Source organism: Vicugna pacos, chromosome 16, assembly GCF_048564905.1.
Source record: "Vicugna pacos chromosome 16, VicPac4, whole genome shotgun sequence".
NCBI classification, from domain to species: domain Eukaryota; kingdom Metazoa; phylum Chordata; class Mammalia; order Artiodactyla; family Camelidae; genus Vicugna; species Vicugna pacos.
Window position 1 is genome coordinate 46,506,543 of NC_133002.1, and position 59,095 is coordinate 46,565,637.

Sequence of the window (59,095 nt, forward strand, 5' to 3'; positions counted from 1 at the left end):
AGAATGGGTCATTTTCGGTAACTGCAGTGGGGGAAGCAGGAGTCAGTTGTTGCCATGCTGGCAGGAGCCAGCATCACACACAGGAGAACACATACACACACAGAGGCCCGTCCAGGCCGTATGTGCGGATGTGATGTGCATAGACACAGCATCCCGCTACCCCCGTATGTGCACACAGACACACAGACGCATCACGAACACACTCATGCATACCCACAAACATCCCTGCACACACCTCAGGCACACTTAGGGCCCTGCTTGTTGGAGCAACTTGGGGAACACTGCCACTTGGACACTTCCTTCTGCCCACTCTGGTGCTGGATTTTGGTGGGGAGACCGGGATGGCCAGAAGAGGGACACCCGCGATCCTCCCACTGTAAGCACTGACCATGCTCCCATCTCCCCGCACCTCCAATACAGACCCCGAGGCCTGCTGCCTGGGACCCGCACACTCCCAGTCTGCTTTGGGTGCTGGTGAGCCTTCCCACACTTTGTACAGATGGGGGTGGGAGGGCAGCCCCTCCCCCAGTGTCTCTGGCCTGGAAAAGGGCAGTGGTGGTGGGAGCGAACCAGAGATGGCTTGGACATCTCTCCCTCCCTGGGCCCCACCTGCTCCCCACACAAGCCCCTTAGGGTGGGCTGCTAGAGGCCCTGGGGATGGGCAGGAGGACCCCCCATTCTGTCCCTAGGCACCTCAGAGGGAAGAGGGGCCCAGGGTGAGTAACCCCAATGCAGAGGGCAGGAGAGGAGCCTGGGGGGAGGCTTGGAGCTGAGCAGTTGGCACCAAGCAGGGCTGGGGGAGAAGAGCTATTATGGGATAGCAGGAAGGGGCAGAGAATGGATCAGGGACTGGGGCCTCCCCACTTTCACAGGAAGGGGACATAGCGACCTGGCATCTCCTGCCATGGTTCACAAAGCATTTTTATGTGTGTTCTCCCCTCCAGTCTATATGGAGCCTGTGAGGCAGCTCTAACCCAGCTCAGGCCAAGTGCCTTGCCCGAAGTCACACAGGAAGTCAAGCTAGTGTTCTCTGCCCCTTCCCCACCTGCTTTAGGTTCTCCCCTGGCCCAGGGCAAAGTTCGGGGGTAGGGCAGCTTAGGGGTGTGTGTGTACACATGCGCGTGCACATGCCGCTCTCCTCTGGGTCACCAGCTCAAGTTGAGGACACTCTTCTCTTTTTTCTCTCTCTAAATAACAACTCAAGTGCCTCACAGTCCCCAGGGCATCTATTCCCACTGTCCAGAGCCTCCCCTCACCCCCCCTCAACTCTGACCCCCCACTCCTGCCCTGTTCAGGGTCTACAGGGGCGCTCCAAGGCACAGTTGGCTGGTGGGAGTCTCCAGTAATGAATACTGGGTTTTGGGGTGGCTAATGGGACTCCCTCCCTCCCACTCCCAGGGTCTGCACTGCCTTTTGCGAGCTCATCTCCAGTCTAGCAATGGGCTAGTACTTATTCCTGGCCCCCTGATATGGTGCCCACAGCAAGGTCCTTGGCACCTCTGTTGGGCACTGGAGGAAGAGGATAAGAGAGGTGGGTGGCATAGATATGGCTGGGCAAGATGCCACTAATGGGTGTGTGGGCAGTGGTAAGAGGACATGCTCTCCCAGCCAGATACCTGGGGCTCCAGAAGCCCTAGGGCGGACCCCCGCCTTCCCCAGGAGGACCTAAGGCCAGTTATGGGCACATCACACAGCCAGAGACAGAGAGTAACCACCCACTGCCCAGTTGGCACCTAGCGAGAGCCTGTTCAGACCTACCCCCAGGAAGGAACCACACTGATGGGGCACTTTCTGTGTGCCTGGCACTGTGGTGGCCACTCTACATCTGTCCTCTCTTGAGGTGGAGGCTGCTACCACTATTGTACAGACAAGGAAATTGAGGTGCAGAGAGGTTATGTAACTGGCCTAGGACACACACACCACGTGGCCAAGCCAGGATTTCAGCACAGAACTATCCCACCCCATGGGGTTATGGCCGAGTAAAGCAAGGAGGCAGGGCAAAGTGTGAGTGTGGGGCCAGGGGTGGGATGGGGGAAGGACGCAAGGAGGCTGCTTTGGGAGAGGTTTTGGATCTCCAGACAGGCAACCTGATGTGGTCTTGAGGTTGTGACGGGAACAAGGCGCCAGGACACTTGGTCTTCCAGAGAAGGTTTGGTTTGGTCCTGGACAGGAGGCAAAGTTACAGGTCCGGATGCCCTGTTGAGGCTGGGATTGGAGAGAGTAGGGGGGCAGCTTTTTCTTTACAAATGTGGTTTCCAAAGTGGAGAGTGATCCTAGGGATGCACCAGATGATCCTTTAGGGTGTGGTAAGAAAATATTGGAACTTATATTTATAGTTTAAAAAATAATCATTAAATTTATGGGGTGTGTGAAAAAAATTTAATATACGTATTAGTTTTCAATAGCATAAATATAGTAATATATAAATATAAATATATAGACGGTGATGATTCCAAACTTTTTTTTTTTTACTGAGAGATATAGCCAATAGAGAAGGCTTCCGTAACAAGACCGGGGAGTTGCTGGGGGTGCCTGCGAGGAATGGGAAGGGTAGGTGTAGAAACATAGATTCGGGATAGCTGTTGGCGGCCCCTGCTGGTCATTACCGGAAGTGCAACATCACTCAATACAGCCCAGGCTCTGCTGAAAATTCAGAACACCCCTTTCAAGTTTTCTTTCTTTCTGTGCCCTAAATCCCAAAGCCTTGGAATGAACACCCACCAGAGGAAAACCCTGATTTTAGGGGAAGCAGAGACACTGCCTGCACCGTTGTGAACTCTAGGGTGCAGGCAGGGAGGAAGACGGCTAATTACAGACCTGAGGGAGAGGATTCATTCCCTTCAGTCCCACCAACTTCCCCAGCCCACCAGCAGAGGTGGCAGCCCCAGACTGCCATGGGATTATTGTGGACCCCTCAAGCCGGCTTCCTACCCCAGCTATTCTATTTCCCACCTGTAGCACTCTTGTCCCTTTGGGGCCCTGCTTACAACACTTACTGAACCTCTGTTATTCAGTTATACTACCAGAAAGTGGTTTCTTTGTGTGTCTGACACTCCCCTACCCAAACTCCACCTTCGGGAATCACTAAAGCTGGCACCAAAGCTAGTGTCTGATTCAATATCACTGAAGCTGGTGCCCTATCTGAAACAGAACAGGGCATCCTACTCTGCATCAAGAAATGTTTCCCATCACTCTGTAACCACATGGAGCTGTTGTGAGAATCAAATAATTTATCAGTTGTAAGGTTCCGAACAGCTGTGAGGGGCTGACGTTCTATAAGGCTCTTATTAGAGAGATGCTTTCTGACTGAGTATGGGGGGAGGCAGCTTGGAAGAATAATAAATTGGGCTCCACCTCTCTAGTGAGCCAGAATCTAGGATTCCACTTTGTCTTGAGGATTTTGAATGAAATTGAAGATTTGCTGTGAGTTGCCAAGGGGCAATAGTTGCCTGGTTGAAAAGAAGTAATCAATATTTCAGAGAAGCTCAAGATCCTTCCACTTCTCAGCCAAATGCAGCCAGCCAAGTGCACTGTCCAGAGGTGGACAGGTGAGAGTGGAGGGCAGCCTTCTTAATGTGAAGGGGAGTTCTTCCTGAGATACATTAGGTGGATCATCTGGCCTGAAGGCAGGGGAGAGAACTGGAAGCATTGTGCTTCAGCAAGCCTCTCTGGTTGAAGACGGAAGCCTGCAATTCCAGTCCCTGCTATCTGGGGTCACTATCTGTCTTCTTCTCCATCAGTAAGGGCGGAGAGCACCGAAAAACATGGGGGCTTTCAGTGGAGTCTGGCCTGGTTCTGTGGCTCTTCCTTTTACCTATACCGAAACCTATGCTCTCCAGAGCTCAGGGGTGAGCTGAGTCTTCTGGGACCTGGGGACCCATCCTCTGCTTCCATATGGATTTCCAAGTCAAACCCATTCCTGAGATTTCCAAGCAAGTTTCTAGGATGCAGTCTATTTCTGATCTTAGGAGACTTGCATATTCTTTAGAGGGCAACTGGAGCTGGTGGGGGTAGAGCAGTACTGCGACTGGCCCCAGATGCTCCAAGCCTTTAGCGAAAGATGGTCTCCGGGCTGAGCCTCCAGTATTCCAAGGTCATAACAGTATCCTCTTACTAAGTGCGAGTCTAGGGTGGAGCTGGAGGCTGCGCGAAGGAGGGCAACTGGGTTTAAGTCTTTATTTTCTTTTTCAGATAACACTCTGAGGGAGAATAGCGAGTTACTTCCTTCTGTATTCCGTAGACCAGAGTATGGACCAACTCACCGATCCAGGCTTAAAATAATGTCTCGAATCCCTTCGCGAAGACGGCCCCCTCTTTTTTTTTTTTTTTTCCTTTCCTTTCAAATTGGCCTAGAGAGCCTGGGATCCAAGTATCCACCATCGAGTCCTTAAAAGCTGCCCCTCAGCCCTAAGCCCTGTCGGGATGGGTCTCCTGTTCCTTGAGGGTCTTCCTAGACGACTCGTGTTTTCTTTCCTAGTTGGGAAGCAAGTAAAGGTGAGGCTCGTCTAGAACTAGAATGTGGGTCTAAGCTGAGAGAAGGGGGCGGGTAATCTTTCACCATCGCCCTTTTAATGGATCGCTGGCGCCGAGGGACACTGGTGGGTACAGGTCCCAGTCCTTGCTTCTGCTAGTGGGAAGCGAGTGGCGGGTGGGGTCGTGGGTTACGCAGTGTCTCCCAAACCACCACCTCTCTGCCTACCCACTAGCCTTTCGGAAAGGTTACCTTCCTCCGGGTTATCCCTCGGCGTTCCTGTCTCCCTCCCCTCCCCTCCTCCCTCCGTCTCCGCCCCCTCGCGTAGAGGAGGCCTTGCCGCTTTAAGAGCCGGGATAGCGATTGACAAGCAATAAACGCGGAGCGCCGGGCTGCGCTGGAGCCACAGCGAACCAGGGGCCTCCCGGGGCGCAGGTAGGCGTCCCCCGGCCCCCGGGCCGCACCCACCCCAGGGCCCTTTCTCCTCTTCGTCCGGGCACCGTACTTGGTGTCCTTTTTCTGCGTTCCATCTCCCCTAGCCTCTTCCCTCTGGCCCGTCACCTCGCTCTCCACCTCCCGCACCCACCCCCCTTTCTCCGATGCTCCTTGAGAGAGACCAAACATTGCTGTCCATTGACGCCGGTCCCCGCCCCCGCAGTGAGAGCTCCAAAGTGACATCAGGCACAGAGCTGGTGAGCTGTGCGGGGCCCGGGTGTCCGCGCGGCCTCTCCAGGGTCTGTGCGGATATTGGGGACTTCGGAGCCAGGCATTACGTAAGAACCGCGCTGTTAGCTCTTCCGGGAGTTGGGGCGCAAGACAGAGGTTGTGTGGGTCCCCGTGACTCCCCGGCCACCTTGGGAGGCAAAAGCCTCAGTCTTTCCTGGGAGGGGGTCCTGGGAAGGGAATGAGCTGCTGCTTCCTCCTCCCAGGCTGTAGAGGGGGCGGGTCGGGGTCTGGGGCTAGGAATAGGTGTCTGGAGACCTGGGAAGGTATCGGTACTAGGAGCGGGGAGCCAGGGTCAGAAAGTTAGGTCAACTAAGAGAGGAGAGAGTGGGGATAGGGGCGGGGGCGGAGGCGGGGTGGGGGGTGCAGTTATTCAGTGACCTCATCCCCTGGTCTCCGGCTTGCGCGCACGCAAAGAGCCTTCTTTGATGGCTCGCAACACACCCCCCTCCTCCCAGGTCCTAGCGCCCAGCCTGTTAATGCTGGGCTTTTGGGGCGGGGGCGATCTGATTATCTGTGCGTGCAAGTCCGCCCAGCCACTAGACCCCCATCTCTCAATCTGTCTACCCCTTCCCATGGCCTGTCGGTCTTCAAAGCGCCTTTGACAGACCTTTCTCCTCTGCATCTCTTTGTGCGTGTATTGACGGAGCTTGGAGGAAACCTCCCCCTTTCCCGGTGGGTCCGCATGGTCTACTGACCCTAGGGAATGAGGATAGCCTGGAGGTAGTGGTGAGAGAGCACCCGGGTCCAGGCTTTTAGAAGCCGAGTTACGGGTTTCCAGATGCCTGAGCTCCGGACCTTGGCCCGGAGCCAAGCTGGCTTGCCTGGTACTGCTGTTCTCCTGTGGGCACAGCCGGACCCCGCCCTCTCGGAGGCTTGGATGGGGGTGGGGCAGAGCTAGCCGATGCCGTCGGAACCCACTCCCCAGGGAGAAAACCCAAGCAGGCTGGGCACTTCTGGGGACAAGATCCTCCCTGCCTTTTCCCACCTTCCTCCCTCGAGGAAAGAGGACGTCTGGAGTCCTCTTTGCCAGTAACTGTCCGGGAGAGCAGCGCCAGCCAGGAGAGGGTTCCAGGTTCCAGGTCGTCGAGACCTGGGAAGGGGAAGGAAGGGATCCCTCCTTGATGCTCTCTAGGAATAGGGACAGCAGGGGTTGGCGCCGGGGGCACTGGCTGGCACAGTGGATCCTGAGTATTGCTCCCAGCCTGGGTGCTAGCCTAACAGTGGGTGCCCTTCCTCTCCCTGAAAGCTCGTTTTCCCCTTGTGCTCAGAGGCAGATCCAGGAGGAAGGGGAGCCATCCTTCCACCTTTGTAATTTCTGCTACCTGAACTGGGATGACCAGCTCAGGCCTGGGAGGGTGATGGGAGTGGAGAAAATTTTATTAAAATCAGGTAGTGGTCCCTCTAGGGACATTTTGAGGGGGAAGGTGATGTTGTGGCTCCTCCACCCACAGGGCCCAGTAACGTTCAGTCCTAAACTGGGCACTGCCAGCTACTTCCCTCTACTCCCCCACCCCTGCTGTGAGCCACCGCCTCCTGTTGCCATAGCAACCGGGAATTAGGGTTTTCTCCAGCAGCACAGGCCCAGGAAGGCAAAGGGAGAAAGGGTAGTGCACTACCCCCCTGCACCCTCCCCTGGAGAATGGGGGAGCCAACCTCAGCTTGGGGATGCCCTGCGATGGGAACTGAGGCTGTAAACACCACGGCTGCTTCTGCCCGCAGCCCCCTGCTCTCCTTGTCTAGACTCTGGGCTAAGAAGAGGCAGAGGAGAAAGGAAGCAAGAGAGGCCTTGGGGAGGTAGTACATCCCTTCTGTCAGACAGATGCACAGACGTCTGTGGAGTGCCTATACTGTGCTAGGTCTAGGATCCAGAGGCAAAGTAAAACAGATGTGATTCTTGACCTCAGGGCCCATGGAGCTTAAAATCTGGGAACACCCATCTTTCCTGCTTTTGGCTCAAATTCTGGACTTCTCCCACCCTCTCTCTCAAAAACAAAGCCAGATAGTAGGCAGAAACATTTTTTTATGGAGTCATAAAACCTGAGTTTTCGTTGCAGCTTTTTAAATTAGCTTTGTGACCTTGGACAAATTAACTAACCTCTCTGATCCTCTGTCTCCTCCTCTTTGGAGAAAGGGGAATGTGATATCTGCTCTTCCTGCCTCCCAGGACTCTGGGATTATTTAATATCAGGGCAATGCCCTCTCCACTACCATGTTGGCTGATCAGGAGGGTGAGGCCCTTCTTAATTCCTTCCCCATTTCTTTGCCTTTGTGCCTCCTCAACATTCTCTCTCCCCTCCTCTAGGAGAGCCATTTCAGAGCCCTTGCTGACCTCACCATGCCGGTTGCTGCCACCAACTCTGAGACTGGTAAGAAGCGGGTGAAGATGTCAGTTTCTATCAGTAGTTCAGAGGGCGCCAGGCAGGGACTTAAGGGTGGGGAGCAGCAGTCAGGCACTCCCACAGCTCCCAGTAAGAACAAACTGCCTCCCCCCAACCCCCAGCTGCTCCACCCAGGGTGCTCAGCCATTCCTCAGGCAGCTTCTATCGCCCTGCTGCACCTGCCCCAGGGTGGGGCTGGAGACACAGCACAACTCACCTCCATGGAAGGCAGGGGATGCATGTTCTGGAGATGGTCTGCACTATTGCTGGAGGGCAATGGCACCGAATCAGGCTGGTTAGAGAAGTGGTCTCTAGGAGCTGGGCTTTGGAGGATGGTTTGGGGGCAGAGGGACTGCAGCAGCACAGCCTGGGTCTGAGAAGTCCACGGGGCAGTGCCCACCAGATAGGTGTGGTGGACCAGCATATGCTAAGATGGGTGTGTGTGTGCTGGGACACAGGAAGCTGTGTGTGTGTGAAAGATGCTAGGTCTGGAAGCCTTGAGTTGGTTCTGTAAGAGGTTTAAGGGCAAGGGAGTTTTAGGGCTTTTCTGTCACCCAGACAAACTAGGAAGCCTGAGGACCAAGCTGCTTAAATTCTTGTAGCCTTCGGCTCTTCTTCTGTAGAGGTTGATGTGAAACTCTAAGGCTATGACAGGGACAGCCCGTTACTGTTAGGAATATCCACAGTTATTATGCTGTGCTGCCAAGTTGTTGTTACCTCCTTAACCTGTGACCTTGAATCAGTGACTTCCCTTTTAGTACCTAGGTTTCCTCATCTGTAAGAGGAGGTGATGGGACAAGACCGGGGTTTTGAACTTGTATATTCCTGGATCCCTTTGAGAATCTGATGAAAGCCAAGGGTCCTCATCATAGACAAATTCTTCTATACACAAAATCTGCGTTCTACTCCAGGAATGCAGGGGCCCCCTTGAATGCATCCAGGGACCCACCAGGAGAAGTGCCCCGTGCTAGACACTCTCTAAAGACCCTAACAACTGCAAACTGCTCTGGTTTTACTCTGATTTATCTGAATTTTCCCCTGCCAGGGCGCCTCCTAATTTGGTTAGATTGACTCCCCTGTTCCTCCCCTCTGAGAAACTGAACCAGGAGAGTGAAGGCTGCTGTGAGTGTGACACCCTTGTCCCCCAGGAGAGGCCTCTTCCCCATGAAGTGGAGGGATTGTACCAATGCCCCTGGCTTCTATAGCCTTGGAGGGCTCAGTCCCCATCCCCTGCTCCAGCCTGCCTGAGCCCCTCTGTAAGCTGCTTAGGGGTTAATTAAGCCCATCCCTGAGCCTGTGATTAAAGGCCTTTCAATCTGGGGCTGCCCAGTAAACCCATTAATAGTGCCTGGCAGGGGTGCAGAGGGAGAAGGCCCAGCAATTTGGCTTCCCTGCTGCAGGCCACTTGATGGGCCTGGGTGGGGTGGGGTGGGGTAGGGGACATGGGAGGGATTGGAGCCCAGGGGTGTGTGTGTGGGGGGGCCTGTTTCCTCTGAGGACTCCTGGGGCAGCAGCTACTCTGGGTGCAGTGCTGCTCTGCCTTCTCATATCCAAAGGAAGAAGGACAGGAGCAAGCTGCTTAACCTCTTGGAGCCTGTGTTTCCTCTTCGGTAAAGAGGTGATGTGAGGCTCAAAGGCTTGAAGTCTTGTCTTTCTTTCAAGCGGCCCACTGTGCCTGCCCCAAGGCTGCACTGGCTCTTGGCCTCAAAAATCTAATTCTGGGCTCTGCCCCTTCTCATTTGGTGGTCATTACACTTCCCACAGGCCTGGTAGAGAAACAGCTGCGTCCCTGCCTCTGAGGTCAGGTCTGGCCCCCTTTCTCTTCTCCCTTCCAGAATCCCTGCCTTGGGCTCTTCGGAGTGAAGCTAGCAGGGTCATTCCACCCTTAGCCATAGGTCAATATGGCCATGATCATTATGAAGGGAGGGAGATAGTGTGGGTGTATTCCTCTTGGAGAGAGACCCTCAACTCTGTTTCTAGTAAGGTGGAGGGGTCCTTTTCCTGAGGGTTTGGGATGGTCTGGAGATAAGTGTGTGGTGTGCGCTGAGAGTTTAGAGAACTTGCCCCCAGACTCCAGACATGCAGCCATGCCCTCTCATCCCCCAACACCTGGTTCCTCCTTTCTTTGAATCAAGCCTGGGAGGTCCAGCTTTCAGGTGGAGCTGTCCCTTTAAATGTCTGAGTTAATGTCCTAGTGTGTAATCCTGCCTGCTGCCATGGCAACCAGGGGTGTGCTGTGACCTGGTGCCACTCCTCAGGGAATAGCTGTCTGGTGGCAGATGCAGTGCCTAGTGGTGGTCTCAGAGGTACAGGGTCCCAGAGGAATGGCGGCTCTGGGCTGGGGTAACTTTCAAGTCCTCCCCTCCTGCCCACCCTAGTCTCTGTTGGTGAATATGCCCTCACCTTTGCCCTGCCCCAATCTCAAGAGGCCTGATTTGCCAGCAGGCATCACCCCCTTCTCCAAGGGAGATGGGGGAGGGAGAGTATGCTGCTGAGATGTGAAGTCAGAGGGCTCGGGGTGCCCTTCTCTGCCCACAGTGGTGCTAACCCCCTCCCCTCCTCCCCGCCACCCCCTCATGGCTGGTAGCTGGGGCTTGAGAGTGTTTGCCTTGTGCCAAAGTGGCGCCACTGCCTCCTGGCAAAGGACTGAGAGTCATTCTTGGGGGCTTCCTTTGATCCTGAGGGGGTCATTGTAAAGGAAACTGGTCCTCGAGAGGGGGCTGAGAGGAGAGGTCTGAGGGCAAGAAGAGGACTTGGCATGAGGTGTAATAGAGAAGGGACTTCCAGAAGAGGCGGCAGGAACAAGATGGGGTCAAGTCCCCACCCACCTTGGGTTTCCCACAGGTGGGCTGGGAGAGGAGGCTCTTTGAGCTTAAGTCCCCACCCCTCTGCCCCTGCAAACCTTCTCTCAGCCGCCTTCCTCCCCACTCCCACTGGTAGGTACTAAAACGGGGGGATCTGGCCTCCCGTGGGACGGGGATTCTCCCATCGCCCCCTCCCCAGCCCTCTTACCTCCCCCTCCCTGTCGGCTCCAGTCGGGGTTTTGGCCAATCAGCAAGGTGGTCAGGGCGACTGAGCCTTGCTATTGGCTGTTCCTGCAGAGGGCGCTCCACGAGTCCCGCCTCCTCCAGCGCTGCCCTCCTCTGGCTGGGAAGGCGGTAGCGGCGTGGAAGCTACTCCGGGAGCCCCTGGCCGGGTGGGGGGCAGTCATGGCGGGCAGCCCAGGCAGCGGGGCCTCCTTGGAGGGTATATCCCTGGGCTCCTCTGAGGAAACTGAGCTTCGAAGGGAAGGTAGGTAAAGGCAGGACGGAGAGGCTGGGGCTGAGGGGTGCGGGTAAGCTGGCCCTGCGGGGTTTGGGGCATCTGGAGGGAGTGCCCTAGGAGCGGGCCCCTGGGAGCCTAAGGGTCTAGGGTCACGGCCCCCCGGAGTGCTCGCTTGGGCTGAGGGTACCAACTGCCCTGGCTCAGCGCTCCTCATGGCTGGCAGGCTGGGGAATCTGTAGGTGAGGATGACTAGGGAGGGTGGATCCCAGGGGACCCTGGCAGAGCGGGGAAGAGTCCCTGCCCTGGCTTCTTTCTGAGTCCACTAAGGGTCTTGCAGGTCTCTGACCAATGCCAAGCCCAGGCCTGAGCTGGAGGGGTCTGGAGAGCAGGCTTGGATCTTCTGGAGAAGGTGGGGAGGATGAGGAGGAAGAGGATGGGAGGCCAGGAGTCCCTGAACGGTGTTTGCCAGCTCGTTTGAGTGCCTCCTCCTCCCCATCCCCATTCCTTCCTGGAAGAAGAGGGCACTGCCAAGAGTAGTGAGAGGTACTAGGGGCTGTATCCACCCCTCCTCCTCCCCGTTTGGATGCTGTTACGCAGATGTAAGCGTGGGTGGCAGGGTGACAGAGTAATGATACCCTCTGCCCATCTCTGCCCCCAGCTGGGCACACTCTGCTTCTCCCTTACTTCCCCCAGAACCTACCACATCTGGGAGCTCCCACCTCTGTTCTGGGTGAACAGCCCCCACCTCAGATCTCAGCAGTGGCCCAAATTCAGGTGTTTTCATACCCAAGTTTATGTCTCATCCAAGGCCGAGGGTTTGCTGATCCCTGAGATGACTTGGTCGGACCTCTGCCCTTGGGTGCTCACAGCCATCCCAGGCCCCAGGGTGCCTGTTCCCCCAGCTCCTGCCAGTGTCCTGGAACTCAGCCTTGACTTCCTATGATCTGTATTCATTTCTCAATCATTGTCTGTCAGAGGTGAAGTGTCTGGAGATACCATCCAGTCCAGTCCACCCATTTTACAGGAAGGAAAGTCTGAGGCCTGTGAGGGACAGTGACTTGTGCAAACTCACACTGAGATTAGTGGCACATCTGGTACCGGATGCTGCGTAAACCCTGACCTCCTGCATGGCTTCCTACTTGACTCCAGGTCTGCACTCAGGGACATGCTCCAAGGACCGTCTCTCTCATCCCTGAGCCATCTAGGTGCAGGTGGTGGAGTCCTGGGGCTTCAGCCCATCCAGAGGTTGAATGAAGAGCCTGAGGTTCTCTGGTTTAGGGCAGAACCTGGAACCTGATACTACTTCCCTTTCTCCTCTCCCCCCACCTCCACTTCCTGCCTCCGGGAGCCTCCCTCCTGCCCAGGCTGGCATTACCTAGGGCCTAAGAGCAGGCCAAGGAAATTGCTCCTCCCCCACTAGGGCCCCTCTTCCACTTCCACTTCCGTGAGGATTCAAGAGCCTGGAGTGCTCATGCTGTGCTGCTGGGGAGGGGCTGTTGTCTGTTGGGTGTTTGGTAGGAAGGGCAGGGTTGCCCTGGTGTGTTTTGGTCTCCTGAGCTCAGCTGGCACCCGGGTGTCTCACTGTCTGCTCCTTCCCTCCAGCCATGCAGCAAGTCCTGGACAACCTGGGATCCCTCCCCAATGCCACAGGGGCAGCAGAACTGGACTTGATCTTCCTTCGAGGCATTATGGAAAGTCCCATAGTGAGATCCCTGGCCAAGGTATGGTGCTCCAGGGAGGCATGCCCAGGTGCATGGGAGACATCGTGAGGGGTAAGATGTTAGTCACAGGGGGCCCTAGATATGGGGCATGTGGTACCGGAGACCCCTGAAAGGGGGTATGCATGCACATCCATGTCCAGGTGATGAATCTGAGCCACTGCAGGTAGGGGGGCCCTCATGCCTGACTGGTGAGCATGTGGACATGCCTATGTGGATGGGCGTTTGGTGACTGCTAGCTTGTAGAAGGTATGATTGATTGGGGCTAAGCACACCTGTGTTTTGGAATCTCCAGAGTCCATCCTGCTTATCTTTCTGCTTTTTGGGCATTTGTATAAAAATCTGCTTAAAGTCACCTGCCACATCTCAGGTCAGGGAGAGGAGACTCACTAAACGAGAAAGTTATAAAACAAATTGGTGGAGAGGAGGGTATAGCTCAGTGGTAGAGTACGTGCCTAGCATGCATGAGGTCCTGGGTTCAATCCCCAAGTACCTCCATTAAAAAAAAGTAAATAAACCTGACCCCACCCCACCGAAAAAAAACAACAAAAAACCAAAAAAAAAAAATTTGGTAACGGCAGTGACAGAGGCAGACTCACTAGGCGTTTTGCCAGTGTAAAAGACAGATGTCTTACCCAGCCCAGGGTGCACAGGGAAAACTTCCTGGAGGAAGGACCACTTGAGCTGAGTCCTGAAGAAAGAGGAGGAGGGGGAAGGTATTCTGGGCCAGAGGAAGAGCCTGAGCAGAAACAGAGGTGAGAGAAAGAGCCAGAAGTATACAGGGACTGTAAGTGTTGGTGTGAGGCTGGAGCTTCAGGTGTGAGACAGGAGTGTGAACTGTGGAGATGTTGGCAGCCAGTGAAGGGCACTGGGGACTGTGCCTGGGGCTTGGGCATTATCCTGTGATGTCCCGTGAGCAACATGGAGCCTTTCGTGGGGTTTAAGAAGCAGAGGGATGATGGCACATGGGTGTTTTGAGAGCATCCCTCTGGCAGCTGCATGGAAGATGGTTAGGGGGTCATGGCTGGAGTTGGAGATACCACCATTGGGGATGGCCCTGAACTGGACCTCTGGTAACAGGACTTGAGGGAGGGAAGGATAAAAGAAATATTTAGGAAGTAAATTGGCAGTCCTTGGTCTTTGGGTATGGAAGGTAAGGGTTGGGGGTAGCAAGGCACCTGGGATTCTGCACAGGGGAAGTATGAGGCTGTTGCCCCCTTCAGTTGAGACAAGGATGCATGAGGATGGATGAGGGGAGGGGGTGACCTGTCTGCTGAGGGGGAGGAGAGGAGGTAAGAATGGACGTATGTTGGAGGCAAGGCTGGGAGTTGCAGGGAACTATGCTGATTGCTCAGATTTCTCAGGGGATGTGGGCAGTCTTCTGCTGGGAATTAGGAATCAGGAGTTGCGTGCGGCAAGGGTGGGAAGTGAGATTGGGAAGTGAAGTTTCAACTAATCACTGAAGAGGAGAGAGAACCCACTAAAGCCAGGGAGCAGGATCGACAGGGACCTGGACCATCTGCAGCAGGTGCCTGATTCCCCAGAGTGGGGGTGACTCAGTCCAGAGGAACAGAGGGTGGCTTTGGTCCAGGGCTTGCACTAGATGGGGGCTATGGAAGGCTGATACGCAGAGACAGGTGAGAGTGGCTCAGAGCATCACCTCTGGAGCCCAGGCTGGAGGGGAGGGGAGAGCGGCCAGGAGGAGACAGAGGGGCAGGGGGAAAATGGAGGTGAAGGCCTGGAGGCTCTCTGGGGTCACAGTGTTTGGGGAGAGAGTATAGAGCTGGAAGAGAAAGTGGGCCAGGTCAGAGAGGGAGATGGGAAGTGAAAGACATCCAAGGAGGACAGTCCTGGGGGGTGACATGACAATCTAGAGTGTGACTGCAGTGGACACGGAGGTCATCGATGTTGAAGAAGTCTAGGGATAGAAGGCTTGGGTGTGAGATAGGGTGTCCACACGGGCGCTGGGGTGGGGAGAAGACTGAGGCAGTCACAGGGTCTACAGTGAACAGTGGTGGGGTGACCAGGAAGTCAGCAATGACAGTGATGGGGAGGAGGGGGTGGGTGGTACAGCCAGGCAGTGCGTCTTCTGCAGGGTGAAGGTGGGGACTCTGTCACAGGACAGCTGTGGCCCTCCCTGGCATGGGGAGTGGAAGGGGACCAGGCCCCACTGCTACAGAGGATCCTGTGTCCCAGGGACACAGCTCGGTCGTGTTTTTATCTGTGGAATGGCTTAAGACCGAGAGAGCTTGTTAACGATGAAAGATGAGAAGGAGAGGGTATAGCTCAGTGGCAGAGAGCATGCTTAGGTTCCTGGGTTCAATCCCCAATACCTCCATTAAAATAAATAAATAAAATGAACAAAAACCTAATTACCTCTTCCTTTTCAAAAAAAGACTGATTAAAAAATAAAAAGGAAAAAGGAAAAAAAGATGGAAGATGAAAGGTGTGAGTGGGTCGATAGTGGGAGGTTCTGAGGAAGAGAAAACTGAGCAGATTGGAGGAGACTGGAGAAAGGCAGATTGCTTCTCTGGTGGTCAAGGATTGGATTCCTGTATTTAAAAAGGAAATATGCATGTTTCAGACATAGAGAACATGATCTCCTTGAGGACAGGATGTCTGCTTGATTCACTACTGGGTCCCCAGAGCTCAGAACAGTGCCTGGCATGCAGTAGGTGTTCACTGAATATTTGTTGAATGAATGAATACAGGAGAGTGTAGAAAAGCACATGACAGACCTCTGAATGCCCACCTCCAGGATGTCTTGCCTGCCATGTTTGCTTTCGTTATTGCTCTTTCTTTTTAAGAAATAAAAAGCACAATACAGTTAATGCCTCCCCTCTTTTCCTCATTTCCAGTGCTTTCCCTGCCCACAGGTGACCACTGGCTTGAGCTGATCGATGCCATTCCCCTAGATGTTCCCCTGAATACAGATGTATTCAGATGTAAACAATATGCCCCTGTTATATGTGTATTTAAACTTTACATAATGGAAATGATAGTGTAAGCAGCTTAGGTTTGGGCAATTTCTAGTTCATAGAAGTTAATGTAGTTATTGACATATGTATAGGTATAGATTCATTTGAACTGTTGCGTGATTTTCCAGTATATGAATAGAGCCCATGTATTCATTTACTGGTTCCCCTACTGGGAGACAGGTACCTTGTTGCTGATTTGCCTCTATTAAGGACGGTGCTGCAGTGAACATCCTTGTATCCATCTGCTTCTGCACGTGTGGGAGTTTGTCCAGGGTGGACACTTCGTACTGGAATTGCTGAATATGCCCATTTTGAACCTCAACTTCTGTAACCTTCCAAATCTGATTTCACAGGTGGATTTACTGAACCACATCATCTCTGAGTCACTCTAGCTATTGCTTCTATAGTGGGACAGCCAGTGAAATAGGGAGGGGCTCTCAGCATGCAGAACCTCAGGGTTAGGAAGTCCTCTGGCCAGCTCCCTCCAAAACATGATCTCCTCACCCCCAGTGGCATTCCTCTCTGGTGGCCTCATCAGACCCATTTGACAGTTCTCCAAAGATGGGATTGCTGGCTGCATGGTTCTGTTATTCTCTCAGTCATTCAGTCACCCATCATCTATTCAACAGATACCTATTGCATGCTCACCAAGCATCAGGCACTAGTTCTAGACCCCTGTAAGAGGCTCATGGGCTAAGGGATCCCGGTGACTTCTCTCCTTCAACAGTCAGGAAGTGAATCTCCATAAAGGCCTTCGTGAGCTCAGTAGAAATCCCTCCCGTCCCAGTATGTGTGACCCGTTGCAATGCAACTTTGTTTCTCTCTCTCCTCTTCAATCTGGGCTTGACTACATGACTTATTTTGGACAACGGGACCTACTTCTTACTCCTTCTCTCCCATTTTAATGATTATGTATACACAGATACATTTATCTAATAGACAAAGTACTTTGATCAAAGATCCAGCTACAAAAACTTGGTGGCCCCAAAATCCCCAGGAGCAGAGTCCAGTTGGAACTGTGTGTGGTAGCTGTTCACTTCCTTCCCTTGCCTCATAATGTGAGCTTGACTCTCCTCCCCTGGGATGCGGCAGACAGATGGGAGGGGCTGTGCTGGATAGATCTGGGACCAGGGAGGAGCAGGGCCTGAGGCGACAAACCCAGAGAGTTACAGGCTCTGAAGGAAATCAAATCTGGCAGGCTGATCAGAAATGCAGAGGGGGGCTGCAGACGGCAGGTGGCAGCCCTGGCAGGTGGCATCTGGGAGGGCTGACATGCATCCAGTAGCAGGTGTTCCCACAACCGGCAAGGCCTTGGTGAGGAATCAAAGGCAGATGACATTCAGAAATTTAGATAAACTGTTACCAGTTAGGGCATCTGCCAGTCAGGAGACCTAATCCACCTGAGATGAAGAAGAAAAAAAGCACATGGTTTGGAGTCAGAAGAGTCACTGGCCAGCTGTGTGATTTTAGTTTGTCTGACAACCTCTCTGAGCTTCAGTCATTTCTTCTGAGAAATGGGGATAATGATGCCTATCTCTCAGATTCATGGTCAGGAGATGGGGAGGTCATGTGTGTGGAAGTGCTTTTTAAACCATAAAGAGTTGTTTTAGTGTAGTCTTGGCCACTGGACTGGAGTTCATAGGGCAGACTCCAGTCCTATGGTGAGGCTGGGGTGAGAGAGCTGGCAAAGCAAGGCAGGGCCTTAGAAGAATGAGGGGCCAGGAGGATCACTAAGATGAAGACTCTGACTGGGGACATGACAAGCAAAGGCTACAGTGGGGAGCCCAGTGCTTTTGCTGTGTAACAAACCACCCCACATCAAAGTGGCTTAAAACAACTGTGATTTATGTCTCATGATTTTGTGGTTTGGTTGAATGGTTTCTCTGGCCTGGGCTTGCTCAGTTGAGACTGGGTGGTCTAGAATGGCCTCACTTACACATCTGGTGTCTCAGTGGGGAAGGCTACAGGGTCCTGAATGGTGTAGTCTCTCATCCTCTAGGAGGGTGGCCCAGGTTGTCTCCCATAGTGGTCTCAGCGGCAATGGAAGACAAGTCCCCAGTCCCAGGCATTCAAGCCTCTGCTGGCATCACGTTTGCTATTGTCCCATTGGCCAAAGCAAATCATGTGGCCAAACCCAGACTGAAGAGTCTCTTCACCTTCTGGCTCACCACTCCCTGGACTTCTTTCAGATTTTGAACTATTTAATTATGAGCCTGGGCTTCAAATGAGAATTCTCTGTCTCTTGCCAAGATCAGAGAGGTTGGAGAGGGAAGGCAGAGGGAAAAGCTTTTCGAAGAAATGGCTGTATGGCATTTCTGCCTTTGCAGACTGTGTGCAGCTCTGGACCGGGAGCTGGCCGATGTGGGCTGGAGTGCTGGCTCTACCATTAGCCAGCTGGGAACCTGGCCCAAGTTTCTGGTCTATAATGAGCTTGAGCCCCTGCTAGGCTAAGGATGATTTTTTCAGAGCAGAATTAAACAAATGATTACCCCTGAAATTCAAAACCACTCTCCTGGTTGTGAGGCCTTGTGCCTCTGATACTGCAATGTGTGCTGTACAAGACCATGCTTTCTAAAAAGAGGTGCCTGGATAGTGACACCACGGCTGTGGGGACACTCAGGAAACTTCAGCTGGAGTCCCTCACCCTACACCGGTGAGCCGTGTGCTGTTAAGGAATTCATTTTACCCATTTGAACCTCAGATACTATAATGTAAAAATGGCCTTAATACTATTAATGTCACAGGGTCATCGTGACATTTAAGTGGAATGATGTCTTTTGAGTGTGTTATTTTACCATTAAACATGCATATACCCCACAGCCCAGCAATTCTGCTCCTGGGAGAAACTCTCACATGAGCACCAGGAGATGCAGACCAGAATGTTCACAGTAGCACCGTTCACAATGGAAAAATAGCCTGAAATGACCCAGATGCCTCTCCAGGAGATGAACAAAATATGGTATAGTCACATGATGGAAAATAATACATCAATTAAAATAACTGAACTAATGTGATATGGGAAAAAAGAATGAATCATAGCAAAATAACAATAAGTGAAAAATAATATTCAGTGAAGTATGTTTTTATTTAATCACTTTTAGTTAATAATATGAAAAATAAGAATGAATCTTAGCAAAAATTGGTGAGTGAAAAATAGTAACTGGGTATGACTGAAACATTATGCTGTATACCAGAAACTGACAAAACATTGTAAACTGACTATACATCAGTAAAAAAAAAAAAAAAAGAAATATATATATATATATATATATGTATATACAGGAAAAAAAATTAAGTGAAAGAAGTCCTCCAGGGATTGTAGATTGTATGTATCATAATTCACTTTTTCTTTCTTTCTTTTTTTTTAATGGAGATACTGGGGATTGAACCCAGGACTTCATGCATGCTGAGTACACGTTCTACCACTGAACTATATATACCTACCTCTCCCATAATTCTCTCTTTTAAAAGGTTAAAAATAACTAAAAACAATATTTATTATAAGAATATGTTGAATACATATAGGTACACTAAAAGTATGTAAAATGAGAAGCCAGGGCGAGATGAACACAAGGATTCAAGATGGTGGTTTCTGAGTGGGAGAGGTGGGTTGATAGGAGGGTAGGGCATGTGATTAGATGTAGGATGTGGTCAAGATCTTCATTTATGGTTTAAGTGGTGGGTTCTTAGGTCCTTGTTATAGTATTACAAAAGTATCTAGCTTAATATCAACTCACTAAAAGGAAACCATGCACAAACCAATGATGAGAACATATCACGAGCCAAGGACATAATTAATGTAATTCTGAGTTTCCAAAGTCCCAGAAAAGTGTGTTGCAAATTGTGATACATGGTGCGTGTTCTCAGTATTGGTTAATCAGCTGTTTGGATCAGCCTGCTGTAGTGTTTCTTTTGTATTAGAGTGATCAAGTGTTTAAAATTTCCTCTGGGCCATGAAGTTGAGCATGGAGAGCGGTGCTCCCGTATCTGTGGGTAAGACGTCCAGGGGCGGCCACAGGAGGAGGAATGGATCAGCCAGGGGTCATTAAGTCAAAGATGGGAGGCTTGGGAGACACACTGGCTTTCTGCTTGGTGAGGTGAGGGCTCCTAGAGAAACATATCCTCCTCATCCGTGGAGCAGAATATGCTAAAGCTAAAATGGGCAACGTCCATGCTGCTCACATCACCTGGGCCAGAGCTAGCTCCCGATAACCTTTAAGAGCCTGGCCAGGGCCACCATGGTGAGATGGTTGCAGGCCTGAGCGCCTTCCTTCATTCTTGAAACACAGTTCCTGGGGCCCTGGGCTCTCAGCATTGTCTGGACACTGGTAACATGGAGCCAGGGACACTCTGTGGGCTGTGCTGAACTTAATGACTGAAGATCACTTAGGGTTTGGTGGAACCTTCTGGGGCATGTCTCTGCCCTCTGGCTTCTGAGGGTCATCAAGGCATAAGGGATCTCTGAGTACTGCTCCTTTTCTCCTTCGATTGTCTGTTTCCCCAGCAGGAATGCTTTGCTCAGCCAGGCTGTTGGAGTCTGTCTGAAATGCTGCCCCACTAGCAGAGGATGATTTAAGTGACAGTGGGGCCAATATGCCTCCCATGTAGGAGGCTGTTTCCCTGGCCTGTTTGGGGAAGAGGGGACAGAAGAAGAAGCTAGCCTTTATTGAGTACCTGCTGTGTACCAGGCACTGTCTCCATCTCAGCAAATCCTCAGAGAATCCTTGTGAAATGTTATTAAAATCTCCCCATTTCATAGGCTTGAAAAACTTTCTGTGATGGAAATTTTAAAAAATGTTTCCTGAACCCCATCATCCACTGCCCCACTTCAACATTTAACAACTCATGAACAATCTTGTTGTATCCATACCTCCACCCTCCTTCCCTTTTTCCTGAATCATTTTGAAGCAAATCTCAGACATAATTTAATCTGTATTTCAATATGTATAGCTAAAAGATGAAAAATTCTTAAAAAACTAATCATACTACCATTATCACATGAAGAAAATTTAGCAATCATCTTCTTACAAATTTTTATTAAATGGTATTGGGACACCTGGATAGTCGTTTGGAAAGATATTAAAGTAGATCCATACCTCACACCATACATCAGAATTAACTTCCAAACAGCTTAGAGATCTAAATGTGAAAAAATAAACCATACACATCCTAGAAGAAAACATAGATCTGTGTGTAAGTAAAGCCTTTTTTAAACACTATGCATCAAAATTCAGATGATTAAAATATTAATAAATTTAACTACATTAAATATATATATTTTAAGATTTCTTGGGACATTTATTTCAAATATATAGGCTTAAATAATTATGATTAAATCCATTTCCTTGGAATTCTAGTCAGTCAACAATCAGTTGGAAGGGGAATGTATTTGGAAACATTCAGGAATGAGAACACACCAAGGCAAGTTAATTATAATAATAAAAAGGAAGCCCTATAAAAAGAAATATTTTGGTGCTAAAACCAACTTAAATATATATTTTTTGCATTGACAAAAAAAAAAAACAAACCAAAACCCAAAGCCCATAAGCAGAGTCAAAAGATAAATGACAAACAGGGAAAATATTTGCAAGAGATATCATAGATAAAGGGCTTATCTTCCTAACAGAGAATGTTTAAAAAAGTGAGAAAAAGAAAAAAACAAGATCTGATAGAAAAATTGGCAAAAGACATGAACAGACAGTTTACAGAAAAAGATACACAGATGGCCTTTAAACATACGAAGAGATGCTCAGCTTCACTCATAATAAGCAAAATGTAAATTAAGCCCCACTGAGATCATTTCTCATCCATGTGATTGGCAGACGTTCAAAGGTTTGATCACGCACTGTGGTAGCAAGGCTTTAAGAAAGCTTCTCATCCAATGCTGGTGGGAGGGCAAACTGGCACACACCCCATGGAGGGGAGTTTGTCAATATCTAACGAAACCACAAAAGTATTTACTGCTTGACCCAGTAAGACTTCTAGGAATTGATGTGAAAGATCCTCTTTACAGATATAGAACAGCTATGCCAAGGTTATTCACTGCAGCTTTATTTGCAGTAGTAAGATATCAGAAACAACCAAAATACCCATGGAGACTGATTGAATAAATTATGATACTCCAGTCACACAATCACTCAAATGCAGTGATTAAAAAATAACAATAATAAAGGAAAATCTCTACATAGTAGCAGAGAGTGATTTCCAGGGCATATTGTTAAATAAAAAGCCAAACAACAAACCAAACCAATTAAACAAACAAACAAACAAAAAGCCCCAAAGTATCAAGAGTGTATCTAATGTTCCACTTTTATGCAAGTAAGAAAGGGAAATATTTACTTACATTTGTGAAAAGAAACAGATAGAATAAACCGGAAACTAATGAAAATGATTACCTCTAGAGTATGGGTGTGAATGGGTTAGAAGGAGTGAGGATGGAAATGAGATTTCTTTGAGTTTACTTTTTATATAGATTTAAAACTTGAACCATGCGAATGTTGTACATATTCAAAAAATAAGATAAAATTAAAAAGAATGAAAAAAGCAAATCCTGAAATTAAGTGTGGATAAGTGGATCTATCCATATATCAAATTGTTAGCAGACTCCTATGAAAAAGGAATTAATTCAAGTTACCTTTGCTCACAGTATTCTGACTGCATACCTATACCTAAGTGGGTTATATACTGAGGCTGCACTGTTTAATGTAGTAGCCACTAGCCACATATGTGTGTTTATTTAAATACTTTACTTAAATTAAAATTAAAATGCTTAAACTAAAATGCTGGCATAAAATTTAAAATTCAGTTCCTCAGTTGTATTAGTCACATTTCTCACTAGCTATATGTGGTTAATGGCTATTGTATTAGACAGTGCAGATATAGAACATTTCTGTTAATGCTATAAGTTCTTTTAGACTACTCTGAGATGAAAAGAATGCAGATAAATCTTGATGTTTTTACTCAGTAGGGTTGTGATAGGTAGTAGTGGTTTATCAATTCTGAAACTTTTTTGAATATTGAAGGACAGAACAAATAAGTAAATCCGTTAATGTTCTTGGGAAAAAGTTCTCATCGAAGGAGAAGGGAGATACAAATATGGAATGAGAGAAGATAAGGAAAATCTTGTAGATTTTGATTTTAATCAGAACTATCAGTACCGACTAATGTCTACTAAAGAAACAACACCCTGGAATCAATGAGAACTGAGTGTCCATATCTTGGTTTCTAAACACCATTCCCCGCCAAAAGGAAATGGGGTTCCTTGGAGAAATTGCTGATTCTGGAAAAGTACAAGGTTGGGAAAGTACCAGGTAAGCTTGTGGTAGAAGAAGAAGGTGTTCAAGGACTGATGAGAACATGTCAAAGGTGTGCTTGGGGCTCCCCTAGACAAATCTGGGATAAATTGAGCCAGTGAGGATAGTGATGATGATGGATTAGAACACACTGAGAAAAAAAATCCATAGTGATGGATGATACAGGGAGAGGGAGGAGGAGTGGGAGGGAAAAAGAAAGAGTTCTTTCTTATGGTAGAATGCCAACTAATACATATAGGAGTGATGGGGTTAGATAATGATGATTTTGCAATCCTCAATATAATCATTGATTCAGGCAAAGACCATAAATTGATACTAAATCCATTAGTGGATGATTGTTTGGGAACAGAATAGTCGCATGGTCTGAAAGTGTAGGAAAATCACAAGATCACTCAGGTAGAACTCTTGCCACCATGACTAACCTGAGTCTAAACGTGAGGAAACATCAGATAAATTCAGTTGTGGGCCACTCTACAGACGACTGACCTGGGCTCTTTAAAAATGTCCTGAAAGACTAAAAGTCACTGGGGTCTGTTCCAGATTAAAGGAGAACAGAAAGCTCTGACAACCAAATGTAACATGTGATCTAGATTAGAGTGTGGATCAGAAAAATAAAAGCCATAGAGACTACTTTGGGGACAATAGTGAACATGAACATGGACTGTCTATTAGGTAACATTATATCAAGGTGTCAATGTTGAATCTCTTGCACGTGATCATGGTATTGTAGTTTATGCAGGAGATCTGTTTGTTCTTAGGAGATGCAGGCTGAAGTATTTTGGGCAAAGTACTTTGTGTCTGCAACTATCTTTAAAATGATTCAGAAGGAAAAAAGTCTCCATGTATATCCCTGATATGGGACTCCTTTCTTCCCGACCCATTTAACATAATTCTCCCCTCTGGGCTGGTCACTGGTGAAGGCTTCCTTTTGCCTTTTCAGAGAAACTTGTCACGGAGCCCAGAGTCAGTAGAGCAACAAGTAGGTGCAGGGCCCTCCCCTGGTACCATATACTGATTTCTTGTCCCCTTCCTCACTGGAATCACTAGGCTCAAGGCTTGGAGACTCAAGTTGGAGCCCCTGGGACCTTGGGCAAGCTACTGCACCTCCCTGGCTTCCTCATCCTGGGCTACAGGGTGTCCAAGATCCCACCCAGCCCAGATCATGGGTAGAAGAAGCCATCCTTGAACTCAGATGCTTATAGGATCCTGGGGCTGGGGACAGTTTGATAATTTTACTGGCCCTCTGTGGCAAGAGGTGGGAATGAAGGTTTATCCTTTAGATTCTCTCTTCCCTAAACTGGGTCCCCATTACCATTTTGGGGAGAAAGGAGAAAGCAAGGTGTGTGTGCACACGTGAGAATGTGCTTGTGTCTGAGTGAGGGAGGGTCTGAGGCTGCTACCTGGAGCAGTGCTGTGGCTGGGGTCTCAGGTCAGGATTTGAGGGTGGGAAGATGCCTGGGAGCTGGTGGGGGGCACTGTTTGGTACCCCAGGGCCCTTGGGGAAGCATCAGGCCTCACCTGTTCCACCCCCACCCCCAGGCTCATGAGCGGCTGGAGGAGACGAAGCTGGAGGCTGTGCGGGACAACAACCTGGAGCTGGTACAGGAGATCCTTCGGGACCTGGCGCAGCTGGCTGAGCAGAGCAGCACCGCGGCCGAGCTGGCCCGCATCCTCCAGGAGCCCCACTTCCAGGTTTGGTCCCCTCCCGGGTTCCTGGGGGAGGGGTAGGCAGGAAGTTAGAGCTGGGATGGGAAGCGGCCTCATGGCACTGCCCCATGGTCTCTCCTCTTACCCCGACCTCCTCAGTCCCTCCTGGAGACTCACGACTCTGTGGCTTCAAAGACCTATGAGACGCCACCCCCCAGCCCTGGCCTGGACCCCACGTTCAGCAACCAGCCTGTGCCTCCCGACGCGGTGCGCATGGTGGGCATCCGCAAGACGGCTGGAGAGCATCTGGTGAGGGTGCGGTGCAGCGCCAGAGGTGGAATCGGGAGGCGGGATGGAGACTAGCTAGCAGGGATCAAATCTGGTCAGGAGAGGCCGAAGATGAAGGTGGGAATCATCCCTGCCCGCTGTCGGGCGCATGCGCATTAGAGACCGTGGACACTGACTCCCCATTCTGCCTATTTTCCAGCCAGTAGTACAACTGTAAGTGAAGAATTTGGGCGGAGGATGGCAGAGAAGGTCGCTGTGAGGATGGGGGTGGAAGGGTGGGGACAGGAATGGAGGGGCTCCTAAGAGACCCATTTGAAGATTCTGACTTGGAGCAGTTGGGGCCTCATCATACCCGCCCTCCGTCCCCCAGGGCGTGACTTTCCGCGTGGAAGGCGGTGAGTTGGTGATCGCACGCATTCTGCACGGTGGCATGGTGGCTCAACAAGGCCTACTACATGTGGGCGACATCATCAAGGAGGTGAACGGGCAGCCGGTGGGCAGCGACCCCCGCGCCCTGCAGGAGCTCCTGCGCAGCGCCAGCGGCAGCGTCATCCTCAAGATCCTGCCCAGCTACCAGGAGCCCCATCTGCCCCGCCAGGTGGGCCCCTCCACCAAGCCCCTCACTCAGCACAAGGCCTTAGGGGTGACCGAGCCTCCCAGCGGCCAGGGTCACAGGCCTCGGTGTGGGAGCCCCTCCTCTCCAACCAGTGTGGTCAAAGCACTATGGGGGCGGGACCTGGCCCACCGACCCAGCCATCTACTGGCCTCTGCGTGAGGTGAACGCCTTCTCGCGTATTTTCCATCGTCTTGGGCCCTCGTGCGCATGTGGAAGGGGCATACTCACATCTAAGCTCGGCGTACACGAGTGTACGAGTGCCTGCACCCTGTGCAGCGGTCTATAAGTGTAGGGGCGCAGAGTCTGTTGCCACGTGTCATATACAGCTGCCTCCTGGTTGGTGGATTGTGGATGTCTGGCTGCTCTGCCCGCCTCTCCTACTGGCTCTCCAGCCTTTTTGCCAGAGCCCTCTCCCAGCAGAGGGTGTAGCGGAAACAGAGGGATCTTGCATTAGGTGCCAGGGTCATGTCCTTTACCAGGTGATCCTGTCTTCTCGGCGGGTGAGGCCTGGGCCCCAGGCCTGAGCAGATCCCCTATCCCTCTGAGTCTTTTGTTCCCGATGCAAAGGGAGGCTAGTACCAGGGAGGGGGCCAGGCGGACCTGTGGGAATCACTCATTTAGATGGGCAGTACCAGGATCTCTTTCATCTTTATGAGGGGTGGGGGCAGAGGGTGGACTGTGTGACACTCCCACCCCCTACTCTGGGGGGTGAGGGTAGCAATGGGAGAGGGCACTGTCCCCTCCAGCCTTCCCCTGCTTCTTTCTTTGACCCTTCACCGAATCACCGGCCTAGGTATTTGTGAAATGCCACTTTGATTATGATCCTGCCCGAGACAGCCTCATCCCCTGCAAGGAAGCCGGCCTGCACTTCAGTGCTGGGGACTTGCTACAGATTGTAAACCAGGACGACGCCAACTGGTGGCAGGTGAGCCCTGGGTGACTGCGCAGCCTCTTTAGATATGGTATGATGGGGAGGTGAGGGCTCGGGGGAGGCTTCCCTCACTCAGGCAGATCTTTGCCCCATGTGCATTTCAGGCGTGCCACGTAGAAGGGGGCAGCGCTGGGCTCATCCCCAGCCAGCTGCTGGAGGAGAAGCGGAAAGCCTTTGTCAAGCGGGATCTGGAGCTGACACCCACTTCAGGTATGTTTCTCCCACCAGACCCCCAACCTGGGATCTGGCTCAGCCCTGCCTGGCCTCACTCGCCCATCTCCTTATGGCCAGGGACCCTATGTGGCAGCCTTTCAGGAAAGAAAAAGAAGCGAATGATGTATTTGACCACCAAGAACGCAGGTGGGTATTGAGGTCCCACTTCCCCTTGTCCTCCTCGATGCCTCTTCCCTCCCCTACCAATGACCTGTGCACCTCCTGGTTCTGATGCTGCCTGTCTTGTCCCTAAGCCCTACCTGGTTTCTCCCTGCTACCATTGGCCCCAGCGCTCTTATCCTTGACCTCCCTGAGAACCCAGCCCCACCCTCTCCCCTCCACCTGATGAGCAGCGCCATCTTCCTGTGTCCAGAGTTTGACCGCCATGAATTGCTCATCTATGAGGAGGTGGCCCGTATGCCCCCCTTCCGCCGGAAAACCCTGGTGCTGATCGGGGCTCAGGGTGTGGGCCGGCGAAGCCTGAAGAACAAACTCATCATGTGGGATCCGGATCGCTACGGCACCACGGTGCCCTGTGAGTGGGAGCTGGGCCCTGCCGGGTGGGAGTCAGAAAGCACGGGGCTGCCCTAGGGGCCAGGGCTGAGGCCACTGGATGGGCATCTGTGGGCCCCAGGTTGTGGTACCTTTGGGTGTGAGATGCGGGGTGTGCGCCCTCTATGGGTGGGTTACGGAACTGCAGGCCGAGGAGGGCTGGAAGAGGTGTCCCATGAAGCAGGGGGGCTGGGCTAGCTTTGCCTTTCCGTCTCTCAGGTTTCACTTGCTAAAAGCCCAGCTGGGAACTCATGTGAAACAGGGCTATGAGCTGTGTGTGACCTTGTGAAAGACAGGGCTTCTTAGTGACAGAACCAGCTGGGTGTGAAAGCTCCTGGCTCCTAGAGGCAGGAACTCGAGTGCTGACCCCAGGTCTACTTGGCCTTGCTGTGTGGCTTTGGGCTGCACATGGCCCTCTCTGGGCTTCAGCCTGCCATCTGTGAGCACTGGGTTGGAGCAGTGATCTCTGAAGATCCTCTCAATATGGACCTCTCAAGTCTGTGGGTGCCAGTGGTGAGGGTGAGGGCAAGGTGTGTGGGAAGACAGCAGGGCTGCTTGGCATGCATGAGGCTCATGCATGTGTGTCTGAGGTGGTGTGGTCTGCCTGTGCCCATTGGGCCCCTCCTTCCCCCTAGACACGTCCCGGAGGCCCAAGGACTCAGAACGGGAAGGCCAGGGTTATAGCTTTGTGTCCCGTGCGGAGATGGAGGCCGACATCCGTGCCGGGCGGTACCTGGAACATGGTGAATACGAGGGCAACCTGTATGGCACACGGATCGACTCCATCCGGGGTGTGGTCGCTGCTGGCCGGGTGTGTGTGCTGGATGTCAACCCCCAGGTACTGCCTGGACGGTTCCTCCCCAGACTGCTCAGCATCCTCTCTGGGTACTCTACTTGGCCCCTAGTATTTCCCTATACATTTCCAGGCACTTGTCTCCCGCCCCCTCCCCATATATCCCCTCAACTGCTGCTGGGGACCCAGCCCACCTAGAACCTGTTTCTCAGCCTCCTGGATCCCCTACTCCTCTAGTTCCCTCCAGTCCCCCCATCCCCAGCCCCCTCCCAGCTGTTCTACCATTCATCCCCAGGACTCATGTCCCAGACCCCAGGTACCACATTCTCATCTATTCCCAGGTACCTATCCTCACTCCCATCACCCCTGATGTATGTGGAGATATACTCTGCACCCTCCTCTTCTGCAGGCAGTGAAGGTGCTGAGAACAGCCGAGTTTGTCCCTTATGTGGTGTTCATTGAGGCCCCTGACTTTGAGACTCTGCGGGCCATGAACCGGGCGGCGCTGGAGAGTGGGGTGTCTACCAAGCAGCTCACGGTGAGGGCCTCTGAGGTGTGGTGGTGGGGTCCAGTGGCTGTCAAGGGGGCCTGCTAAAGCTGATGAAGAGGAGAGGGTGGTGTTGGGAAGGACAGAGGTGCCCACCCAAGGTACCAGTGCGGTAGGATTTGTGATTTCCACTTCATAGGTGTGGAAATGGAGGTCTGAACGAGGGAGTGAAGTGTAGGGTCAGGGACACAGCTAGTCTGGGGACAGGAGCTTCTGCCAGGCCCCCTGCTGAGTCCACTCTGCAGGGACAGAGTGCTCACCCAGGGGGAGCCCAGAGGGCCAGTGGGAGATCTGTGGGCAGAGGTGGGCTGTTTTACAGCTGGGGGAAGGGCTGAAGGGAGGGAAGCCAGAGGCTGGAAGTCTGGCTGGAGGGACCTGTTAGCATCAGGGAGGAGACAGTGCAGGGAGGAGAGCCTTCAAGTCAGGTGTTATACTACTCCAGGGCACCGCCTTCTCCCCAGGGACCTCATGGAGCCGCTTTCCCCAGCAGATGTAGGGTTTTCAGCGTTCTGAACTCAGGGGTCCCTCTGCTGGCCATGCCTGGTACTGCAGCTTAGCACTGCTCAGGCCCCAGAGAGGTCTGGGCTGGGCTCTCCACTGCTGCAAGTCCCCCTGGCTGCAAGCAAGGCTTACTGGGGACACTGGGACACAGCTGTGCCAGTTCTAGAGCTCCCACCTTAGCTTGTTTAAGTCAGTTTTCAAATTCCCTTCCCACCCCTGCTCCACCGCCTGGGACTGGGTCTGGGGTAGGGGTTGCTTCGGGCCCTTGTGGGTGGCGCTAGGACCTGGCCTGGCCTCAGGCTGCCCCGGTAAGGGGGCCCAGTCAGACTGGAGGGAGTGCTGGCTTTTGGGCCAGGCACACCTTGTTCAGTCATTGGCTGGCTGTGTGGCCTCTTTATAGCTCAGTTTTCTCTGTTGTGAATGGGGATTAGTCCTGTTTAACTGCATTGCAGTGAAGATTATGGGGGTTGCAGAGTGTTTAGTGCCATGCTGGGCACTTCCTAGCAGTTCTTTCCTTCCTTCCTTCCTATTCTGTCTGGTTCTAGGGGAGCTGCCCTGGGGCATGCGGGGAGGGGGTCTGTGCCTGTTACTTTGGGTTTTGAGGAGGGGGCTAGATGGGGCAGGCTATGGGAGCCCCTGATGTTGGGGGTGACTGGGAGACACTGATGGGCGGGAGGGCCCCTTGTGCTGGCAGGAGGCGGACCTGAGACGGACAGTGGAGGAGAGCAGCCGTATCCAGAGGGGCTACGGGCACTACTTTGACCTCAGCCTGGTCAACAGCAACCTGGAGAGGACCTTCCGTGAGCTCCAGGCTGCCATGGAGAAGCTGCGCACGGAGCCCCAGTGGGTGCCCGTCAGCTGGGTGTACTGAGCCTGTTCACCTGGACCTCGCCCCCTCTGGGCTGTGACCCAGAACCCTGACTCCATCCCCTTCCCAACCGTGACCCCAGCCCTGAACCTCAGCTCGCATCCCTGGCACTCTGGCTCTCCCTGAGTAATGGCCCTCAGTCTGGCTTCAGCACAGAGGTGTTCACTGCCAGGGAGGTGGGTGTTCGTGGGGTACCTGTGTGCCCAGGTGCTGCCCACCCCCAATGTCCATTGGCCACCAGATGTCCCTCTCCAAGGACCAAGCTGTGCCCAGGAGTGTGTCAGAGTCACTCCTTAGTGTTCAGTCCAGAGAAGAGAGAAGCTGCTTTGGGACCATGTGGTCTATAGGTCCACTGCCGCCGCCACCTCTCTCCAGCCACTTTTTCTCCTCTGGACTGGCCACACCCACCCCATTCCTGGGCTCCTCCCACTTCTCGCCCCTGGGCCTGAGAGCAGGCCTTAGGCTGGTTCCCTGTGGCCAGGGGAGCACATAGGCCCCTGGCAGCCAGGCAGGCCTGATCGGTGGTGCCAGCCTGGTGCCATCCTGAAGGCTGGAGGAGCCAGAGCACCAGCTGTTGCAACAGCCGGGGAGCGGTGCCATCTCGGCCCCCTCAGAACGGGGCTGGGTCCCACCAGCAATGCTGCCCTGTCTTTCCTTCATCCACAGCTTTTCACTGCCGAAGTCTCTCCACAGACTTCTCCAATGTGCCCCCACAGGCCAGCTCTGTTCCCCGCAGGGCAAGTCTGGCACAGGGAGAACGCTCAGCCCAGGCCAGGTGGGCTGGAGGCTGAGTCCTGTGACAGGGAGCCTGCGGCTTCTGATGGGAGAGCTCCCGCCCACTGTGGCCTGTGGTGGGGGATGGATCTGGGCTCCCTGTCCGTGGTCCTTGTCCATGTTGGTCTCTCTGCCCAGGTCCAGATGGTTCACTCGCATGAGGGCTGCCTGGGGGGCTGAGGAAAGGTGAGGACCGGGCCATGGGGCATGGGCTTAGAGAAGGCCTTTTGTGCTCCAGCAGGCTCCTCACACAACTCCAGGGGGTGCCATCCACACTGTAGTCTCTGCAGTTCACGGTTCTGCATGCTGCGATGCCTGGTCTGTGTTTCTGCCACTGGTGTGTGTGTCAGGCTCTTTGGAGGGGGAAGCAAAGGGTTGTTTTGCTTTGGAGGTCACTTTTGGGGGCCCCTTCTTTGGGTCCCCCATCAGCCCCCATTTCTCATGAGACCCTTATTCCAGAGGCTTGGCCCTCCCTGATGTCTTCCTTCCACCCACTTGTTGTCCCCCAACCCTAAATGCCACCCCCCAGTCCTTGGGGAGGGCAATTGTGTAAAATAGGAGAATCTCTTTTAAGAAAAGAATGCTGTCCTCGACTTCCCCCAGCACCTCATCCCTCATCCTTCTCTGTGACCCTTCCCAGCGTGAACCTGTCCTTGTAGGGGACCCCCCCAGTGCCCCCACTCCCAGCCTTTGTGCTCCCCAGTTCTTTGGAGTGTCTAATCTGTCTTCGCTGCAGTGTCAGCTCATGCTGGCCCCTGAACCACTGTGTGCCCATTTCCTAGGGAAGGGGAGAGAGAAGAAACAGAATATTTATTACAAAGTTAGAAATATATTTATTATATTAAGGATCTCATTTGCATTTGCCTAGGATATGCAAATGAGGTGTAAAGGTCAAGCCTACTCCCATCTCATTTGCATAGCTCTGCATCCACTATGCAGTCATCTTTATGCTCTTCTGTTCCCTTTAGTCAAGATTCTTCTAATTTATCCTCCATTCAGCTCTCCCTTGCTTTACCCTCAGCCTCAGCCCAAGGGTCTTGGAGTGGTAGGAAAATGGGGTATCCTGCTGGCCTGATCCTGGCTATCATGTACTTTGTCCATCCCCTGAGCCTCACCTGGGAGACCTGGAAGTAGAGGCAGCTGTGCCCTCCTCCTTGGTTAACTTCCAAAGCGCCCTGAGTAGATGACTGTCCTTGATGGGAGTGGAGGCTGGGCCCCTCACTGGGGAGCTGGCACCTAGCCTTTCATCGTGAATCTCCAGATGCTGTCCTGGCACTTCCACCTTGGGTGATGCCTGGGGGGCAGGGCTGGGCCCCTCCTTTCCTGTCTCCATCCCTCTCTGAACAGCATCCTACCTCCTCTGCCTCAGCCCCACTCCAGGGACCAGGGCTAGGTTGGAACGGGTGTATGTGCCTACTGCGTTAGCCCTGGGACTCTATCCTCCCTCCTCCCAATGTGGACGCTTCTATTGAGGGACTACAGGATAGTGAAGACCCTCCCTACCCCTCTGTCCACACCCAGTCCCAGCCCAGCTGTCCTTCCCTCCTCCCCTCCCTCAGCCATCCAATCTTGAGCTTTATCTCTGACTGGTTTTCTTTTCCTTTGATTAAACGTGAAAGCGAAGCTTTTGGGCTCTGTCTGTCTTTCTTTGCGGTCGGCAGATGGCTTCTGGAAAGGTGGAGAATGGAATGATTCTGGAATGGAAGCTGAAGTCACAAGTCCGTGTTCTGTGATGTCTTCTGAAATTCCCCATCCTGCCATTCCATGCTCCCCATCCCCAGAAGATGCTCTTTCTAATGCTTGTATTCAGGAGTCTGTACCCAGCATTCATGGGGGCCGGGGGATTGAGGCGTCACCCAGAACCTGCTGTGTGGCTTCCAGCAGGTTCCTCTACTTCTCTGGCCATCAGGTTCATTCTTCTGAAGTGTCATGGCCTCTCCCGGGGCTAATGCTAGGATTGGTTCTAGGTGCTCATCAACAGGGGCCAAAGAGAACTGGTCGAAATGTCACCTAGGGGTCAGCATGGGTGTGTGGTTGAGGGATCAACTTGCCTTCCCGCCAGTGTCCTTCAGGGGAGCCCAGAATGCTCACTGAGGATTCTTAGGACAGGGCTTTGGCTGTTCCCCTTCTCCCTGTGATGACCAAATGCAGAACTGGCCCCCCTCCTTTGATTTCCCCAAAGCATCTGCTCACACAAAGACAAGGGTGGGGCTGACTTGACTGGTGATTTGCAGGCAGCCATAGGGGTTTATATCACCCACTTGACAGGTCTGATGTGAATTTAGAACCGAATATTAAACACCCCAATTCTGAAATGTTCCTTGATCATCCCCAGCACATAGAATGTTTTACTGGTCAACTCTTCTCCTGCGGTCCCCTTTCTTCCTCCATGTTGCTGGGCCCTCTCCCACCTTTTTCTCTCAATTTTGGATGACTTTCTTCCCATCTCCTGGGGCATCCCTAGGAGCTGAATATTTCTTTACTATACCCAGCAACCCAGCACTTGTATTTCTGAGCTAATCCAGTGGTTCTCAATTCTGGCTGCACATTAAAATTGCCTGGAGGAGTTAAAAAAATACAAGTGCCTGGAACCCAATCCAGATCAATTAAATCAGAAGTTCCGGAAAGGCTAATTGCTGCAACTAACAATCATAACATCTCAGCAACTTAACAACTTTATTGTTCATTTCTTGCTCACATCACATCTGATGGAGATCGGGTGGCACCCCTGGTAGTGATTCAGGGATCCAGCCTCTGTTTCACATTGTGACACCACTGTTTTTAACAAGTGATTCCCCAGGTGTCATGGAAAAGGAACAGAGATTATGTAGGAAGTTGCTGAGGGATTTTATGGGCTAGGGCTCTCAACTCACAGCCTTTTGGCCAGAAGCTAGTCACTGGGCCCTGGATTACTGCAAGGGAGGCTGGGAAATGTAGTCTTTCTTGGTGATCTGGAAGAGGAAACAGGATCTAGCCAGTCTCTACCAGGCTGGGCATGAACCCCTGGAAGCAGTACGTTTTGAAGTCTCCCTCAGTGATCCTAAGGTGTAGCCAAGTTTGCTGGCCACTGTGCATCTGTTTTGGCCATACCTGTGCGATGGACGGAATTCCCTGTTACGTTCTAGAAGTTAAGCCCTGGCCAGTCGATCTTATTGTTTGCAAATATTTTCTCCCAGTCTGTAGATTGTCTTTTTGTCGGTGGCGCGATATCATGTACACACGAACACCGTGTGGAGAGAAGCGAAGCAGTTCTGTTTATTGGTTCTTGGAAAGGGTTTATATCGGACAAGCACGATGCCTCACATATCATCTAAGTTATGACAATGTTAATAGTCTAAATCTATTTAGGTCCCCAAGTTCCTGCAGTAAGCACAGGATGTTACATGATCAAGAACATACTGTTTTAAAGTTCGTCACGAAACTTCATTACCTAGGCCATCTCTTATCCCGCCGGCTGCGCCTGTCTTAGGTTGTCCTCCTCTGAGGATCTTACCCATCACTGGCTATCCAGCCGTCCGTACTGGATACATGGCATTCCTCACAGCTTGTTTATCAGTTCAGCCCGTGGCTTATTCTCTAGAGCCTTCAGGCGGGGGCCTACATTTGCCCCTTTATTTTTATTATTAAAAGCAAGGAAACAACCCTGCTGCGCAGAAGCAAGCAAGCCCATCATAACAGGAGCTTGTTGTAGAGCTTCCTGTTGCTTACGTAAATTACACATCCATTTTAAAAGATGTAACAAGGCAGTACAGATCAATATAAGCATGACAATATTAATAAAAATGCGTAAGTTAAGCTCATTAAACCAATTTTCAGGCTTAAGCCAATGCAATCCATTTTCAATTTGCTCAAGTACATTCTGTGCAAAAGCATCATGGATATCATGTAATCGAGTCTCCAACTGATCTTGTAAAAAGTTACTATGTTCTCCCAAAGAATCATTCAATACTCCTTGTAAATGTTGTCTCATCTTGTACCATGGTGTCTCTGTTTCGTTATATTGAATAGGAGTTACACATAGCATAGAGAATTGCCGGTCACATTTCAATTTTAATCTTTTTGATAATGCTTCTTGTTCTCCAATCCATTCTACGGCAGCCTCAAGAGCCTGTAGTCTAGCCATGATTCCATGATCTATGTCAACCTGTGTTTGTAGCTCTTGAGTTAACATTAGTCAAAACCTTCTCAACCGTATGGGCAGCATTAATAGAGGACACTAGAGCTGTTGTAGCAGCAGCAGCCGTGGCGATGACGATTACAGCCGATACCATAAAAGCGATGAGTGTAGCTACAAATCTTTTTGGCCTAACTTTTTTGAAAGACTCTGATACCACATATAAACTTTGCTCATTAGACCAAGTTCTGTTCAGGGTAACTGGTAGCCATACATGAGCTCATCGTTTTAGTAGCATAACATAAGATACATTATAGTCACTAATATTTTTATGAGTCAAAAAATCAGAATACCAGAAAGGAGGAAATAAATGGGTGACATAAACATGGTCAATAGTAATATTAGGAGGGAAGGCACCCCAAACTAAAGCGTAAGGATGTGTAGTGCAAATCATTACAGAATCAGAAAGATTGGTAATTAATGACACATTAACATAGTCTCCATGATAAAAATTCTGTCAACAAAAAGCAGTCCGAGTCTCCAAATGGTCTTATAAACAGGACTAAAAATAGTGTCGCCATCAAGCAGTTGTAAAGTGGGTCTGGAAAGTCCATGTTCACTCGAAGTAATTAGTGCCGAAGAATTTTGTCCAAATTGAAGAGACAAGTTATTATTTAACAAATGTCCATGGGGTCCCCAATCCAAGAGAGTTCCACTGAACAAGGAGCTATTACGAGGACACTGTATCCTGCAGGGTGACCACTGAACAGAATAAAAGTTATATCTCCAATCAGTTTTCGGTTTACACATGGGGACAGTGGTACTTGTGACACATTCATAATTTCATAAGTAGTAGTTGATACAGCTGTCATAAAAGTTACATTAGCTGCTTGATTCCCCTTCTTAGGTTGATAATACAAGTACAATTGCTTCTGTAGATTAATACAATCAGTATGTGACTTATTATATACAATACATAAAGGTGGATTATAAGAATATAGTGTCAGTGTTTGGTTGCTGCACAGATACTCTTGCGTTGCTGCGGGAGGTATCCATGTGCCACCTGTCCAAGCAGAATCGTTAGAAGCAAGTGGGGGGTCTGCATGCCACCAAGTAACAGGTGTGAATAAAGGAGGGTTAAGAATATAAGCCCAATAAGACACATCAGATTCCCCAGAAATCAGAGAGGTGTAGCACGCAAAATGATAAAAGATTAAGATACTTATCCATCTTTTGCAGTGGTGACCACATGGATATACTTCTGTGGTATCCATCGTAGCTCGTGACCTGTATCAACACATAAAACACCTCTCTTCCAGCATTTAACCTGACAAGGGCCCTCCCAGTCGTTGGTAAATGGCTTTTTCACCCAAACTGTATCTGGGCCACCCATCACAGGAGAATCAGCATGTCTCTCTTGAGTGGTGTGAGCATCTTTTCCTCGATTGAAAAAATTAAGCGTATATAATGTGTGTGCTAGGATGTTATGACATTCTTGGGGAGTATACTCCCCCTTTAATTTTTGCAAGTAAGCCTTAAGAGTCCTATGACAACGTTCCACTATAGCTTGTCCAGTGGAATTATAAGGTATTCCAAAAGAGTGTTGCATTTGCCAATTAGAGCAAAATTGTTCAATAATTTTTGCAGTAAATTCTGGGCTGATATCTGTTTTTATAATATGAGGTTTTCCAAGTACAGCAAAAGCAGAGAGCCAGTGTTTAATAACTTCTTTAGCTGCACATTTAGTATGTAAGGTAGCCCAAATGAATAAAGAATAAGTGTCAACAGAAACAAGTATAATTTTAAGGCGCCCAAAGGAAGGGAAAAAAGTAGTATCTGTTTGCCAAATCTGATTTTTGCTGGATCGTCGAGGATTAAGTCCTTCATGTATAGATAGGGTAAGGACGTGAAAGAGTATGTATGTTGCATTGCGGGCAAGCAGCAATAATTTGTTGAGCTTCTCGTTTTGTGATGGGATAAATGGCTTTTAAGGCAACGGCATTACAGTGATGCATTTCATGAAATAACTGTGCTTTCTGAAAAGGAGAGAGATTGGTAGTTCACATAGAAACAATAGAATCTACGTAAGCATTTCCTTCTGTAAGTGGACCCAGAAGATTAGTATGAGAGCGAATATGAGCAATAAATAAGGGGTGTTGCCATTGAAAGATTAATCCTTTTATGTTTAGAAAATGCTGCAAATTTTGTTTTGAGGGCGCCTTAGGTAAAACAGAAGGAATTAAGGGTATACCATTGGCAACATATAATGAGTCAGTTAATATATTTAATGGTTGAGCAGGCCAAGTCATTAATGCCAATTCAACAGCTGCATTTTCAGCTATTTGAGTACTAGCATGGCCAGTTGTAAATTTTGAGCACTATTGACCTTCATTCATCCATGCAATAGCGGCTTTTGTGGTTTTTCGAGAGCCATCAGTAAAAACAGGTAAGGCTTTGGGTATAGGAGTTTGAGAAGTAAGTTCTGGGAATTGTAAAGGAATCTGAATACAAAATTGTAGCAATGGGTGGGAGAATTTTTTGAAAGTAATCTCTCCGAGAAAATCAGCCAAAGACAATTGTATTTCTTCATTCGTTATAAAATTATCCAGAAATTGTTGGGAAGTACATGGAAGATTACCAGAGTGTGGATCTTCTCCTATTAATTGCAAACAGCATTGACGTCCTTTCATAATTAACTGGGCTATCATGTCAAATTTAGTTGGGAGAGCTTTAAAGGCTTATGAGAGAGATAGATTCATTCTAATAGGAATAATTGAGAACCTGATTCTTGAGCCAACACAGCAATAGGAGACAAAGGGGTAAAAAATATGAGTAAAATAATAGGTAAAGATATTCCTGCATGCCACCAAGTAACAGGTGTGAATAAAGGAGGGTTAAGATTCCATGTAAAATTTGCTGATTAATAAATAGCTCTAGCAACAGTTTCTAATTCCATTAAAGCTTCTGATGTAAGGACTCAAATAGACACAGGATTTCTATCTCCTTCAAGCAAAGAAAATAAAGTATGCAATTGTGATGTGAGTATTCCTAAACATGGACAGATCCAATTTATGTGGCCTAATAATTGTTGTAATTGGACCAGAGGCATTTGTTTGTTTACCTGAATTACAAATGGATGATGACGAATAGTGTGTGCTCAACGGTCATTCCTAAAAACTCCCCAGGAGCCTGTTTTTGTACTTTATCTTGGGCAATAAGCAAACCATTAGCTTGAAGAGTCATAAGTGTTCTGGTATATAATTCTTTTAATATGGTATCTGTTTCAGCAGCTAATAAAATATCACCCATATAATGAAAAATAATGCATTGAGGGAACATATGCCAGCGAGGTTGGAAAATATTACTAACTAATTGTTGACAAATTGTGGGACTATTTTTCATCCCCTGAGGTAAATATTTCCATTGATAGTGTGATGGTATTTCCTGATTATTATAAATTGGGACGGTAAATGCAAATTTTTCTTTATCATCAGGATGTAAAGGTAAAGAGAAGAACGTCTTTTATATCAATGACGTATCAAGGCCAATTTTCTGGAATTAAGGCAGGGTTAGGCAAGCCCTTTTGTAAGGGGCCCATAGCTTGCATAACAGCATTTATTGCACTTAAGTCTTGTAAGAGGTGCCATTTCCCAGATGTTTTCTTAATGACAAAAACAGGTGTGTTCCAAGGACCAGTAGCTGGTTCCAAATGACCCAGCTTTAATTGCTCATCAACTAATTGCGTCAAAGCTTTTAATTTTTCTTTAGGAAGGGGCCACTGCTCTACCAATGCAGGAGATTGCTGGGTCCAAGTGAGCACAAGGGGTGTAACTCCTACCGATAGTTCAGTGGTCCATATTAAAAAGGATCAATGTTAAGTGTTAAGCTCCATTGAGTTAATAAATCGCTTCCCCATAATGTGTAGGGAATGGGTAAAATAAATGGAGTAACAATTGCCACTTCGTTTTCTAGCCCCTTAGCTTTCAACGGATGAGTACTGATCTCTGGGGCCATAAGGCCCCCCAGACCCTGAACATTAGCATCAGAAGAAACCTTAGGCCATAAAGTAGGCCATTGATGAGAAGCAATAATAGTTTTATCTGCTCCTGTATCTATCAAACCAGTAAATTTTATCCCTTGTAAAGAAATAGTTAATGAAGGATGTTGTCCAGATATCTCATGTGACCAAAAGGCAGCTTGGCCAGAGTGTCAAAACCCAGAAGCCTGTCTCTGTTTTGATAAAGTTTTTTCAGCAGGTGAGTAAGGAATCAAGATAATCAGAGCAATCCGAGAATTTTTTGGTATAATGCAATAAGAGGAAGCTCGAATCATAATTTTTATTTCCCCTGTATAATCATTGTCAATTACTCCAGGTAAAATAGTCAATCCTTTGAGCCCTACAGAGGAACGTCCAATTCAGAGGCCGAAATATCCTGCAGGTAAGGGCCCATAAACTCCAGTAGGTATCAGATAAGGTTTTGAATTATCTAACAGCTCATCATTAATGGTAGCTAAATCGAGTCCTGCACTCCCTGGGGAGGTGGCAATAAGGTCGGTAATTGAGTATTGGGGCTTGAGCTGATTGTTCCCCATACTTGTTTTTGGTGGGCACCTGGGGGGGTGCCCCGTTTCGAGTTTCCCGACAGTTTTCCTTGAATTGTATTACCATCAACATCGGTTTTAGATTTGCATTGATTAGCCCAATGGTATCCGCGGTAGCACCGGGGACATATTTTTGCAGGTTGTTTTTGAGGCGGTTTATCTCCTTTACAATATTCGGCTATATGCCCTGGTTTTCGACATTTAAAACAGGCTAAGGGTGGTTTAGCATTATTGGACTGCTGGGAGAAAGCAGCAGCCATAGTACGGGAAGTGTGAGTTTGCGTCCCTACTTCCTGACAAGTTTTTATCATCTCCCCTAAATTATGATTACGATTTTGCAAGTGAGCCATAGCAGCCTGACAGTCAGCATTTGCATTTTCAAAGGCACACTTTAATAATAACATTTGAGCAGCCTCAGGATGAGGTATTTGTCGCTCAATGGCAACTTGTAGGCGATCAATAAACTCAGTATATGGTTTAGCAATGCCTTGTTTTATGTTCACAAAAGAATTAGTGGCCCGGTCCTTAGTGGATGGTGGGATAGCCTTCCAAGCTGCAAGGGCAAGCTCAGAGCTCTGACGTGGTAATAATCCATGAGCTTGGCATTGAGCATTAGGCATTGCATATTGCCCTGTTCCTTGTAACGTGTCAGCACTGATTGGTATATTCTGAGTTAAACTATCCATAGATCTAGTAACAGCCAAATCATTATATTCAGACTTCCATAAAATGTATTCAGCATGACTTAATAAGGTCTTAGCCAATATACTCCAATCATAAGGAATCATACGATAACTTCCTCCTAATGCTTCTATCATACCCACAGTAAAGGGAGATTGAATGCCATTCTCTCGAATACTCTTCTTCAATTCCTTATAAACAGTAAAAGGAAATGAATCATGAATACGTTGACCATTTTGAACAATAACAGGGAAAGCTCTATGTATAGCATCAGCATCTCCTTTCAAAAGTCCTTCCCTCAAGCACCCATGCATTAAACTGTGATGAGATGGATCCTCAAAGGCAGGAGCATCGACAATAGGTGGAAAAGTAATTTTTCGTTTTTCTTTCTGATCAGAACTCAAAGGAGGAGGAAAAACCTCTTCTCAGTCTGAATCCAAATAAAAAGACATTCCCGAAGGTGAAGTCTCCTCTATAGGCTGCTTTATAGCTTCCCTAGCCGACGGCACTGGGGGTGGTGGCGGTGGCGGCAGAGGAGGTAATTCATCCTCTGGAGGGGCTGATGGCTCCAAAGTGTTAGCCCCAGCATTGTCATTAATGGGAGTATTCGTAGCTGAAACATCCATAGTATATAATGGCCATAAAGCCATTCTAACAATCCCCCATGTCGTTATTAGATGTACATCAGTTAAGAGACCCTGTTTAAATTTAGTTTTTAAAACACGTCCAGCTTGTTCCCATAACTCTAAATCTAGGGTGCCTTCCTCCGGAAACCAAGGGCAATGTTGAGCGATGGCCAATAATAAATTTTGGAGCTCCATAGGAGAAACCGAAACTGATAATTGCGTTAAGCAGCTGCTGTAAATTTCGAAAGTACAGCTGCTGCTGCTTAGTAAGCTGTTGCCCGTGAATATTATCCGCACGGCTGTTAGGCTGAAAAATCCCTGAAAATTTCCCCAGTTCCACTTACGTGTTGCCATGTCTGATATCACCATGGTGACGTCAGGGTCACCAAATGTTGGTGGCGCGATATCATGTACACACGAACACCGTGTGGAGAGAAGCGAAGCAGTTCTCTGTTTATTGATTCTTGGAAAGGGTTTATATAGGACATGCACGATGCCTCACATATCATCTAAGTTATGACAATGTTAATAATCTTAATCTATTTAGGTCCCCAAATTCCTGCAGTAAGCACAGGATGTTACATGATCAAGGACAGGTTGTTTTAAAGTTCCTCACGAAACTTCATTACCTAGACCATCTCTTAACCCGCCGGCTGCGCCTGTCTTAGGTTGTCCTCCTCTGAGGATCTTACCCATCACTGGCTATCCAGCCGTCCATACTGGATATATGGCATTCCTCACAGCTTGTTTATCAGTTCAGCCCGTGGCTTATTCTCTAGAGCCTTCAGGTGGGGGCCTACACTTTTCCTTTTGTTTATGGTTCCCTTTGCTGTGCAAAAACTTCTAAGTTGAATTAGTTACCATTTGTTTAGTTTTGCTTTTATTTCTATTGCCTTGGGAGACTGACTTAGGAAAACATTGCTACAATTTATGTCAGAGAATGTTTTGCCTATATTTTCTTTTAGATTTATGATGTCCAGGGAATTTCCTTTTCTTTGATGTCAATACCAGTTTTCCTAATAAAGACAGTTGAATTTCTAAAAGGAATTCTGTTGCCAGTTTTTTTTTTTTTTATCATTTTTCCCTCTTGGCAGAGTAGCTGTGGTCAGTAGGGCAGAAAGGATTCTTACCATATTATATTAGTCGGGAAAACGGACCTAGAGAGGTGAAGGGACAGGTCCAATGTCACACAGAAAGTCATTGACAGAGCTGGAACCAGGCCCCTGGGCTCTTGGCTCCCATTCAGTCTTTTCGGCCATGCTGCCTCCCAGAAATGGAAGGGGATTGACTAGAAATGGGGGTGGGCATGTGCTTGGGGAAGAAGGCACTGTTGGAGGAGGAACACAGGATGGGAACAAGAACCATGAATGAAAGTGAGGGCTCCCTTGCCATCCCCAGATTCAGCTCTTCAAGAGACCAGGCATCCCAGGTGGTCGAGGGCATCAACTTTAGACTTAGAGTTCACCGGCGTTCACAAACGATAATTGCTAGGGAGGGTTTGGAGAAAAGGTAACCCTCCTATATTGTTGGAGGGAACATAGTTTGGTGCAGCCATTATGGAAAAAAGTATGGAGATTCCACAAAAAACTAAAAGTAGACTTACCATAGGACCCAGCAATCCTACTCCTGGGCATATATCCAGGGGGAACTCTAATTTGAAAAGACACATGTACCCCAATGTTCATAGAAGCCCTATGTACAATAGGCAAGACATGGAAACAACATACATGTCCACAGACAGATGACAGGATAAAGGAATTGTATATTTATATGATGGAATACTACTCACCCATAAAAAAGAATAAAATAATGCTATTTGCAGCAACACAGATGGACCTGGAGATTGTCATTCTAAGTGAAGTAAAACAGAAGGAGAAAGAAAAATATCATATGATACCACTCATGTGTGGAATCTAAAAAAAGAGGATACTAATGAACTCATCTACAAAACAGAAACAGACTCACAGACATAGTAAACAATCTTATGGTTACCAGGGAAAAGGGGGTGGGAAGGGATAAATTTGGAAGTTTGAGATTTGCATATGTTAGCCACTATATATAAAAATAGATTTAAAAAATTTCTTCTGTATAGCACAGGGAACTATATTCAATATCTTGTAATAACATTTAATGAAAAAGAATATGAAAGCGAATACATGCATGTATATGCGTGACTGGGACATTGTGCTGGACACCAGAAATTGACACATTGTAACTGACTGTACTTCAATTAAAAAAAAAAAAAAGACTCCAAAACCCCATTTGCAACTGCTCCTTAGACATGCCTCCACCTGAACAAACTTAGAAATTTTCTAAGACCCGAATACACAGATTCAAGTGCCACTCTCTCTATGATCCTCCAAGAACCCCATGGACCCCCTTGAGGCACTGGGGTCATCGTTTATGTGGCTGCCTGCCCCCTGCCCCCGACCATAACCAGGAGCTCCTAGAGGGCAGAGGCCAAGCTTTCTTGTCTTTGGCACAAGGTTTACTACAACTATAACCAACCAAAAACCGTTCCTTTGAACAAGTGAATACAATCATTTGAGGTTACTGCTACTGACCTTTACTTCCCTTAGAAATTTATGAATTAGGCAATGGTCTCTGAACTTTGGAACAGGAAAGGACCTTAAAAGATGCAGTATGACATCCCTATTTTACATGGAGGAAGTGGACCCTGTGTAAGTAAGTTCTGAACTCTGTAATGGGTTAGGAATTCAGGATTGTTTCTCGTTATTACCACTAGCTCAGTCAAACTTCAGCATACATTCATGATAAAGGACCTAGAAATATCTTAAAGTACCACCTTTCTGGGACAATACAAAAGGATAAAGGTGGGGAGAGTACAGTTCAGTGGTAGAGCACATGCTTAGCATGCATGAGGTTCTGGGTTCAAACCCCAGTACCTCCATTAAAATAAATAAGCAAATAAAAACCTAATTACCGCCCCCCCCAAAAGGATAAAGGTAAAGTTGGCTCCAATTAGGTAAATAGTGTGAAACTTGAAATACACACACACACACAGACACACACAGACGCCTGGGAGGGGGCCTATCAGCTGGAGGGATGTTTTGATCTCCTTAGTAACTTCAATAATGACTAATAGTTACGCAATAACAGATTGATAGTCGTTTTCAGGACTCTTGTCATGAGCGACTTAGAAAATTATTTTAGGCTGAGGAATCAAGGAGAAAAGCTGTTGGGAAGTGAGACTGAGCCTGAAGGAGAGAGTACGGAGAGCTGCCAGAAGATGGAGCTGACGATTAAGAGGGTTCACGGAAACCAATCACCAGCGATATTTTGGTGTCAGGAGTCCAGCTCATGGAAGCAGCCAAATGACCTTGAAAAAGGCCATCCTTATCTAAGTGTTTAAGCCCTCTCCCACCCATTTTTTTCTGGGCAAGCCTTTGTTTTCCTTTCAGAAACAGATCTTTACCTCTCTGCAGTTCCCCATAAACCTGCCCTCTTACTGTGTGGTATTGGTACCCAAGTGATGGTCTGTGGACCACTTCACCTGCTGCAATGTGACAGAATGGTGTATCATTAAGCTGAATATATCTAGTTTTAAGGATTATCCTTTATTCTGATGTGCTGATTGTGAATTTTATTTCACCACATGTTGGTGTGAGAAATATCCTATTGTCTTTCTAACTTGAATCAACTCTTTCCCTGAGTCTCTGCTCATCAGAGTGGAAAGAAGTGACATCTCAGTCCTATTTTGAGGGCTTCTTCCCTTCCCTAGAGCCACACAAAAACCTAAAGGCTTTGCACGGTGCCTCAAAAATGGTAGTCAAGTTCAGGTGCCTTGTGCTTTTAAACAATGAGGTCTTTATTTTAAAAAAATATATTTTTATTGAAGTACAGTCAGTTCACAATGTTGTATCAATTTCTGGTGTACAGCACAATACTTCAGTCACATAGGAACATACATACATTTTTTCTCATATTCTTTTTCACCACAGGTTACAAGATATTGAGTATGGTTCCCTGTGCTATACAGTATAAACTTTTTGTTTATCTATTTTATACATATTAGTTGGTATCTGCAAATCTCAAACTCCCAATTTATCCCTTCCCACCCGCTTCCCTCCCTGGTAACCATAAGTTTGTTTTCTATGTCTGTGAGTCTGTTTCTGTTTTGTAAATAAATTCATTTGTCTTTTTGTTTTTAAGATTCCACATATAAATGATATCATGTGGTATTTTTCTTTCTCTTTCTGGCTTACTTCACTTAGAAAGATGATCTCCAGGTCCATCCATGTTGCTGCAAATGGCATTATTTTTTTTATGCCTGAGTAGTATTCTATTGTATAAATATACCACAGCTTCTCTATCCAGTCATCTATCAATGGACATTTAGGTTGTTTCCGTGTCTTACCCATTGTAAATAGTGCTGCTGTGAACACTGGGGTGCATGTGTCTTTTTGAATGAAGGTTCTCTCTGGATATATGCCCAGGAGTAGGATTGCTGGATCCTATGTTAAGTCTATTTATAGTTTTTTGAGGAATCTCCATACTTTTTCCCATAACAGCTGCACCAAACTACATTCCCAGCAACAGTGTAGGATGGTTCCCTTCTCTCCACACCCTCTCCAGCATTTATCGTTCATGGACTTTTGAATGATGACCATTCTGACTGGTGTGAGGTGATACCTCATTGTAGCTTTGATTTACATTTCTCTGATAATTAGTGATACTGAGCATTTTTTCATGTGCCTATTGGACATTCGTATGTCTTCATTGGAGAATTGCTTGTTTAGGTCTGCTGCCCATTTTTGGATTGGGTTGTTATTTTTTTCTTATTAAGTTGTATGAACTGTTTATATATTCTGGAGATTAAGCCCTTGTCAGTCTCAACTTTTGCAAATATTTTCTCCCATTCCATAGGCTGTCTTTTTGTTTATGGTTTCCTTAGCTGTGCAAAAGCTTATAAGTTTAATTAGGTCCCATTTGTTTATTTTTGCTTTTATTTCTGTTGCTTGGGTAGACTGCCCTAGGAGAACATTGCTGAGATTTATGTTGGATAATGTTTTGCCTATGTTTTCATTTAAGAGGTTTGTAGTGTCTTGTCTTATGTGTAAGTCATTAAGCCATTTTGAGTTTATTTTTTGTGTATGGTGTGAGAGAGTGTTCTAACTTCATTGATTTACATGCAGCTGTCCAGTTTTCCCAACACCATTTGCTAAAGAGACTGTCTTTACTCCATTATATGTTCTTGCCTCCTTTTTAACGATTAATTAACCAAAAGTTTGTGGGTTTATTTCTGGGCTCTAAACAATGGGGTCTTATGTGAAACAATTTTTATTGTGTTGCTGTGCTTGTGGGAAGGGAAATCTCAAAGCGGCCAGCACTCTTACGCATGACGAGTGGACAGGAAAGGTGGAGTTGTCCTAAAGACAAATGACGATATTAGTATCACATTTGGTTAGTTAAATATAAACCCAGGGTCAAGGTAGGGCAACTTGAGATTCTGGTATGCTAGGGACCTGGGAAAGGGCTAAGCTGGTCCTAAATTTTATCCTATCCTGGACCCTGACAGAAGACAATGCAAATCCTTTCTGGAGGAAACATCCTCAATTTTAGCCCTCAGATATTCCATAGATTCATCCAAACAGGAGCTCACAATGTGAGATCACAAAACTCAGAGAAACAAACCACCATGAGCAATAAACACAAACAACAACACATTTATATTTCCAAGGACTTCTGATATTAGGCACAAAAATGAGAACTATTTGCATATAAATCTTTAATGAAATAAAAGATGGCATTACAAAAATTAACAAGCAACAAGACACTAGAACGGCCAGTCAGGTTTGAAGGAGAACCATCCAGAAATTATAGAAATAAAAAGCACTATGTTTAAGACTTTTTTGTTGTTGTTAGAGGTTGGTTAACAGCAAATCAGACACAACTGAAAAGAGATTAATGAACCAGAAAGTTGTTCGCCTAAGTATGTCCTTGGAATGGCTGAGAGAAAATGGCTGTCGACCTAGAATTGTATACCCAGTAAAACTCTTTCAGGAATGTTGATGAGGAAGAGATTTTCAGATAAAAACTGAAAGCATTTACCACCAACACAACTTTTAAAAAAGAAAAGCTGAAACGTAAGAATCTAGGTAAGCGCTGTCCATGTAAAAGTGCAATTAACAATAATGTCTAATCTGTACCTTCCCGCAGAGAAAATTCTAGGCTCAGATACCTTCACTGATGAATTCTACCAAAACATAGGAAAAAGAAGTATTACTAATTCTACACAAACTCTTCCAGAAAACTGAAGCAGAGGGACTACTTCTCAGCTTACCCTGATACCAAAACCAGGCAGAGACCTTAACGAGAAAAGAAAACTATACACTAATATTGACAAGTCAAGTGAACCCCAGGAATACAATGTTGGTTTAACATCAGAACACTGAAGAATGGAGTCATATTTACAGGCTGAAAAAGAAAAACCATATAACCATCTCAATAAGTGTGAAAAAAAAATCATTGATAAAATCAACATCCATTTCTCTTTTCTCCTTTTTAAAAAAGTGAAGTATAGTCGGTTTACAATATTGTGTTAATTTCCGCTGTACAGCACAAACAACCATTTTTGGTTTAAAAAAAAAAAACCTCTCAGTAAACTAGGACTAGAAGGGAATTTTCTCAGCTTGATAAAGGGCATCTATGAAAAACCTACAGATAACATCATACTTACTGGTGAAAGTCTGAGTGCTTTCCCCCCAAGCTCAGGGATAAGCAAGGATGTCCGCCTTCAACATCTCTTTTTAACATTCTACTAGGGGTTTTAGCTAATGCAAAAAGGCAAGAAAAAGAAAGAAAAGGCATTCAGCTTTAAAGGATGCTGTCTTTATTCACATTCAATCATAACATGATTGTCTATGTAGAAAATTCTATGGACTCTACCCCCCCCCAAAAAGCTGCTAGAACTAGGAAGTGAATTTGGCAAGACTGCGTGATACAAAATCCATACACAAAAATCAATTGCATTTCTATATACTAGCAACAGGCAATCAGAAGTGGAATTTTAAAAAGCAATGCCATTTGCAATAGCATAAAAAGTACGAAAAACTTAGGGATAAATCTGACAAAAGATGTGCTAGACCTCTACACTGAAAACTGTAGAGTATTACCAAGAGAAATTAAAGATGATCTAAATAAAGAGCCATACTCTTTGTTCATGGATTGGAAGAATCAACGTTGTTAAGATGTCAGTGCTCCTGGAATTGATCTATGTAATCCAATACAATCCCCATCAAAATTCCAGAAAGCTTTTCTTGGGAAAAGGGGTAAAAATGGATAAACGCATGCTGTCCGTTCAAGATGGGCAGATCTGCTGCTTTAGCACTTGGCTTGGGAGCCCCACACTGAGATCCAGCCCCGGATCACCCCTCCAAGCTGTCAGTGCGGTGTGCCTGTCACATCCTGGAAGTGCCACAGGTAGAGAACACTGTCCCCCCTCTACTCAGAGATGCCCCTGAACACATCACCTCCCCTTGCACTCTTAGAGGCTTTCCACCTTCCCCACTTCTGTTTTCTCTTCCCCTACAAGCTACCACCTCCTAGATGGTGAACTTAGACAATCTCTTTTCAATGGGCTACAATGGATTAGGATCATAACATCCAATTCTTTGCTGAGGGGTAGATTAGGGAAGGGATATCTCAAATCATTCCTTTTCACTATCAGTACTCCCTTTGGTGTTAAAATGTTTCTTTTAAAGAAACAAATGGGAGGATAAATGATAGTTTATTATATTATTGTTGTAGTTAATATTCCAATTTGACAAAACAGAATGTTAGCCATGATGGTGGTTCTCTAATTTTCACCTCTCAGCAAGTTTCGGGGCTGGAAACCTTTGCTCTCAGGATGGGTAAGCAGTGGCTTGCTGCAACTCTTTTGTTTTAAGGGGATTGGAGAGAGTCTCACATATGTACCGAAGATCGCAGAGTTGAAGATTTGGGTGTACAAATACGAAACCAAGGTGTATCACGATGGGGGACTGCAGAGAAGCAGCTGGTGAGGGAGCGGTCTTGGTCCTCTGCCCGGGAGTTAGAGCTGGGCTGGCACTGTGGCAGCGCTGGGGGCTAGGACCGCGCACCAGGGTCTATGAATCATGTTGGAGGGTCTGATAAATCCCCGGAATCTTGGAATCCCGTGATGCCAATCCTAGGCCACCTTGGAGAGAGCTCTGCCTCACAAAAGACACTGATCTCCTTAATGGACACATGGTCCACAAGTGGGCAAGGGGTGGGACTGGGACGACCTGGGTGACATTCCTGGTTCCCAAAAGCCCTGGCTGCAGTAGGTGACAGGTTTTCTGGGCAGCCCTCGTTCTCACCAGCCTCCAGCCAAGAGATTTCTCACCGGGGAGGCCTGCTTTGGGTGATTTTGGGGGTCTCTCTGCTTCCTCCCTCCCCCAACATCTAGGCACTCACTGTGCCGGGATCCTGGGCAGAGATCCCTGAGCTCAGTCCCTGAGCTCCCTCTCCTCTGGGAGAAGGTAGGAGGTGCTCACCACTTCGCCCCGCCTCTGGCCACTGGCGCCACCTTCTGGTGAGTTTCTTTTTCGTCATCAGACAGGCTCCACCTCGTCCCGCCCACTAGGTCCTCGCTCCAGGGCTGTTACTGACTGGTTTCTCCTCCCACACTCACAGGGACGGGTGTCCAGGTTGATGAGGACTTTGAGAAATGCTGACTGACAAGCCCCGGAAGGAGTGACGTTGGTTCTGCCATTTTTGAAAGCTGTTTGGCAACGGGTATCAGTAACTTCGAAAATGTTAGCAGGGAGGGTAGAGCTCAGTGATAAGAGTCCGTGCTTAATGTGCAGGAGGTCCTGGGTTCAATCCTCAGTAACTCCATTAAAAATAAATAAGTAAATAAATAAATAAACCTAATTACCTCCCCCCCAAAAAAGAAGAAAAAGAAAAAATGTTCACACCCTATGACCTGGCACATCCAAGTATGCAAATTCATCTAAAATCTCCAAATGCAAATAAGGCCTTGTGCAAAGATTCACCACGTTGTTATTTACAATAGCAAAAATAGAAACAAATTAAATACCTAGTGAGAGAGAACTGAAATAAATTAAAACACAAAGATACGAAATATTACACAGTTGATAAACATTTGATTTATGAAAGGTATGTAAAAACAAATGTTTATGATATAATAATTAAGTGGGAAAAGCAAGCTATAAAGTTGTATGTACAGAATAATTTGTAAAAGAACATCAGAAGTGACGTGGAGAAAAAATACAACAAAAGATGATTAACAATTGTCTCTGGGCAGTTGTGAGACTATAGGTGATTTGTTTTCTTTTTTTCTACCCTCTCACCTTTTTAAGTTTTGTATACTGAGCAGCCTCTAGTTCATTTTTCAAAGAAAATAGAAAAAACAACAAACAGTAGTTCTATTACTCTACCTTCCTTTCCACACCCCCAGTGAGCCAAACTCAGTTTCCCCTTAAGGTCCTGCCTTGTCTTCTCCCTCCCCCCTTTTAGAGACTCATCTCTACCTCCACCCTGTGATTTCCTGACCCTCCCCAGCTGCCAGAACCCACAGGCAATCAACCCTTTCTTGACAAGGTAGGAGCTGAGTTTTTCTCCATCCTCCTTCCAAAGCCTAGAATGCATGGCTGAGGAAGAAGATCAGAAAGCGGAACCGCTCCCCACTAGTCCTGGGCTCCCCTTCCAATATGCACTTGACCTGGGCCGGGACCCAGGCAAGCCCAGGAAAGCCCCTCGCTGGGTCACGGTGTCCTGAGCAGAGCAGCTCCGAGAGGGGGCGAGGGGAGACTCCACCCATCCAATGTAGACTCTCTAAGCTGGAGGGACCCGAGACTTCAACATGCCCATTAGTGCGCAAATTCAAGTGTTAGAATCACCAGGGCACTTGTGAGAAATGCCGAGTCCCGAGCCCAGGCTCAGAGATGGTTTTGGTAGGTATTGATAGGACCCAGGAGTCATCTTTTTACCAGCTTCCCGAGGGACTGGGATGCAGGTGGTTCATAGCCTGGCTTCAAGAAATCAGAGTCCAGTCTAATCCAGCAGGCTCCCTCCTCCTCATTGGCTTATGCAGGAGAACTTGGCCCTGAGTCAGAGGACAGAAGGGAGGAGAAGGTGGGGTCTGGAGGGGGAGGAGGGAGGGGCCTGTTGCTGTGCTTCCAGGCCCCGGGGGAGTCCCAGTAGCAGATATGAATTCAGACCAGATCCCCTGAGCCTGGTCTGGCCCCGGGGAGGGTTCAGCGGCAGCTCATCCTGCCCAGGGATGTGACCATCTGGGGGAGGTTCCAGTCTCCAGCTGGAACTGTGAGGCCAGGCTCCAGGGTTGACAAAGGCTTCCAGGCCAGGCGGGGGTGTGCAGGAGAGGCTGGGAAGGAAGGGGGAGAGCCCTGGACTCTGTCAGTTGAACTCTGAAGCCGTAGCAGAACATTTATCAGAGTCAGTGCAAATTCAGCCTTCAGATTCACGGAGGGTGTGCTGCAGCTACACTGAGATGATCTTTGAGAGGTCCAGCTCTTCCCCAGACTTGGGGAGGGGAGGTCCCAGGCTCATGGCTCCCTCAGGGTCCTGCAAAGAGGCTCCATCTTTCTCTGAAGTCTGTAAAGACAACAGTGGGGAGTGAAAAGCAGTGCCCAGCTCGGGGGTCTCCAGGTAGCTGTTGGGTAGCTGTTGGGTCCACCCAAGCCTTTTCTACAAGCCTCTGTCCATCTGAGGCACACTAACCACTTCTCCCCAGAACCCCAGGCTTTGATTCATCCCAGCCCATCCCCCTATCCCCTGGGAGACCATCCTCAGGGCCTCAGGCCCTGTTCTGGCTTCAGATGTGGGAATCCTGCCAGCTCAGAGCTCTTTAAGCTGTGATTTCTAGCAAACTCTTCAAGAATTTTCTTCTTTAAAAAGAGCATATGAGGTCAGGAGTCCTGGCTTCTTGGGTGAAAGGGCCTAGGCTCTGGTTATGATGGCGAAGGTGGGTGAATACTGAGGACAGGGCCCTCCCCCACTTCCCTGAATTGTCAGAGTGGAGCCAGGCTAAGTGGCTCCAGACCCCCGGAGTCCTCTGTCCACACCTGGCTCAGGCACCAGGTCTCCGTGTTGGGGCTGGCAGAGGGCTCGGGGCTGGCAGGGGGCCCAGTAAGCCCTGCGCAGTTGATCACAGAGGACTTCGAGACCCAGATGCTCCCTAGCGGCTGAAACACAGACACAGTCAGAACAGCCTGTTCTTGGCAGCAGGGACAGTCTGCAAGCTTGAGCAGGAGGAGGGACATGCAGGGGGGTGGGCCGAGGAGTCAGAGTCCTTACGTCCAATTTACTACGTCTCAGTGTGACCTTGGGCAAGCCCCCTAACTTCTCTGAGGCTCAGTTTCCTTAGCTGTAACAGGGGGATAGGAATTTTTCCCTTAGGGTTATGATAAATATTTGTGATAATATTTTATCACTCAGTAACTGGGAACTCCTGGAATGATCAATTGGTTTTCATTATTGTTATTTCTATCCTTCGAGCAAGGAGAACGTGCCTGTTGCAGATTGTTGGTCATATGCCCTGAGAGAGCAAAACTGGACATCTCAAAAATTCACCGGGTAACAAACAGCACAGGAAAAACTCTTTAGGGATTATCTGTCTAAGCGACCCCTCCTTAATCAAATGAGAGGCCCAGGGAAGAGAAGGGGGAATCCAGTGTGGCTGAGGAAGCCCATCTCCTGACTTGGGCTCAGCTGCTCGCCTGGGTTGTCAGCTACGTCTCCTAAGGGCACAGCTGCCCTGAGGTGGACGAGCCGGGAGATCCCATGGCCTGATGGACACTGAAGCCGAGGAAAGGCGTGCCCATTTTCTGGATAGCTAGGGATGTCTCATCTCGCTTGTTCCTAACAACAGTCCTGCGAAACGGGGAAACCGAGGCCCAGAGATGTGATGTAACTTGCCAGAAGTCACACAGCTGGCTCTTCTTACTGGAACAAGGTAAGAGTCAGAACAGAATTCCTTGGCTGCAATCTGGCTGGGGGGATGAGAGCCTGAAGGAATGGGGGACGGGGGAAGGAGATTTCACAAATGCTGTCACTCATAGCCCTTGTCCTTCTCAGCCCTGTCTATGGGGAGGACACGGTAGAGCTGGGGCCAGACCAGAGAATGCCTGATGTCAGGTCCTTTTCCCATGAATCCCATATTTACAGCTTTGTGATTCCATCGAAACCCCATCACTGCTGACCACTGACCACCAGCAGCTGCTGAAGTGTCACTTACTTTATCTAGGGTGACCAATTTGAGGAAAGAATCTCAGGGGCAGAGATCAAACCACACATGGAGGCTGTGGCCAGGACCACTACCTTGTGTCCAGGGCGAGTCTCTCAATGGCCCCTCGGCCCACACGGTGGACACTTGGCTGTTCAGCGAGCACGGAGGCAGTTTCTGGGTTGTGGCATGTACAGGGTACATGTGACAGCCTCTAATTCTGGGCATTAGGACGATAGTTGCACAGCTGCCTGGAGGGACTCCCTCTTACCCCAGCCCCCCTTCTGTGAGCCCCAGGATGCAGAGCCAGGAGGAGGGCTCTGGCGGTGGCTGTGGCAGTCCCTCTGTCCACCTCTCAGACCCTTCCTTACTTCGTCCATCACCTTTGGTCTCATTGAGCTTCCTGGGACAACAGCAGCTGCTTCCTAAGTGAAGGAAAGCCCAGCGTCCCATTCCCGCCCCAGCCCCTCCCTGGCCTGAGGCTTTTGTCCCTGCTGGCGCCAGGAAAGAACGCAATAGGGCCCCCCTTTCCTGCTCCAATGTTTTAAAGAATCAGCATGGAGGCATCTCAGTAAACAGCTGAGGAAGGAGAGGCCGGGTGAGGCAGTTGGGAGAGGCAAGCGGGGCTTCTGTTTCCTGAGCCGTGACCCTCCCCCCGAGCGTGCTGGCGCGGGAAGGGAGGGCTCTCTTTGCAGGGGTCTGGGATGGGCCCGGCAGCAGGGAGCCTCTCTCCAGGAAGATGGGCACAGGGACCCCCATTCTCTCTGCCCTCTGGACCCCAGTGCTCAGCCTGAGTGTCCAGGTAGACACGCCACCTTGGTCTCAGAGTCAAGGAAAGAGCAGAGGAAACAGCAGGGTGTTCTGGAAAGAGGAGAGATGGGAGCTGAGAGCTCTGGATCCCACTCTCTGTTGGGGCCACTGCCTGCTGTGTGACCTTGGGCAAGACTTTTTCCCTCTTGGGGTCTCAGTTCTCTCTTCTGTAAAAGCAGACCAGGATCTGTGGTTGTCACATTCTGGTGTGCTGTCAGCATCCCCAGGGCAGTGTTTAAAATTCAGGTTCCCAACTCCTACCGCTAGAGGCTTTGGTTAGGACTGGCATCAAAGAAAGCGTATTTCTAATAGGCCCCCACCCCCACCCCCAGGTGTTCTGAAAAGGAGTTTGCACCAAACTTAGGGAAAGGCTGGACTAGATGATCTCAAAGGCACCCTGTGGATCCAGCTCAGATGCTGTCTGATCCTAAAAAGGAGGATGAAAAGAGGGCCCCGGGGTTTGGAGCACAGCCCTGCTGGTACCCTCGGTGGGAAGTCAGGGTGAGGAGGGCACTCTGTTGGCTCGCAGCCTGAAGGGCAGGGCTCACACCTTTTCCCGGGATGTGGGCTGCAAGCCCGGCCTTGAGGTCAGCTATGGAAGACCAATTTGGGAGACGAAGAGGCAGGGCCCGGGAGTCCTGACTTCCAGCCTTTCGGGGGTCTGAGCTCGTGTCTGCCACCTACCTGGTGGGAGAGGTGGATATTCTCCTTCTCCTGTGTCTCCGTATCCCGTTGAGCTGAAAGAGACAAGACGGAGCAATGACCAGACTTTTGAGATTAGTGCATGGAAATCCCAGTGTGGACAAGAAACTGGCCGAGGAAGTAATTCTCTTTGCTAAGGTCATTGTTTCTGAAACCTCAATGTGCATACAGGACCTTGGGAAATTTTATTAAATGCTGATTCCAATTCAGTAGGTTGAACTTGAGGCCTGAGACTCTATATGTCTAACAGGCTACCAGGGGATGTCACCGCTGCCAGCTGGGATCCATCATTTGAGAGACAATGTGCTAAGAGGCTCTGCGGTCGTGACCAGAATGTTTTCATCCCGTGTGCTCCTCCCGACTCCCCTGAGGGGCCTAGGGTCATGGGCAAGGCTGACATTTCTTCCTGGGGTCACACAGTGGGGAGTCAGGAGGCAGACCTGGGATCCCCCCATGGCCACCTGCACTGGGACAACATTGCCAATTTGCCAGGATGTCTTCCTGGCTATACAAACACAGGGCCAGCTGCTTAACCACTCTGTGCCTCAGTCTCTTGCCCTATAAAGTGGGGGGATTTGAAACAAGTAATTCCTAACTCCACAGTATTGAGGAGGTTCAAAGAGATAAAAACAACATAAGCCACACCAGTGTCCACCACAAGGCAACTCCCATGGTTGTTGTTTCAGTTAATCTGTGCCATCCACCACAGAAGCCAAGAGCTACCCGCGGCCATTGAGCCCTGAAAATGTGACTACTCTGAATAACGCTGGGTTTCAGACTCAAGGTGAAAAAATGAATGTTGAACATATGCCAATAGTACCTTTATATTGATTCCATGTTGAAGTGATAATGTCTCGGATATATCGTGGTAAATAAAGTCTATTATTAGAATTAACTTCACTAGTTTCTTTGTACTTTGTTTTCATGTGACTACTAGGGAATTGTCCATCACAAATGTGGCTCGTATTCTGTTTCTGTTGGATGTATATCTGAGGCAGCTGAGGCTCAGGGAAGTTAGGTGACTTGCCCAAGGTCACGCGGCTCAAAAGTGGCAGAGCTGGGATTTGAAGCCAAGCCTTGAAAGGCACTGAGCACCTCTAGAAACCCAGTGGCAGGTGTTAGCGGGGAGGGGCACAATGTACGTCCTACTCAAGTTCAAGTGCTCAGACCTGTACTCCCCTCTGTGGTCAGTCCTCGTACAAGGAGCCGGACCTGCAGAGATGGACATGGAGTCACTGGGATCCACAGGGAGAGAAGTGGCTGATGAGCTAGGTCGGACAGACCAGAGCAAGATGAAAACCCCCCACCGCTCCCCTATTTGAATTGCTTGTGCTTAATGTGGCCCGCCCAGTGGGGCGCTCCCAATGCCCGCATCTCAGATGTACACATCAAGGCCCACAGGGTCTCTCTGGGGTGTTGGGAGGACTGGAGGTCTTGGGAGGCCCCTGGCTGAGAGCCTCTCACCCCTTTGGTCTACACTGCTCACCTTCCCTCCTCCGCCGGAGCATGTAGCTGCCGAGGGCAGCCAGGCCTGTGGCCAGCAGCAGGGCCAGCAGCACCAGGACAGGGGCCAGGATGCGGATCATCGGGATGGACACCCTGTGGATGAGATGGAAAGGAGCCCAGCAGCTGTCACCAGATATCAGCGACATGCTGTGCATTCTTATTCTGAGTCCCAGCCATGTCCCTTGTCTCTCCCAAGGAGATCAGAGGGCACCAGGGTCCACATCTGGTTAGTCCCAATGAAAGGGACCTCAGCCCCTGTCACCAATCCCAGGAGACACTTTCATTTGGGTCTGAACCTGGGAGCAGTTACCTGGCTCTCCATAATAGAGGGCAGGTATACATAAACCAATAGTCGGGGGTTATAGCTCAGTGGTAGAGCGCATGCTTAGCATGCAAGAGGTCCTGGGTTCAATCCCCAGTACCTCCATTAACAAAAAGAAAATAAAAAAACCCTAAGAGCCTATCTTTCAGGCTGGGACTCCGGTCTGGTAAGAAAATACCATATTGTTTGGGTCCATATTTTCATGCTTGGCAGAAGCCAGTGGAAAGAGTACAGGCAAAAGCTACTGAACTGGGGTGCCTGTCCCTGAAGCCAGGCAGGGAGCGATGTGGGGACTGGGGCCATGGAAGTCCCTTCACTTTGGGTGGGCCTACAAGTCCAAGGCAGCAGGCCTGCTGGCCCCTGGAGCGTAGGTTGTTTACTGCTCAAGGGCCCAAGTGAGTAGGGGGTGAGATGGGGGCTGAATCTGCCCTCTGTGCACAGCTGCAGCCACGACAAGAGGCTGTGTTTGCCTGGAGGAAGGAATATTGGGTTCTTACTTGCTCAGAGGCACCTTATGATTTAGTGATGACCTGAAAGGTGACCTTGGTCACCTGGGGCTCACCTGGGCTCAGAGCTGCTGCTGCTGGGGACCAAACTGGCTTCCTCTGCTGAGGTGGAGTCCAGCTGGGTAGCTGGGCGGGAGGTCCCTGCAGGAGGATAGTTTGCTGGGTGAGGAGAGGTCCTTGCATACAGAGAGGTTGTTGGGTGAGAAGAGGTCCCTGCATACGGAGAGGTTGTTGGGTGATGAGAGGTCCTTGCATACAGAGAGGTTGTTGGGTGAGAAGAGGTCCCTGCATACGGAGAGGTTGTTGGGTGATGAGAGGTCCTTGCATACAGAGAGGTTGTTGGGTGAGAAGAGGTCCCTGAATACGGAGAGGTTGTTGGGTGATGAGAGGTCTTTGCATACAGAGAGGTCCCTGTGTACGGAGAGGCTGCTGTGTGCTTGTACAGGGAGGTCCCTGGGAATGGAGATGCCTTGGTCCCTGTCTTCCCCTGCTTGGCTGTGGTGACTGTCAGGTGGAGACCAGAAGAAGCTACAAGTCCAAAAGCAATACCTCAGCACCTTCCCTGATCCTTGATTCACAGCATCCCCAGACCTCTGATCCTTAACCGCTGAACCCTAGTCTCCCCAGGACCAATATCTCAGAACATCTCCAGCTACAGGACACCCCAGGAAGCAAGCAGAGGTCTCGATGAAGCCCTTTTCAGCAAGCAGGCTATATCTTAGGAACACCCCACACCTGTGCATAGCTCTCCCCTCCCGTCTGTGCTGCGGCCTGCCGTCCCGTGGGAATGTGCAGTCCCTCCGCCCCCACCTCCATGACCCTGTCCCCCTCCCAGGGAAGGAGAGACATTTGTTACCTGGAAAGACGGACAGAGAGACCAAGAAAGCCTTATCAAAGCCCACTCTTTGGACCCCACACCAGTACTTCCCCGCGTCCTGCAGGGTGAGGTTCCTCAGGGTCACCTTGAACTTGAGTTCCTGGGGGCTGTCGTGGATGGACACCCTGCCATCTTGGCCATATTCTCCCGAGAATATAGTCCCAGAGCAGCGGGAGATCAGTAACCCAGCCTCCTTGCACCAGTATTTCTTGTTCATCTTCAGCTCTTCCCCGTAGGTGCACTGCAGGGACACAGTGTCACCTTCGAACCCTCTGATCTCCTTCGGGCCCACCAGGGCTGTGCAACCTGAAACCACAGCAAGGGTTAAGGTTGGAATTGCCTGATTCAAGTACGAGGGCCAAGACCAGAAGGCTTTCCTCAGTCACCCTCTTCTTGGGGCAGCCCTGGGAAGAGCTGGTACTCCACTCTGCCAGTGAGGGATCTTGGGACAGGGCTGTTGCTGTTTCCCTAAACCTGGCATATTGCAGGCTGGTGATGGGGAAGCTCAAGATTCAGACAACCCAGAGTGTGATCTCAGCAATACCACTTAGTAGCTGTGTGACCCTGGAGAAATTGCTTGACCTCTCTGGGCCTCTTGAGTTTTCTCACCTATAGATGATGATAATGTCCTGTTTCATCAAATTAAGTTTCTATCATATGTAAGATCCACCATAATTTTATATAACATTAAGAAAAAACAGTCAATTGAACAACTGACATCAGTTATAAGATACATCCTAATTTTTTTTTATGTTAAAAGGTTAAAAAAAAGAAAAAAAAGAAAAGCAGGCTTGTGATTGATATAACAGAATATTCTTTATCTCTCAGGGTTGTTGTGAGTGGTGTAACAGATGTTCAGGAAATAATTGCTGAGTGCTAATAGGGGTGTCTTGTCTGTCCCCAGGCTTGGCACAATCAGGAAATGAAAAAGACTCACAACCGCTCAGCCCTGAAGGGGCTGGAACCCAAAGGTCTGGGGAAAACCTGGCTCTGGGTTTCAGAAACAGCAAGTGTCCGCCCCCTCTGAGGGTTTTGGACTAGCGGGGTGGGGTGAAGCCTGGAAGCTGGGCAAAGTCAGAGCCACAAGGCCTGGTCTGGAAAGGAAATGTAGGTTCCTTTCTCTGCAGACCCAAAGGGAGAGCCTGAGAATGAGCTCCACACCCCTCTACTCCCCCACCCCCGCCCCTGCCCCTGCCTCCATCTCACCTGGGAGCACGAGGCAGCCCCAGAACAGCAGGACAAGTGGCTGCATGGTGAGTGCTGGCCACGCGGCAACGCACGTTGGGAACTGGGCGCTCCTCTCCGGAGCACACGGGACTTGAACTGCCTACAGAAGCGAGATCAAAACAGGAAGGGAGAGGAGGGGCCGTGCGGGTCACCCCTCTGTGCGCGCAGGCCAGGGAGGCGCCTTTGCAGTTCCCTCTACTTGCCATCTGTGCGTGCTAGCCCAGCGCCTTGAAAACCCACTGAAGGCTTCTTCCAAATCCGTACCCTTGCGGGGGGTCTTCACCATAAACCACGACCACAGCCCCTCCAGAG

At 49.0% G+C, this 59,095-nt stretch overlaps 2 protein-coding genes across 14 annotated transcripts; one reads left to right on the plus strand and one right to left on the minus strand.

Moving 5' to 3' along the window:
• Positions 1–4,821: 4,821 nt before the first annotated feature.
• Positions 4,822–32,201, plus strand: MPP2 (MAGUK p55 scaffold protein 2). 9 transcript variants are annotated; one of them, XM_072939240.1, is made up of 13 exons: positions 4,822–4,906; positions 7,500–7,563; positions 12,442–12,560; positions 24,388–24,540; positions 24,655–24,810; positions 25,154–25,381; positions 26,193–26,324; positions 26,435–26,540; positions 26,622–26,690; positions 26,917–27,078; positions 27,731–27,933; positions 28,298–28,426; positions 29,631–32,201. In XM_072939240.1, exons 2-13 carry the CDS (start codon positions 7,533–7,535, stop codon positions 29,805–29,807), a joined length of 1,665 nt encoding a protein of 554 aa, XP_072795341.1. In that variant the 5' UTR covers positions 4,822–4,906; positions 7,500–7,532; the 3' UTR covers positions 29,808–32,201. The 9 variants fall into 9 exon arrangements, with proteins under 9 accessions (XP_072795341.1, XP_006217495.1, XP_072795339.1 ...); XM_006217433.4 differs by having other exon boundaries at positions 24,655–24,804; XM_072939238.1 differs by lacking the exon at positions 4,822–4,906 and adding an exon at positions 5,015–5,244.
• A 17,517-nt stretch (positions 32,202–49,718) lies between these two features.
• CD300LG (CD300 molecule like family member g) lies at positions 49,719–58,868 on the minus strand. 5 transcript variants are annotated; one of them, XM_072940063.1, is made up of 6 exons: positions 58,763–58,868; positions 57,536–57,862; positions 56,736–56,820; positions 55,832–55,944; positions 54,328–54,380; positions 49,719–51,203 (listed from the first exon to the last, which is right to left on the minus strand). In XM_072940063.1, the coding sequence occupies exons 1-6, from the start codon at positions 58,806–58,808 to the stop codon at positions 51,090–51,092; spliced, it is 738 nt and encodes a 245-aa protein (XP_072796164.1). In that variant the 5' UTR covers positions 58,809–58,868; the 3' UTR covers positions 49,719–51,089. The 5 variants fall into 5 exon arrangements, with proteins under 5 accessions (XP_072796164.1, XP_072796163.1, XP_031541337.2 ...); XM_072940062.1 differs by having other exon boundaries at positions 56,736–56,892; XM_031685477.2 differs by having other exon boundaries at positions 56,736–56,964.
• Between the last annotated feature and the right edge of the window lie 227 nt (positions 58,869–59,095).

Coding starts and splice junctions, on each gene's coding strand:
- MPP2 (XM_072939238.1), top strand. CDS start 5,071: ATGCTCCTTGAGAGAGACCAAACATTGCTGTCCATTGACGCCGGTCCC. Junction 24,811..25,153: donor CTGGAGAGCATCTGGTGAGG/GTGCGGTGCAGC, acceptor TCCGTCCCCCAG/GGCGTGACTTTCCGCGTGGA. Junction 26,325..26,434: donor ACGACGCCAACTGGTGGCAG/GTGAGCCCTGGG, acceptor TGTGCATTTCAG/GCGTGCCACGTAGAAGGGGG.
- CD300LG (XM_015250546.3), bottom strand. CDS start 58,808: ATGCAGCCACTTGTCCTGCTGTTCTGGGGCTGCCTCGTGCTCCCAG. Junction 57,863..58,762: donor GGGCTGCCTCGTGCTCCCAG/GTGAGATGGAGG, acceptor CTGTGGTTTCAG/GTTGCACAGCCCTGGTGGGC. Junction 54,381..55,831: donor GCTCCGGCGGAGGAGGGAAG/GTGAGCAGTGTA, acceptor TGTCTCTTTCAG/CTCAACGGGATACGGAGACA.